Genomic DNA, 72,089 nt, shown 5'->3' on the forward strand with positions numbered 1-72,089 from the left:
TCGTCGGCCGGTGGAGCCTGATAGTATCTATCTAGATTTCTCCCGATATAAATATATATAATAAATACATATACTTATCTTACCCTTTGTTTCACGTGCCTTATACTTCAATTATGCTTTAGAATGAGGTAGGTACCTCCCATTAATTGTTACCAGATTGGGGTTTCCTAACAAAAAAGTGCATCCTAATTCTTAGAAATTTTCTGAAACTTCATTGAAACTCAAAGATATCTCTTCTCCTGACAATTCTGTTGAGAAAGCGGTTCTCTGTATCTTGTGATGTTTCCTAATAATAAGATCTCCTTAATGAGCACTAATTAAATCAAGATCTAGAGCATCTCTAATCCATTGAAGATTGGAAAGCTCACTTTCAGCACAAGTGTGTGATTGTCTCACTGCTCTTACTTATATTTCTCTGAGGAGATGTTCCATACTAATGCATTCCCAATAAGATCTTCAGTTTTGGCTAATTGATCAGTTACACCATTCCCCGTGTTGTCCGAACCTTCTACCTTTGAGTGTCCTTTTATCTTCTTTCAGAAAAAGCTTACATTGTTTCATGTCCCTAAATCATCTATTGTTTGGATTAGCTTCCTGTGTTTTATTTTTGTTTTACATTTTTTTAAACATTATGTATTTGCTTGGATGCATTCTGTCACACAGTTGTACAGTCACAATTTTCAGAAGAGGTCACTTACAATATGACCAGTGAACAATAACAATGAAAATGAAGGTATAGCTCAGTTGTAGAGCAGCTGTAGCATATATGGCATACAGTCAAAGTCCACATGTACATTTGTGGGCACATCAGGAGAAGTATTCAGAGCATCCTTCATCGCTTCGGTGTGGTAACTAAAATTATAGATTTCAAGTGGGAGGCCTTTGTATTAGATAGTTCTTAAAGATTGCCCAAATATCCATTAGTTTAGATGCCCTGGGCATCGTGGTGACATACATGTCTTCCATATCATTCGCCCAGGTGTCATCGGAGAGCCAGCCAGCGACCGTAGGCGTTGACCTTTGAACCCTGTCCAGAAGTATGCAACATTTTGCTAACAAGTAGCCTCAATCTCCGCTGAAGTAGAGGCACATTGTCAAGCAAACTAAACACAGACAATTGCAGGTTAGGCTATAGAATGGTTCCCACTATCATTGAAAGAGTGTCGCAGACTGCCACCCAGAAAGAGTGTTTCTTGGATTAATTTGGACACCAGATAATAAATTCTCTTAAAAATGGTATGTTTTAACGAGGAAGAATGTCTTGTTGTATTAGAGTGCAATGCAGGGCAGGCCCAGAGAATGTGAATGTAATCACCCATCGCATCGCTGCACTTGCGGCATCGACCGCTGTTATCTGAATCCATGAGTTTCATTTTTGCTGGTGTACTGTATAGACTGTGCAGTACCTTAAATTGAAAAATATGAAACCGAGAATGTTGGTTCCCCACTTTTCACAGAGCAGGCACAAGTGTTTGGGTATAGTCGTTTATAGTAAAGTGTACTGGCTCCCACTCAGATTTTGACACCGTTGCTCAGACTGCACTAATACAGAATGCAAACTGCTTTTAGGCTAAAATAGCCTAATTTCCCTGATGAACCCACTGAAGACTCTATGCTCACTTGAATCGTTCACTTGCAACTAATTTGTTCCGTTAACCAACAGACCGGAATAACCATCTCCACAGACTTAGCTTCCATCCTCCTAGTACTATCAAGAGTCTCCCATGCAGATAGTTTCTGTGTGTTAAGAGGATTCTACAAGATGAACAAGAATGCACCAGACTTTAGGAAGACAGGTGACAAACATTTATTTGCCAGAGGTTATCTTGAATCAGTGATACAGGAATCCATAGAGAAGGTCTGAAGGCATTCTAGAAATACCCTTCTGACTCAGAAGAGCACTACAGCTATACCTTCTTTGGTGAAAGTTTCTAAATACTCTAAAGAGGGCTTTATTTATTTAATTTATTTTTGTGTGCAAAAAACAGCACAAGGCCGACAAATCAAATCAGGTCGGTTGCAGACAAGTTAAGTTACAGATACAGCACAAGTCTGACAATTCAAAGTAGGTAGATTTCAGACAGACTAAGTTACAAATACAGCACAAGGCTGACCAGTCAAATTAGGTCGGCTTCAGGCAATTTACATAAACTGGCCGGTACAGTGCATAAACAAGTGTATTTATCAAAAACACCCACAAGTTAACAGTGAGTATCATTAGAATGCTTCACACCAAGGTATGGTTGGTGTGAGGAGATTCAAGTAGCATATTGGGACCTAGGCATGTAGCTGGAAAGCCACTCTAGTAGGCTGGGGGCTACATCAGACATGATGGCAAGAGCATGAATGGAACAAATGGTGCAGCAGAAGCGGGTCATGGGCACACACCCAGTTTGTAGAAGGCTTTGTTATGCCGAGTCTGTGTATTCCTCTTACTGCAGCATACGTTTTTCCAAAGTTTTTCAGAGCAGAGAGCGTCAGGGTGAGCTCTAGGGATTGGAGGGCTGTAGAGCGTGCTGTAGGAGTGACACAGAGGGGTGATGGGAGGGGAAGGCTTTGGCAGGTCAGGTAGAAGGGAGGATGAAATAATGTCATGGGACACAGCCGTGGCTTGCTGGACATAACAGATGCGGAAAGCATGCCAAACTTACCTTTTGTTACGGTAGTGCAGCAACATGAAACTGAAGAAAACAGCACTTGTGAATAAGGAGAAGAGTTTATGCTCTTTTTACTTGGTGTCATGCTATTGTGCTTCTGATGCTTATCAGTGGAGTTGCTCCATCAACGTATGCTCATGTGATGTAGAGTAGTGCATGGCATCAAGGCTAGTCCTTGAGCAGGGACATGGGACCTGACCGGCATTTTGACAGAAATTTAATATAACCCAGCCATTCCCAGACAGGCCCAGACAGGATTAAAAGATTTATCTACAATTATTGGCACTTTCTGTCAGATGACGAGTTACTCGGTCCTTTTTTTTGCTTAGACTAAAAGTATGAATCGGAAAGATATGTTGGTTAGGAATGACAGTGGACAAGGTAAAACACGCCCCAAACACAGTGTTAGTTTTCCACACCTCTAAGGCACCAATTGTAGCACTGTATTTAAAGGGAATCTGGTACATCATCCATACTCGAGGAAGAAGATTTATCTAAAGAACTTCTACTTCTGACAGCCACACTATCATCTACAGTATCACGTGCCCTTTTGGCAAATATTACGTGAGACAGTCTGGTAGGAAGGCCAAATTGAGGTGGAACGAGCATTGTTCAAATCTAAGCATGAAAAATGTGAAGTCAAGAGAGATGCAGCACTTTCTGGAAGAAAGTCACCAGATATCACAAATGAAGTTTCACATTTTGGAAGTTATCAACATCAAACCTGGAGAACAAGGCTTGGCATTATTTTTGGTTTAATGGGAAGCATTGTGGATCAAGTGTTTGAATTCACTGTATCCAGGTGGTCTTAAAAAATAATGTAACTTCTACTGCTATTTTGGACTCAATTGAGGAGTACCTCTTCTTTCCCCCTTTTTTTTCTCGTCCCCACCCTGTTTCATGACTGCAATTATCCCAAAGTACTTCCTATTGTAACAGTACTTTATTTGATCCTTCATGTTAAGATTAATTTATGCACTGACTTTTTGTTTCTATATTGGTCAACCTAAAGTACTTTCTTATAATATGACTATCTTTGATCCTCCATGTTAAGATCTGCTTTGTGTAGCGATATTTGCTGCCACCGAATGACATTTACTGATTAACTTATTCCACATATGTAATCTCCATTGGTTACCACACATTGTTTGTATATATTTTTAAGCTTTCTCAAACATTTCTGGTATTTGTACTTAGCACTCTAGTAATGTTACCACATGCATTTACTAGATATTAACTACAGTTCCTGATTTTATCCTATGACACATCCACATGTCTTTATTTTTTTCAAATGTCACAATTAAATGTAATATTAGCATATTAACTTACTGGATACATGTTCCAGCTTATGACCATATCCATTTGTATGTTGTCAAGACTTGAGGCAGCATAGGTTAAATATACCTCCGTCCCCAAGCACCGAACAGGGAGTTAGTAATATAATCGCTGTTCCGTTATTGGAGCCACAGGTGGCTGGAACTGGAGCGGGAGCACTGTATTCGCAGGTGTCTGTAGCAGGGGAAGAAAACAGGATTATGACAGTAAGTACAAGAATAGGATGATGTCTCTTGGTGTAAGGTAATGCAACAAGCTAAGCATAAGAAACATGATACTATCAAGGAAAACATCCTGGAAAAGAGTAACAACCTAAAATGTATTGAGTCCAAGCCTGCGGATTGGTCCTTTCAAAGATCTCCGCTCATTCCTATTTTTAACCTATCCCCTGTTACGGAAAAGGATCATTATTAATCAACTTAAGCCCACGAAATGTAAGAATGATATTTACACCACCATGTTGATTAAAACTTGTGCCCCCTCCTTAATCACCTCTATCTGTAAATTTGTTAATGCCTCTATAATCTCCTATGGTCCCACAGTATCTTAAGAAGGCCTGGGTCATGCCCATCTTGAAAAAGCCTGGCCTTTCAGTCGACATGCCAAACACATATCGGCCTATTACCAATGCGGCGTTCCTTCTTAAGATCCTTGATCGCGTGGCCTATTTACAAATTGTAGATCACCTAAAGAAATATCCTGTTTTGAACGACCATCAGTCTGGATTCCGGGTTGGCTTTGGAACTAAGACTGTGATCTTAGAACTCATGTCCAAGCTAACGTCCCGCATGGATCGTAACAAAGCCTCATTACTTATGCTACTCGATCTTTCGGCAGCTTTCGACCTGGTGGACCATGATATAATAGAAATCAGGTTGTGTGAAGTCGCTATTTTCTCTCCCCTTGAATGTAAATGGGTCTCATCATTCCTTAACAACCGTGATAGCAGGGTCTTTTGCGGCACGGCAGAATCTGAACCCATCACGATCACCTGCGGTGTTCCTCAGGGTGCATGCACCTCACCCTGTTTTTGTCATATTTTTACAGCTCCTCTATTCGCAATTCTTGACCATGAGAATATTATATTTACCAACAACGCGGATGACACTCAATGTGTCATCCTGCTCTCTGGTTCTCATAGCGCAGATGAACTTGCCATCAATAGACTCTTTGCCTTAATTGAAACGTGGATGGTCCACAATAAGCTGGCTCTGAACAAATCAAAAACTGAGTTGCTTGTTATAGGATCCTCACACACTCTAAACAAACTTGGCCCACAGTATGATGGTTTTCAACTGGGAGAAGAATCTATTATGCCACTAAAAAAGGTGAAAACACTGGGGGTGACCTTTGACCAACATCTGAGTATGAAACAACATGTCAGTAGCATGGTATCATAATGTGCTTATTATATCAAACTTTTAGCGCATCTAAGGCCCCTTATATCCCAAGACAAAGCAGAAATCATCGCGAGAGCGATGATAGGATCAAAAACAGACTATTGCTCTAGTCTCCTCATGGGACTTAATAAGTCTGATTGCAACAAACTGCAAGTATGCCAAAATGGGGCAATAAGAGCTGTTTATGAAACTTAAAAATAGATATCACGTCACGACTGCAAGACGTGAACTCCACTGGCTGCCCGTGTAGTCCAGAATCTTGTACAAAAATGTAGACTTGGCTACATGCCTGAATACCTACAACAGCTCCTTATCAAGAGAAACAATATTAGAACACTAAGGTTTAATAATCACCACCTACAACTCTTTCCAAAATGTCGAACGAATAAAGTGGCCAACTCAGCTTTCTTCTCTATTGGACCAAAGTTCTGGAATGCTCTCCCCTTGGACATGAGATTCATCGAGTCACTTGAAATCTTTAAGAAAAGGCTGAAGACTCACCTTTTAAATTAACTTATATATAGTTTTTATCTGACGAGTAATACGTCTTTTTTAGCACTTACATATGTTTCTCTATGATCTCTGTTATTTGTTGTATGTGTTCAGTATCCACCCCCACGCCTTAGGTTCTATGGCTGCGCTATATTAATGTAATAAAGTAAAGTAAAGTAAAGAACTACACACATTAACTGGAGTAAGCAAAGGCACCTACCAATCAGGTAGCAAAGGCAGGGCTCTAAGAAAAGAGCAGGACTTTTGCAGCAGTGTTCCACTAAGTGATGTGTACATTTTACCTCAATGTATGCAAACAGCAGCAGCAGCATCTCACGGGGTAACTCCGTTAGAGTCAAGTTCCAGGAAACAGGACGTAGATCAAAAAAACAGACGATGCACAAAAAGGGGAATCCAGAGGCATTCCAGGAAAGAACGGGATCCACGTCAGTTGCCAGGTGAATCATACCGAAGCGTCGTCGCAAGGGAGAGGCAGAGGCAGTCCTTATTGAAAGTTCAGAGTCGTAGCAGTACAAATGATGTTCAGAGCCGAGCGCCGTAACCAAAGGGAAAAAACAAGAAGAAGTCCAAAACCAAATCCAAGGTCAAAATCCAAGAAGGTAAGTGAAGCAAAACGAAACGCCAAACGCTGGAAAAATCACAGCTGAGAAGCAATGCTTGCCACGCGCAGCGTCTATAGCGTTACCTGACCGGCATTCCGTGTAAAGAGGTGAGAATGGAGCAGACGCCGCTGCGGCGAAAATACAGTCGCCATGGTAACCTCCAACGTAGTCCAGGGTGATGTTGTTGACTCCTCCATATTGCATAGTGCTATAAGGCCATGAAGAGAACCGGCGCAAACTCTGCCGCTTCGCTGTGGGCAAGCTTGCAATGTGAGGTGTGGGAGCATGTTGTGCCTGGCGTGAAACAGAAGCTGGTTTGAAGGGAGCATGCAGGACATATAGTCACATGATTCTAATCTGTTTCTATTGGCATTTCCACTTTTCACTTTAATTTCACTAACTCATTGTTAATCAGTATGTTTATATTTTGGTATTAAAAACATTGTGTCACACGCAATGACGTCACCACATTAGTAGTCTGCTGCCATTTTCATTCTAACTTTATATGAAGAATGTATTCATCAACCAAAGTTCGCACTCACTGCATCCAGGATGCTGTTTCTCAATAGATTGGAGGTAAGAACGCTTGCGGATTATTATACATCTGGTGCTACCTGTTGGTCATTCTTGAAAACATTTTGTTCATACTTGTTTTTTTTTCATTCTTGAATTGCAGGACCGTACGTGGCACCATTACAGAGTACACCAATAGGGAATTTTGTCATATAAGATAGGTATGTGTTTTCTTGGGTTATCAATCTCACTTTCCTCTGTTATTTGAATGTATAACGCATTACTCTTTTCACAATATTGAGAACACATCATTAGAAGATGATAAATAGGCAGGTAGGATCACTTGTGTTTGCATTTTTTCCTTTACATTGTTTTCTATAGTTGAATGAGATTTTTACAGGAGTTGATTTATGCTATTGTATCTTTGTATTTCTATTTAGATATTGGTCCCTGAGGATGGACTTGCAGTCGGAATGCATTGGACCTAACTATAGGCCTGTGCCAGGGAAACACATGCATTTCTTTTTAGACTTGGAGACATCTTCATCAATACAATTTGATTGACTTTCTTATACAGACAAACCTGATTCTGGATGAGATTCAGAAATAGCGTTTATTTTCCCAGAAGGCCGGGTCATCAGTATTTGGGCTGTAAGTGTTTATGAGTTAAAACTCTCTATTGAGGAGCATACCCTGACAATGACGTAGCAGCCCATTGGGTTAACCCTTGAGCCAAGTAGTGTGAATTGCAGTGACTTATGTATAATGGTCATGGCCCCTCTAGCTTGTGATGACTATAACGTGCAGTACCAAATGCTTCCCCAGGCCCTAATGAATGTTGTGTTAATAGACAATGTAGCATGTATGTCCTGCAAAAATATGACACTGGCCTTGTGCCTGTCCATATAAGCAAGAGGTTTCCAGGCTTTCACCAGGTTACCCAGACCCCTCACGGTCCAGCTCAATACGGTCACATCAGGGTGTCACACTGTATGTCAGAATCACTCGTTATAAGATGTAGACAAGGAGTGAAACACTGCTCACAGGACCAGAATCTGCTACAATTAATGTCATAGTTGCTAGCCAAGCAATTTAAACATTCACCCGTACTTTCGACCACCCAACCCACCCTCACCACCATTCCCAATTCGGCGGTGTCTGCCTAGAATATCCCCAACAACAACATAAAACCATTATGAAATCAGCAGTCATGCATGGCAGAGTAGCTCTTGGCACTCCGGCCCGGTATCCATGCCTGTTGCATTCAGAGGAATGATTGAAATGAGGAATCCACCTTGGTGCCAACATGGGCAGAACAACTGATTGTAGTGCAGTAAATATAGTCGGGTGCCTTAGAACAAAGTTAAGTAGCACTCCAGCCTACTGAATGGTGTCTGCAGTTGTGCTGACACATCCATTCGAAGCACAGCATTAGGTATGGGGATATTAGCCTCAATGTATGTTAGGTGGCTGCTTCCTCTGGTAGTGTAAAAAAAAGTCTTGCCTTTATTTAAGTATTTTATTTATTTGTTTGTTTCATTTGTTGTTAGTGCCCAAGACCCCGAGGTATCACCACGCTATATTAGAGTAGAAAATACATTAGGCAGGTACACGGTTCCGTTTCATGAAAAGTGATGGTCTACCATTTGGTACAGTTTCATGGTACAGATTCATGAAAATTTATTGAACAGAGCTATTTTGATTTGTTTGTGAAAGATAAGTTAAGAGCATTCATCTCTGATGGATGGAGGGAGAGTGTTCCATAATGTAGGTGCGATGACAGAGAAGCTGGATCCACCTGCTCTTTTTCTGGAGGATAGGGGGGTGTAGGAGCGCAGGATGCCTGGCTGGATTTTTTGGTGATGCGGTGGGTGAGGTAATGTGGGGCAGTATTGTGAAGGCATCGATGAGTGATGGACAGTATTTCGAATTCAGTATGGGCCTTGATAGGAAGTCAGTGAACTTTGCGTCCGATTGAGGAGATGTGATCTGATCACTTGAGGCCCCATACTGCTCTGAGGGATTTGTTCTGGGTCAGCTGTAGTTTGTTCAGCTTGTTGGAGGAGGTCCCTGCGAGGATGGCATTGCAGTAGTCCAATTTACTGCTGGTAAGATAGCTCAGCGGGTTGAGCGCTCGCTGCTGCGATCTGAGTGTGATCTGCAGGTCACAGGTTCGAATCCCGGCAAGGCCAACTCAGCCTTTCATCCTTGCAAGGTCGATAAATGAGTACCAATTTCGGTTGGGTGATATTGTATGTAAATATGTGCTCTGTAAACGCTTTGGATTAAGGCGCTATATAAATAACATATCATTAACATTACAGCTGATAATGGCTCTGGCTAGGGTGAGGCAGTTACTAGGGGTGAGGAACTTTCTGGAAAGGTTGATAAGTTTAGTCGAAACAGAGGTTGGGACAGGCACCGCTTAGGTAGATATGAAGTTTAAATTAACTATTAGTTATTGTAGAATAAGCAATTAATGGTGTCACCAAGTGAACCAGTATACACTATACTGGGAAAACACGAACTTGAGTAATGTCTGATGAGAAAAATTGTCATCAGACCTTGGGTCGCCAATCGTAGTAAAAACTACTGAAAAATATTGAATCAATATATGTCTTAATGATGAATAAATTATGGACTTAATTTAATCCAAGGTATCCGCTGTTCCAGCAGTTGGTGTGGAGAAGAAATCCCCATCGAGTTTTGTTATAAGTAACTTCTTTAATTCATCAATTTAAGAGAAGCAGAAATGATATGCCAATGCATTTCGGACCTATGCCTGGTCCTTCATCAGGGCGAATTTCTATAGTACAAAAAAAGGAAACACAAACAAAGTACAAAAATCATATGGAATACTTACACACAAAAACAATCATAATGATTACCATGAGTAACTACGCCCATGAGGAAATACCTGCAATTATGTACGTCCTTATCACTTGGTCATCATAGTGATATTTCAATGTGCATCAATCAAAGCTGAGAATGATCTCCTGGGATGAAATGTATCGCAAATTTCCCATTGGTTTTCACATATTCTTGAGTTAATTATACGTAGCTTTGTGCCTATGAGACATTAAAGATGTAATCCTGTAAACAAAATTATCCGGTTTCATATTGTTGTAAACTGCGATGTTTAATCGCACTTAATATTGAATAAAAGTACACATACCTCGTTGTGCATGTTGGTATGTCAAGAAGCTCTCATGTAATACACATTTCTGCTCTAGGCGCATATGGTGCGCATTTCAAATAATTCCTCTCTGGTAAATCCGCTATAACAATCCTCTCTACAAAACAGATTAATTGTGTATGGTACTTAGACATCTAATTGATATCATTCCACTTATTTTATTGTGTTAAATAGGAGTTTACATAAATTGAATTGGGCTTACCATATAGAATATTTAACTATCAATATTGGAGGTAGTGAAAGATGCCATGGCGTGCGCTGTTCCTGATAGCCTAGATGTATATGTGCCGACCCGTGATGAAAAACATGCAGGTTCGCAGTAGGAACCGCCTGTCAATTGTAAGAAATATAAATAACGAGAATGAGACTCTCTGACTTGCATTACTACGCTCAATAAGCTTGCTATTATTTAAAATGTTCACCTACCTTGTGGCGTTTGAAAGAAGAAGACAATTCTCAGCGTTGTGGAAAACCGTCCGCGGCGGACAGATCTGGTTAAACATGAGCGTTGCCAAGGAAACGTTCTTGTATAGAATGTTACGTGATTATTTTGCTCAGCGTTAGTGAGAGTGGTTGTCCTAGCAACCTGACTAGAAAGACTGCTGCTAATGTGTCTATGTATCTATGGTAACAGTTCAACAAGCATTAGCTGTGATAGAGCGGCTGCTAATTATTGAAAACACAACGTTAGAATCACTAGGCTTGAAGCTGTGAATACGTAGGTACGGAAATGCTGAAAGTGTATAGTTTGAATATGCACGCTCGGTAACATTACGTCTTACAAAGTTAAAATAAACTGGTAAAGCAGCCTATTTATGTTAATATGTGCAGCATTCTGTCAATACTTCAAGAGAGACTGGGTGTTTACTTAAAACTCTGTCCCATGGAAACTATAACGGCGAGTAATTACGTTATGCCTGTGCGCAGCACAATGCTAATTTCAATAATCATGAAAACATATAAATACCAAGCCATGTTAATGGTCAATGATACAGTTCAAGTGGTGAGTAATTACTTCATCATACATATTGAGGATAAATATAGATATTCAATCCATATTGAATCTACACACACAATCTGACTTAATACAGATAATACACAGACCATAACATTAAGGTAAATACAATGGCCAAATGATGTAGACCTTACCAGTCTTTCTTTGTCGATGCTTATAACCTAATTAGAAAGTTTGCAAAACAATAGAGCACTCATGTATATACATAACATTAAACATACCTTTCAGCATTATCTCTAGCTTAACTCCAGCCAGTGAAATTGCATTGTGAGTATTTGCTAAGAAGAAAGGAAAGAAAAAAGAAGAAAAATAGAAAATAATAAATAATAGAGAAAAAGATATACTTAAATTCAAACCAAGCAATATCAACTTAACAATGTATTTTTCATATGAAGCAATGCATGTTCAGCTCGTTATTGAGCCCACAAGGCGATACCGTGTCCAGCCCCTCAATCCAATAGGCTTTGCGTTGCTCTAGTCTTTTAGGAGCACTGGTTCTGATGTTTGTCATTTGGACTACTTCAAGAATTTGAAATCGCATTTGTGATATCTGATGTTTTGCTTGATTAAAATGTCTGGCCACTGGAGAGTGATGGTTGTTGGTTCTAACATTTGATTTATGTTCATTCCATCTTACTCATGCCTTTCTGCCAGTCTGGCCAATGTACAGTAACCCTCAAGGGCACTTGATGCAGTATATAACACCTTCTGACATGCAAGTTGAGTAGTCCTTGATTTTTATCTTTTCTCCAGTTCTCGGGTGTGTGACTGTATTGCCCTTTATGGTGTTATTGCAATTACTCCATGACATGCCTGGGAATGTCCCTTGTCTTTTTGACAGAACTTTCTTAGTCATTTTGGGTTTGGTGTAGACTAGCAGGTCCCTCAAGTGGCTACTTCGATGATTAGCAAAAAACGGTCTTTCTTGAAACAGATTCTGAAATTTGTCATCGCAAGTTAGCATCGGCCAATGCTTAAGGATTAGTTTCTTGATTTTAGAGGACTGTACACTGTATTTACTGACGTAGACCATTTGGGATATCTTTGCTTTTTGGTCTTTTTGTCTCTAATAATTTAGTTCTTTCTTGTGTATCAGCTTTTTCTGCAGCACGATTCAGTTCTTCTTCTTTGAAGCCTCTTGCTTTTAATTTATTGAGCAGTTCTTCTTTTTCTTGTTCATCTTTGGAATCTATATTGGTGATTCTTTTTATGCGTAGTAGTTGACTATATGGTAAACGACGTATAGTGGCTGCTGGATGGAAACTCATCCTATGAAGTAGGTTGTTTCTATCGGTTGGTTGATGGTAAACTTCTGTGTTGAATGATGGTCCATTTGGATTCACTGCAACATCTAGAAAGTGTACACTAGGCTGCCCTATTTCATACGTAAATTGAATTCTTTTATCAATCAAGTTGATATATTCTAGAAATGAATCAAGGTTTGCCTGTTGACCAGTCCAAACTAGGAAGCTATCGTCAATGTACCTGCCCCAGTGCTTGATGTAATGGTGCCAGACTGGATGTTTGATGATATGATCTTCTTCAAATTTCAAAATAAATGAGTTTGCATACACTGGAGCCATAGTTGCCCCCATGGCCCTGCCACTGATTTGTGAAAAATATTGTTTCTCGTACTGAAAATAAGCATTTTGTGCAATAAAGTCAAGTAGCATCATGACCCATTCTTTAGATGCCCCTATTTCTTCTTCTTGTAAAAGCAGCCAGTCCACTGCTAATTTTCCCAAACAATGCGGAATGGAAGCTTATAGACTGTTCACATCGATGGTCACTAAGAGATCATGTTCTTCCAATTGGATGTTCGACAATCTGTTCAAGAAATGTGTAGTGTCTTTGATGTAGGTTGGATGTTTCTGTATAAGTGGCTGCAGAATTGTGTCAATATAGATGCCTAAAGGTTGGAGAATGCTGTGGGTGGCAGCCACAATTGGTCGTCCAGGAGGTTTCAGAAGAGATTTATGGATTTTGGGGAGCAAATAGAGATGTGGCGTTTGTGGGAATCTCTGTGTCAGAAAATCCTTTGTTTTTTCGCTTATCCATTCATTCTCTTCTGCCATTTCAAGCATGATGTCAAGATTGTTTGAAATCTCTCTGATTGGATTACAAGATAAGGCTTTATAGATGTTAGTGTCGCTCAATTGTCTTAGACATTCATCATGATAGTCAGTAGAGTCCATTACCACTAGAGCGTTGCCTTTATCTGCCGGTCGAATGGTGATCATCTCATCCTCATACAAATTCCTAATGACTGACAAATCCCTACGGTTCAGATTGCGAAATTTAGGAGTCTTAAAGGAGATCTTCCTCAAATCTCGGAGGATTGCTTCATGGAAAATGTCTGTAGTGCTGTGAGGTAATGGTGGTATGAAGGAGCTCTTGGATTTAAGTTTGAGATCATTGTTGGTTCTATGTTCATCGGGTATCTCAACATCAGTGAAGAATGCCCTCAATTTCAATTTCCGAACAAATTTGAAAAGTTCTTTTTTGGTAATGAAAAGGTTTGTGCTATGCATTGGTACAAATCTGAGTCCCTTTTGGAGGATTTGTTTCTCTATATTGCTCAAATTCCGTTTGGATATTTTAATAATTAGACTCTCCTGTTCGGATACCTCGACTCTGGTTTCTGCGAGGTTTCTTTTCCTGTGGCCCCTCCTGGTTCTTTTCTTCCTTTCCCTTTGTCTAAAAAAGGCTGCCTGAGTGGTCTCTCTTGTCTCAGTGTTCGATCTTCATTTCTTGTGGTATCCTCTGTAGCGGTAGTATGCTCTTCATTAGCAGGAGTTGGTATTCTTGAAGTGCCTGGGCGAGATTGAATGTCTGAGTCTGAGCTGGAATGATCAGAAGTATACGTAGAATGTTTAGTTTGTCCAGGCTGTCTATACTTGTCCATCTAGGTGTATAGCTCATTGTTATAGTAGTCATAGGTGTTTCTTTTGAATTTGCGCATCTTTTTACTTTCTAAGGTTAATAAGTTTAGTTGAGTCTGCCGTGGATGAGGCTACAGCTTTCCCTTGTTGGTGCATGTTGAGTTCTGCATCAAGGTAGATCCCTAGTGTTTTGACATCATGAGATATATGGATGCTATTTCCCTGATTGAGAAAGGAGGTGAAGGCTGGGGTCGAGGTGCTTGAGTTGGTGAAGGAAACCGACAATAAGCAGTTCCATTAAATCATTCAGTCAGAGGTGGTGGTTGGCCATCCATGCATGAATGATGCTGTAAAAGCGTTTATTATTAGCAGAGTTAAGTTCATGGGTGCCCGTGTGTTTGAGAGGGATCTGCATATTGTCAGCAAAATTTGTATAGCGTATGTTCAGGTTGTCCAGGCGGTCAAAGAAGGGCTTGGTGTACATATTGTACAAAGTGGGAGAGAGGCAGGACTCTTGTGGGATTGCGTAGGATACTGGGATGGGGTTGGCAGCTTCGGCTCCAGTGAAAACCCTAGAGGTTTGCTTGCTCAGCCCGGACTTAAGCCGTTTGTCTGCTTCTTGGGAGTGGTTGAAGGTGGTCAGGAGGAGGTGGCAGAGGATTCGTGGTCGACGGAATCGAAGGCTGCCAAGAGGTCTTATCACAAATGTTGCAGAGTTGGGTCTTTAGATCAAGGAGAGTGGATTCTGCGCTATGTCTGGTTCTGAATCCAGATTAATGCATGCCAAGTAAGTTGTTAGTTTTTAAGTGGGTTTTTAGGTGTGATCTAGGATTTTCAAGAGGAAGGGTACTGTCGTGATAGGACTGTAGTTGGTCGGCTTGGTGGGGTCAAGGGAGGGTTTTTTCAGCAGTGGTGTCACACATGGCTTGTATTAATGGAATTGGGCACAGAGCAGGAGCTGAAGGAGGCGTTGATGAATTTGGCAATGGTAAGGGCGAGGGGTTCTGCACAAAGCTTGACAATGTGGGCTGGGTAAATGTTGCCTGTTCAGTTAGATGCTTTGAGGCATTGGATGGTGGAGAGTGTGTCTTCTGCGGAGACATGGGAGAATTTGAAAGGGAGAGAGCTGGGTGTGAAGGGTGAGGGGATATCTTTGCTAATACAGATGATCTGTGATTTCCTGAGGATGGTTTTGTTTCTTAGGTTGAGGATTTTATTATCTAAGGTGGATTGTACCAGACAGCACCCAGGCAGGGCCTTTATGCTGGAAGCACAGTTTTGCTGGAAAATGCATTGCATTTGGAACAGATCTATCACGCAGAAGCTTCTTCAAACTGATGAACATTTTCCTTTCTGCCTGTACCGCTGCTGTGAAGTCTGGGTAGATGTAAATCTTGCAAGCTTCAAATCTCAGCTGGCCTTATTCACAGGCTTCATACAGAATCAAGTTGCAGTCTCTGTAATTAAAAGTTTGAGCCACAATTGGCCAAGGTGGCGTTTGAGGCTTGGACTTAGGTGCAATAGCTCGATGTGCATGCACCATTGTAAAATGCAGTGACAGTGAGACAGCCCCCAACATATCCAGCAATATCTTCTCTACAAAGTCTTCCAGTTGACCGCTGGGTGCCTGTGCAGGGACACTGATTATACAAATATTATTATGGCAGGATTGGGACTACAAGTCCTCACACTTAGCCACTGTGTGTTGTGGGTCAATTGGGTGAGGCCTCCCTTCACTGCTGTCAGGTCATCCTCTGACGTGCTGATCCTACCCTCTGCCTCGGTGATTCTAGCCACCTCTTTGTTGAGTTTATTTTACAGTGTACTGATGCTAACCGTAATATCATCACATTTTCTATTGACTGAGGTGAAGACAGTTTGCATATTATCGAGAAGAAGCTGGACGTTGGGTATCTCAGGGTCTGGGGGGTGTGCTTTGCTCTCAACACTGCCATCCCCCTTTGGTCTGTATTTGGGGGCATGCCGTGTGAACGCATCCATTTTCATGTCTCTTGGCGCACCAGGTGCCCTTAGTCAAAGTGCCAGATACAAAGCCGAGGAGAGACAAAGGATATTAAACTGGGGGCAACTAGATGGGCCTGTGCTACTAGGGCATAGAGTGTGGAAGAGTCTCACTGTAGTTGGCTTTGTATAATTACTGATGCTAGGGCCCATGTGGAGTAGCTCCATTGGGAGAGGAGGACAGTAGGCCGCCCCTCACTGGGGTACCCGTGGTGCAGGAATAAAGATCACCACTGAGGCATGCCTACTGTCTAAATGTCACCACCAGCTTTGGACAGCAGCCAGAGTTCCCAGCAAATTGGGGTGGAGCAGCGACAAAGATAATGAGGAGTGGCTACGTCCGATGCGCCGGGCTGCTTGTTCCTGGAGCTTAGTGGAGTGGATGGATAACCCCATTCATGGGCACTGCAGGCACGCATGGAGCATGGGCCAGTAGACGTGAAGTAGGCCTGGGCAATCCCAGCACCAGGCGTGGTTCAGCCGTGCCCCTCAGGGAGTCAATTGGTGTGAAGAGGCATCCAGTGTCTCCCAGGCTATTACAGTCTGGAGAATCAATGGCGCTACCGGCACTGCGGCACAGAATATAGGCATAGGCACAGAGCTCACGTATGATGTGGCCATCTTGAAGGCTGCTCTGCAGTGCTCTCAATTTCCTGTGTTTTAAGGATTTGTTAATGGCACACAACATACCCCTGCCTTGCAAATTGATCAAGTGTTAACAAATCCATTGCAGACATAATCTAAATCAGTAATTATTGCTAGTTCCTGGCTTTGATAATATACAGGAGAAAGGACAGCTTTATACACGGCCATTAGTTCCTTCACTCCAGGAAGAAGCTTATAAGTAGCTAAGGGTTATGGAATGTCATTCATGCCAGCATTTCCAATAATAGTTCATTCTTTTTATGGTCAGTGATATGGTAAGAACACCCATCCACATAAACTATGGACATTTCCTGACAGGTGTTTCCTCTGTACAACATGTGAAGAGATTTTTGATTTGCTTGCATAGTATCAGTTATTTTGAATTCCTACAGGTTAGCCCCGAATTTAAAGGATCCAGGAATTAATCCTTGAATTTGCAATATTTCCAGACCACATTCAGTTGTTTTAGAAATATTGTAGAGGCTTGCGGTAGGTCTCAGCTATAATATGCTGCCCACGGATCAACGGGTCATAGTTTTTGAACACCCTCCTATTGCCAGGGGCAATTTATTGCAGAAATTAAACATACTTTCAATAGGTGACAGTGTTTTACTTGTATGTAAAATGATCGTATTAACCTGGTCATGCTTCTGGTACAAGACCGCAGTTAAACAAGTGTGGGAAAATCCTGTTCGAAGGAAAAATGTATTATTAATAATAGAGTAGGTCAAGCAAGGAACCTGTGAAAAATGTCTTTTCAGTTGTTCACAGCCTATGTTTGAGAGTCCCCCATACTCTGACTTGCTTTAGTAAATGGACCGTGGGCTGGGGGATCTCTGCATGATTCTCTTTGAATTTACAACTGCAGTTGGTCATTCGTAAGAGACTTAGTAACTCATGTAGGTATGTAGGATTTGTCAATTTCACTAAAAGCTCAACCTTATTTTTTTTCAGGATAAAGGTAACGGCTGCAATTCCACGGTTTAGAAAGGTTACTTTGGTTCTGTACCACTGTGCTTTCTGAAGAGAATATTTGTGCCTGCATTCAACAATTCATTCAACACATAGTCGCTCTCCACCAAGGGCTCTTCGGAAATTTAAATGTTAATGTATAGGTTATCAACACAGATGCAGTTCCATTTTTGTACAAGGTCAGTCATGACTTTATGTAGGAATATGTTACCCATTGCAACTCTAATGTACGCAAAAATGTACCATGCGTACTACTGCCCCCAAATGTAAGGTACATTTATTTTGGTGTATTTAAACAGTACATTTCCCATTAGTGAAATGGAGAGCAGAGTATGCTTCAGAACTATGGATCTATGTGACTTGATGATTGATATAAGGGAGAGGCCTCCTTGAAATGTACACCCTCTTGTTCAGTTCCTTTAGGTCATTTAAAATGGTGTTTTTATATTCATGGTACATGGTTATCAAAGGTACTTTGGATCTTATGAATAATCCCACAGGTTTCAACTTTTTTGATATTCTCTGTGAGTGATTCCATTAATGCGAAAGGAAACTTGTGCTGTTTTACAAATACTTGCACCCTATTATGGTATGTAGGTATTGTCATGTAATGAAGTGATATTTGTCCACAATCATATAACTCAACATTAAATATTTTCTAGAAATCTAAAACCACTTGTCTCAATTTGTGTCTTTATTCATCTGTCTCACAGGCATCAGCCATCTTGATCTGTTCTGCAAACATCTAACAGAAGCCTGGAAATATTTCTGGACTAGCAACGGTGTAAGTATCTTCAACTTGTATAGAAAGATCTATATTTATGGCATCTACCTTGTTGGAGGATTCCTTGACATCAAGCTTGTTACTGGTGACTCGGAACACTTATCTCATATTCAAGAATGTCACAGGTCACATTCTCTACCAGATAAGGGTATAGGGAGCAGAGCATAACATTACCTCCTTGTCGAGTATAGAGAGTCTCTGGTCTGCTATCAGTATTGTTATAACTATCTTCAGGTATTGGACCAATGATAAGATTGGTAAGGTCCATTGACAAGTGTTGGAATCGACAGCCATTCCAATGGATGTGTCTTGAGATGAAATAAAATGTTGGTGGTCATTGTTGTCAACCAATGTCGGAATGGTATCATTTTTAAGATCTTATGGTAGAGTTGGATGCAGAGGCAGTCCTTGTTGTTGAAGAATGTCATTTAAATTAATAAAAGCTTCTTCAGTAAAGAAGGCTTGTCCTTTTCTGATTTTTATTGACAATGTGCATTGCCAAGCATTTCCAGGAATAATAATGTCTACTTTGTTTTGAACTTCAGAAGCATATGGCAGCAATTGAGCTGACCTAAATGCCTCCTGAAGCTCATTCAAATCCATCAGATTTCCCTTGATTCTGGACAAGACTTTGTGGTTGATCAAATCCAAATTCATTGCTAATCAATGCTATATGCAATATGCCATTACTGATATAAACATTTCAAAATTAAATTTCTTGTGTCCCAGCAATATTGATTTATTGATTTGGTTCCAATTATGATGTTCAGTATACACTGGCTAGTACTTAGGTATTTTGAATTAATCTTTTCAAGTCCAGTTTCCTATTTATTTTTTAGTTTCATGTGGGAACCTTCTCATATTTCTGTAATGTTCTGAACAGTTTTTCACTGATGAAGCTACTTTCTTGTATAAAGCAAACATTTGAGAGAACAGGACCCTTATAACCATTAATGTAATTTGAATAGGGAGGGATATGAGCTATCCTTTACTTTGTAACTTACTTAGACTGCTTATTTCATTTTCTGAGTTATTTAGCAGTTGCATGAGAAATTCGCTGGAGATCCGTTGCAGATAAAACCTGCCATCCAGATTGGAGAACTATCCACTCTCACCTTGTTCTTCCACATATATGATAGTGATGTCAGGGACTTGAGTATTTTGAACATGAATTTCCACTCAGTCTGGATATATTTCATTTAGGTGAAAAGTGCATACTGTTCATACTGATATAAATTGGCACTTCTTTTTAAAATGATCAGGGGGCAAGTTTGGGTCCAAAGAACCAGTTTCACACAATATATGAAATGTGTAAGCCTTCAATTTAAATCATTCCACAGTAAGACGGGTATGCCCTAATCAGCCATGGCTATCACCAGATGAGTCTATGTATCCCTATTCTGATTTCTATCAAAGTAACCCTGTACACCGAAATCTCTTTTCCATCAAAACTGTGTAGTTCTCCATTGATGGGTTTCAGGGTAATATAATGACTTTCCCATCTTTCTTGGTGCAGAGTATCAAATACTTCTCAAGATATCAAGGTGACTTGAGACTCTGTACCTATAAGAGCCCAAAGTCACACTGTCCCTGAAATTAGATATGTGCACACAACATTGCTCTTTCACTTCCAATGTACAGAGAAAGTGTGACTTAATGGATATATCTGAATGTATTTCTCATGTTTAGAGTTTCATTATTTTGACCTTGGGCTGCCACATCGTAGGCATCTTCCACAAGCTCAAATTCAGGTGGGCTGGTCAAGGACTCCCTAAGATTAAAAATCTATTTCAAAATCACATAATGAGCAAGCACTTAATCTCCTGTCTCATTTTAAAGGTCACTGCCACTGCTTGGAGTGTAATCAATAGAAAGGTCTGGAAATTAAGAACTAACCTCTTTTTTTTGGTATCTCTATTTTCAACTTTCTGGGTCTTGGTTAATTTCGTTATTTACTTTAGTCTCGTTATCACATTTCTTTGAGTTCAGATTCTTTGTTCTTTAGGAGGTGGCATTTCATCTTTGAAAGAGAAAACACTTGGTTCTGTCTCCAAAAAGTTCTTGTATTTCTCAAATGTAATTGTCGCATTTTTCTATTCACTTAACTTCACGCTCTTGTTTTATCTGATTTTATCTAAATGGATGAAGAAGGGTTATTTTGGTCTTTAACAATTTTTCTGAAAATTCAGGGGTATATTCACGGGATGTCAAAGAAGCTTCTGCCAGTGTTTGATCTGAATGCCTACAGGATTTCCCTTCCTCTTCTCCTTGTAGATTTATACTGTGCATATTTCCCTCTTGTTATTGTCCACTCTGACTTGTTGACTCAGTTTAGACAATGCTGCAGTGAGCATAAGGATAAGGATATCTGTGTTGAGATCAGATCATCTGACCAATTCTAAAAGCCAATTGGTTGACCTGTCGCTCAATATATGAAATCGATTCTCCACCCACTTGACTACAGGATGGTCTTTTGTCATATTTCTGTTTTTCCATAATGTAATGATCTCTTCTAAGGGAGAAATCCAGGTAACTCTGATAACTATTATTGTATCTATTGCACGGTCTTCACTCAGCTTGGTACTGGGATCTGTTATCCTGGTGTCATGATGCCTACCCCCGGGCATCCGGACCCAGCCCAGCAGCCTCGGGAGCAGGCATCCAGACATTCATTGAGACCCCAGCAGCCCCGGCTGGGGTCTATCTGGGTTCAGTCCTGGCGCCTTAGGCACCAGGCTCATATTAGACATCAGTCCTGGCACCATAGGCGCCAGGCTCATAGGCATTACTTACCTTGTGCAGACCATGCTGCAAATGAATCAAAGCCCACGTGAGGCCTAGATGGGACTATTTTATTACAGGGACTATTTTTTACTCGGGTGTGATTCTGGGGAACTTCTTACCTGGGACTATTTTGCAGGCTATTTAAACCACGCCCGAACAGCAGCCCATGCTTTGCGTTATTCTGCACTTCAGCAGCGTGACGCTCACCGTGCCTGCAGCATCCAGTCCTCTGCCACGCCCACCTCAAACCTGGACACCATCCTAGAAGAAAGAGAGATAAGAACAAGAACTTACCTTTTAATCTTCATCTGTTCCCGAATTCGCCGCACTTCAGAACGGGAAAAAACACGTCGGATATAAAAGCATCGCATTGCTAGCAGAAGCGCCGCGCCACACCTACCAGTCAGCATCTCCACGGTTCAGCGCTGCAGCCATCATTTCACCGCTGCATCCGTGGAACCTGGAAGGGACAGAGAGAACAAGGTGAGCCGGGGGCTAACAAAGACAATCAAAGCAACCATATTGTACTCACCAGAGTTACCGCTCCCCTAGGCATCTTTCATCGGCATACCACCTCTTTAACGCCGCACCTGTGGGAGGAAAGAACACTTGTTAAAGACATTTATTTCGCTTTTACCGGACAACGCTGGGTAATACAGACTCTTACCCACGCGCAACCTGCAGCACTTCAGGTGAACTCTTCTCGGATCAAGCTGCAATACAAAAAGGGAAAAACGAGTGAATAACAGACAATTGAACTTTATAGACTTTTTACTTACGTCTCCTTGCTATTTACCACGGAGTCCAACACATCTGGAACTCGCCCAAAATCTTCAAACCAGTGAAGCAACTGGGATTCTACGCGTCCCTGCGCTCGGTGCAGGATGGAGAGCTCATCATTACAAACAATAAGGTGAGACAACAAAAGGGGAATATCGGGGTGCTTAGAGGGAACGAGTTGAACAAGTGTTTCCTTGCATCCACTGGGTGGCTAATTCCCCTCCTCCTGCTTTTAGGAAACTACTTTTGCAAATCAAGCAGACAAAGCTAGGAAGGCCGGTCAGTCAGCCGTCTCTGCAAAAGGGAAAAACGAGTGAATAACAGACAATTGAACTTTATAGACTTTTTACTTACGTCTCCTTGCTATTTACCACGGAGTCCAACACATCTGGAACTCGCCCAAAATCTTCAAACCAGTGAAGCAACTGGGATTCTACGCGTCCCTGCGCTCGGTGCAGGATGGAGAGCTCATCATTACAAACAATAAGGTGAGACAACAAAAGGGGAATATCGGGGTGCTTAGAGGGAACGAGTTGAACAAGTGTTTCCTTGCATCCACTGGGTGGCTAATTCCCCTCCTCCTGCTTTTAGGAAACTACTTTTGCAAATCAAGCAGACAAAGCTAGGAAGGCCGGTCAGTCAGCCGTCTCTGCACTACGAATAATGCTGGTGGAGACCTTAGCAGTCCAGTTCCGATCGACGCCCCCGTGGGAACCAGGTGAGCGTTACAGAACACGAAGCCTATCTACAAATCCCCACCCTGGCGTTATGGAGACCTCAGAAACTGACCAACTGGCCCAATTATTAGGGGAACTTAGAGCAGAAGTGCACTCTGCCCGTCAAGAGACTAATGCCCTCAGGAGAGAACTGATTGTGTCAAAGGAGCGCACTGATGATCTTGCTAGGCAATTGTTGCAAAACCAAGCGGGGCAAACACCCCTACCTGGACTTGGGAGGGAATCCAACCTCTGTTTCATCGAGCAATTCTGTGCAAGTGATTTTACCACGAACTATCCCTTTAGCTCCATCTGAACGCTTTGCTGGGGACCCAAAAAGGTTCGCCGTGTTTATGAATCAATGCCGCTTGCACTTTTTATGCAGACCTGGGGCCTTTCCAAATGACCAAGCCAAAGTAGCCTTTGTATTATCATTTCTTAGTGGCAGCGCAGCAGATTGGTCCATTCCACTAGTCAACCAGGATGATCCCCTTCTCCGGGATTTTCAAGGTTTTCAAATGAGCATGGAAAAACTATTTGCCAGACATTCACAGGGACAGGCCCTGGATAACAAACTTTTATCCTTACGACAGGGTAACCAGGATCTGTTAACCTATATCGCAACTTTCAATAGGTTGGTGGTGGAAACCGGATGGCCTGAGGAAAAGCGAGTTACATTATTTCACCGTGGACTTCGGGGAGAACTCAAAGACGTCTTGGCTCAAGTTGTGAACCCACCTCAGGATTGCGCAAAGTATATAGACTTAGTGGTCCAGCTAGACCATCGACTCCAGAACAGAAAGGCTGACCAAGCCAAGTTTGAGAATCGGGTATTGGTTAAACCCAACGTTGCCTCCAAAGGGACTGATGCATCTAAACCTATGCAGATCGGGGGGCTTAGAGGACCCTTAACGCAAAAGGAAAGAGAAAGGAGACGCCAGATGCAACTGTGTCTGTACTGTGGAACCTCAGGACATTTTCTACGGGATTGTCCTACAAATCCACCCAAGAAGGTGGTAGGAGTTGCTGATAAAGGCAGAGAGCCCGATTGGGGAAACGACCACACCCGACAAGCGTAGAGGTCCGCTTGCCGAGCTTAAAGAAGAACACTCAGACCTCGCACCTCATCATACCAATGGTCCTTGTTGATCCAAAGCAGCCATCACGTATGCACGCAGTAAGAGCATATATTGACAGTGGGGCCGTAGGGAACTACATGGACCACGATTTGGCTTTAAGGATGAATCTGCCTCTTTGCAAGAAGACCACTTCGGATGTCATCACCACAGTCGATGGAACTGAATTAGCCTCAGGGCCCGTAACTCATTCCACTACAGAGATGACACTGTTAGGTCAAGACGGGTATCGAGAAGCTATTGTGTTTGACTTAATCAAGGCCCCGCAGTTCCAAATAATTCTGGGAATGCCATGGTTAGAAACACATAACCCTTGTATTGATTGGCGAGAGAAGAGAGTGACCTTCCCGGATTGTGTTCGTACCTGTTACCAGAAATAACCCTTGAACAAAAGTCTGGCCACAGTCACTACTCCAGTTGCGCAGTTACCTCAGGAATATCAAGACTTTCAAGATGTTTTTCAAAAAGAACAGGCAAACACATTAGCGCCTCACAGACCATACGATTGTCAAATGACCTCTTACCGGGTGCACAACCTCCTTGCAGTAGGATCTACACACTTACTGAGCCTGAAAATCTTCACCTACGACAATACTTGGATCAATACCTTGCTAATGGCTTCATTCGGCCATCCAAGTCTCCGGCATCCTCAGCTTTATTCTTCGTGCCTAAAAAGGAAGGTGACCTTAGAACATGTATAGACTACCGCGCGTTAAATCAGATTACGGTAAAAAAACGATACCCCTTGCCTCTGATCCCGGAGTTACTAGACCAAGTAAAGGATGCTTGCATCTACACCAAGTTAGATCTCCGAGGGACATATCATCTGGTACGTGTAAAGAAAGGCGATGAATGGAAGACTGCCTTTCGCACCAAGTACGGATTATTCGAATATCAGGTGATGCCCTTCGGGTTGTGCACTGCACCAGCAGCCTTCCAGTATTTTATGAACGATGTCCTTCGTGAACTCATTGACGTCTGTGTTGTTGTATACATAGACGATATTCTAGTGTACTCCTCCTCAGAATCAGACCATGTTAAGCACGTTTGTGCAGTCTTTGAGAAACTACGCCAGCATAAGTTATATGCAAAATTGGAAAAATGTGTTTTTCATACTACAGAAGTCGAATTCCTTGGATTCATCCTGACTCCAAAAGGGGTCCGAATGGACTCTCGAAAGGTGGACGCAATTCTCAAGTGGCCATCACCCAATTCAGTTAAAGGGGTACAAAGCATGCTTGGATTTGCTAATTTCTACCGCAGATTTATTCCGGACTTCTCACATGTGGTACACCCCATCACAGCACTTTTGCGAAAGAACAAACGCTTCTTGTGGACTGAAGAGGCTGAAAGAGCCTTCCAAGAATTGAAATTAAAATTCACATCTGCGCCTGTCTTAAAGCATCCATGCCCCGAACTTCCATATATTGTGGAAACCGATGCATCCAGTTTAGCCATGGACTGAGTAAGTACATATTTTGGAAGCGCATGAAAGAAAGTAGGTTTAAAGTCCTAACTTTCAGTATTGACATGTTGAGAATGTGGGCAGATGCACGCATGAGTTCTTGAGTAAACTCCCTAGTTGGTCCTCAGTAAAACATTACATTATAGGGTGCCTTCCAGGCTTATAGTGGGTTACCATGAGTTGAACATATTTTTTAAATGGCTCCTTTTTAGGAGAGCCATTCATAATGATTTTGTCCACCAAAGAAACTAAAAAAACTCAATATTATGTTTTCAAAGTTGTTTTGGTCATTTTTCAAACCAAATAATGCCATCACCTGTTGGTACAATTGTAGAAACCCCCAAACAGTTTATTTTGCATTTTTATGATAGGGGGTCATAGAGCTTTGTATAGCCTTAATCTGTTTGAGTCTTTCACAAAATGTGATTGGGGTTTTCGATTTCTATATCTCCTTACTTGGATCCAACTTCCCACATCCGAATACGAGCCAATGCTTGAACCTCCCTCTCTGCTTACATATTATATTTACTCTCTCTGTCATAATGATTTTAGGAAGGTTTCCTATGTGTAAGGTACAGGGGTAATTTTCTTCTGTTTTCACCAATTCTTTTCTAGGTTTGGGGTCTCAAATCTTTTCTGATTTGGTGAATAATATATGGCACCTCGTCCTGTTGACACTCAGAAACAGTATTTCCACATCTAACTAGAGGATCTGTGATTTCCTCATATTCCCTGGTGCATGAGGATTTGTTTAAAATGCCATTTCTGGATTGTATTCCTTGTTGCTTAAGGTTAGGCATGTTGGGCTAAATTGTCTCTCTGTTTGATCATACATTCCACGTCTTGATCTCTTAACTCATGTTGAAACATTATCTTACTTATTCTGAGCTTGGGAGTACTATTCTTCCCAATCACGTCCACTCCTTATATTGCAAGTGAGCCAACCTCCCTCCTCTCCCCAGATGGTCCAGATATTCCTCTGTGTATGACTGGGACCTTGGCTCTTCCTATTTGTTGCAGTGTGTTTGGGAAAGGGAAATGGTATATCTGACACCACATATGTCTTCACAATAGCCGTATGTACCATCTCAACTTGTATTTCTCAGGAAAGATCAGGGCAGTCGAGAACTTGTTTCAGGAATAGAAGAGAGTCTCCATTCTTCAGATGCTAAACTCAACATATATTCTATAATTTCTCATCTTAACCTAGCATTGTTATGCATATCAATAATTATTTGTAGATTACAATGCACTAGTTATTCCCTACATTGAATCAAGTGATCTGACTATACTCTAGTTTTTAGGTCAGTATTTCTTGAGTGCTTTTGTAACACCTCTAGCCAGGAATCATTTACTTACTTACAGGCACGTGTTTCATTCAGTGTCTCATGATTCGTGGACTGCCAGCTAACTTTCTTCAATTCTTCAATCAGCAACTGCACCATCAGGACAAGTCATTAATTTTTATGTATCTGACATTTCTCCAAATGTCACTTTCTCTTCTCTTCATTTCGCTAGCTCTCATGAAGACACCTTACTTTGAGCACTGCGTGCATGCAATTGTGATTTGTTTTGGTGTATTTCTTGAATAACATTGAGCTTCATTGCAAGTTTGGAGGTAGCCATGCCGTCATTAACGACATGGCTACCTCCAAACTCTTGTCTCCGGGTTCCGAAAAAAGGGAATTTCCGGGCCATTCTGACTTTTGCGGGCCCGGTAATTCCCATTTTTGGGACCAGGTACGTCCCCATTCCCATTTGAGCCTCCATAGGGCTCAAATGGGAATGGGGAGGATGCTAACAATGGACCCGTTAATGACGGGTCCTTTGTTAGCATCCTGGTCTGCTTGCGGGTGCCGGTATGCACGTTTGGCCAGACCAGACGTGCGTACCGCAACCCGCGAGCAAACTCGTAATGTGGCGGCCCGGTATGAACAGTGCCGGTACCTTACCGGCACCATTCATACCGCGGCCGCCAGGGTCGTAATGAGGCCCATTGTCTTCATCTTGGACTGATTGGGTCCATTGCTTTTTAATTATTATATTCTGTTGTAGCTGTTCAAATTCAGCCTGCAAAACCATATCTTTTATGATGGGTTTTGTAGACAATTCCTGACTTTCTTTGAATTGAATATGTATTGTCACATTGTTATCTAATAAATCATTGGTATAAATGGGTTGAGCACTTAATTTACTATGTAATTTGTCAAGTATCTGTAAGCACTCACTGTGAATGTCATTATCATTCAAAGTTTCTCTTTCTAAACATGGTTTGGCTTCTCTGCACACGTTTAATCCATCTTGCATTGCCTCAAAGAGACTGTTTTGTTTCTGTAATGACCTAATTGATATCCAGAACATTATTTGATTGTATTGTTTCCTGTTCTCACTGATTCCTACCTTACTGAATTACTTTTAATTCTGCGGAAGTCTTTTGAGCAGTTTCTGTGATTACATCTATGTACATATCCCATTTAGATATTCTTTCCTCCACAAACATGAGGTGGAAGAAGGTATGGTTTGAAAGAGTCACAAGCATATTTATTTCCTCTGTATTAGTGCAAGTCATATACAACTTCTGCATTGAGTGGTCTAGTGGGCTCTCTCCTTCCCAAATGTTTGCTCCTGTGTTCTTCACTGGCTCCTTGTGGAAGCCTTACCCTTAAGAAAACAGAGTTGCATATGTTTAGGGTAGCTGAGAAGCAGGACAATCCATTCTCTCCCTCTGCTGTTGTACTGGATGTTAGGCAAAAAGCCTACTTCTTAAGTGATGAGGAAGCCCCATCTGTAGTTCTTGCTGCTTTTTATGCGGTTTGGTCTTTATTTTAATTAAAAGTCCATATTGTTCCTAAAGCAGCAGTAGCCCATAGGTACCCCTTAGTGGCCCTCAGAGGGTACCCTCTTTCTTTGCTGTCCAAGAGGCTATTCTTGATTTGTGTAAAATGGTGACACTAGATGGAAGCCATTTTACTGGGTTGTTTCCCTTTTGAACCCTTCTCCATTTCACAAAAGGAGGCTGTTTTTGTTGCCTCAAAGACCTCAGGGGTCACAAGACCATCTTGTCTCTCTCTCTCTCTGTCAGAGGAGATGGCCATCTTTGGCCCCTGAATGCCTGTATTCCAGGGCTAGGGTTATAGTTAGATGGACAACTGTTATGTCTGGCAAACGCAGATCCCTGTCTAGGATAGTGAAGATTCTTTCCATTTGTGCATGCAAACCATTGGGTGTAATCGAAGGGATGGTAAGCCCTCTCACAATTTTATTCGCACATGAGTATCACTCAGAAGTCCTGCAAATTAACACATTTTCAATGGTGTGATAAGAATACACGAACATGGACACAAATGATCAACAATGTACAAGCATCATGGAGTTTACCAATTTACAAATTCTCTGCAATGAAAGGAACCTGTATACCTTAAACCATTTTGCATACTTGCCAGATGTCTTGGCGACTCCCGAACAGCATCCCAGCAGAATGGGGTGACCCAGACTCATACAGACTTTAACAGCAAGGCTTACTGGTAGAGGATGGAAACTACATGTTTGATTATGGCTCCACCAGAATCCAAGATGGCGGTGGTCCTTCATGTAATTACAGTTGAGCCCCTTTCAAAGCTACATGTCAGCTAACATATACGTGAATCAGAAAACAGAAATTCTTTCAATACACAAGGGGATTGTCAAGGAGAGGAAGGACTTTCCTATGAAAACCAGCCAGATCGGTCTGGCTTAGTGGGATGTTCAAGTAGGAGTTTGCGCAAGGAGTTTGGCAGAAAGTGGCAAGAAAAAGAGTAGTGAGAGGAGGGCAGGCAAGGATAGATGGAAGTTGTAGGGAGCATGAAGGAGGCTGGAGGAAGAAACAGTTACCATCGGTATGAGGGGAGTTATTAAGGAATGGAGAGGTGGATCATCAGTGAGAGGACAATTTTTGGGGGGAGTTTGGAGTAAAAGATAGTTACTCTCTGAAAGAGTAGTGGGAAGGTGGGTAAATCAATACCATCTGCATTACACCTACCATGGAGGGAGACAGATGTGGAAGTACTTTCTAGCTGGCCAAGTGAAGGAGCAAGGAGGGGAAGATATCAGCACCATACCTGAGCAGACAGGAGAATAACAAGGGCCTATATTAGCAAGAGAGAACAAGGATGTTCCAGAGCAGAATGAAGAAGAAGAGGGGGAGATAAGAGATGGTGCAGATTTGGGTGGGGGTCGAAGAGTCATTATACAGGGATTGTCTTGGTACCCATGATCCTAGATAGGCCTCAGGAAGCATCAAACTTACCTGGATTATTGTGCATCCTCACCCAAGATGGCGGCCTCAGTTGCACCACAACACTAGTCTTTAGCAGATGCTCTTAGCTTTCTCTGAGATTCTTCCTTCACCACTGTTCCTTTTCCTCAGTTCTTCCAACTTTTGGCATTAGATTCCTCCTCCTTCCAGCATTCCCTCTAGTGTCCTTCATTATTTTCCCCGCTTCCTTACTCATGCAATCCTGGTTTCATATGGAAGTTAGAGAACCCAGACGTCTGCTATTCGCTGACTGCTGGACCTCACCATCTGTCCTGATGGCTTCCTTACCCTTGAAGGGTTCTCTAGTTAGTTTCCCTGAAACTCATGCAGTATCATCCCAGTACCCCTTTTGAACACTTTGTGGGCTACAGAGGTGACTATACCTATCCTTCACTCCAACAAAGAGAACAGGTCAGTGAGTTTGCTTGTTCAATTTTGACAGCTAGTGAATCTACCAAGGATGCCCTTGGCCCAAACCCACTAGACCTCAAACAGGTGGACAATTCTTGGCAACGCTCAACCACTGTCTAGCTCTGATGGAGGAGACCTACTGAGTGATCCAGGCTCTGGGCAGGGATGGCCCTGACCATCACACTCAATGAACAACTGATCTGGAAGTGAGCATGCACATAACCCAAAGACAAAGTCCTGGGTTGTTAAGAGAAATCCCAGGTTGGGGTAGACAGAACATTTTGCTCAACCATGAAGTAGACATTTTTTGTGACCTTTGACATAGGCATCATTTGGAATAAACTCTTTTCTGTTTCCAACACCGACCACTGAGTCAGCCTCCTTGTCTAACCTACCCGCCTCCCATGCCACACTTTGTTGGTAAGCCTGCTCTCGCCTTAACTTCAGGTGATGGGATTTTATTGGGCATTTTAACAACATTGTGTGGACCTGGTAAATTCACTCTGTCAGGTTATTGTAACGCTCACCTGGTATCCACGGTGAAGTCACTCAGCCTGTTCTGACCTTTTACGACCTCAAACCCTTCCCTGGAGTCTACTTGACTGGAGACTATGCCTGAAACACAGGATTGATAGAGTTTAATTCCCTATTGTCTCTGTGTGCTTAACGCCCTTCTTCCCCGGGGTCCAACCCTTCCCTTTGATCCACAGCTCACCTTGTTTTCTTGGAAAGTGTTCTCTCCATCCTGCTTTCAGCGCAGGGGCGCGTTGATTGATGCAGGCTCGTTGCTGCCTAGTTAATTCACTGGCAAGAGTCCGACAGCTAAGTATAATGAGTCTTTTGAACAGTTCTCTAACTTCGTTCCTCTCCTTCCTTAGATGATGGCCGGCGTCCGGGGATGGCGACGTGCTGCTGAGATGAGTAGCGCTGAAGGTGAGTGAGAGCGCGATGCGCAATGTGACCCTTTCGTATTTGTATTGAACTGAGTTCTTTTTCTGTGTCTTTTAGGTGCTGTGACATTTTCACCGTGGATGCCGGTTATGAAGAAATGCAGTGAGTAAGCACGGTATGCGACACCTCTAGATGTTTCCACGCTAACCTGGAGTGTCTTTTCCCTCTTGCAGATGGATGAGAAGTTCCGGAGACAGAGTTCCCCCAGAGCGTATGGGATTCAGGTAAGCGTTTGAAGCTTGTCCAGTCTTTAAAAATACGCGAAGATTTGCTGAATGCTTACTAATGCCTTTTTTCAGTTCTTTTCCCTTTCCTTAGGAAGCGGTGTGCCAGGATGGGAATGACACCGCCGAAGATGCCCGCAGAACAGAAGAAGCGATGAATGATGGGCAGAAGCGCCACAAGGTAAGGCTGTTCCTAACGGTGTTCTTGTTCTTGCAGGAGCTGAGCGCAGAAGAAAGATGCAGGCCTAGTGGAGACCAATCTGAACACGGTGAGTGTCACGCTGCAGGTGCAGAAAACACAAAGCATGTTTCTCAGCCTGGGCGTGGCTTAAATAGTCTCTGGGTATCCCAGGTTTCTCTGGGCTGAACCACACCCAAAAGACTAGACTGCACATGCAGTTCTTGGAACCGAAATATGTGGGGGCATCCATCTTGTCCCCTTCAATGCACTACAAGTCCATTCCCCAATGTTATCCTATGGGAGTGAGTGAGTCTGGTGCCACAAGCGCCAAGTCTGACTCCAAGTGGGTCTTTGGAGGAATGGAGAGGCCCTTGAGGGCCATGAAGGTGATCGTGGCCTGGCTCCAGCCTGACATCTTGGAGGGCTGGGGACATGAGGGGCAGGAATCATGACAGTTATGTATACAAAATGTTAAACTGAATGCCTCCGTCCTATCTCTATCTGCCGACAAGGGATTGGATCCCAGGGTCCAGGTGCCGCTGATCACAATACCACTTCCATTCAAGCTTGCTGAGTTGATTGGTCCCGAACTCGCAGATTGTGAAGTCCTATTTCTTATCCATCTTGTTCTGTTGCAGATGCACTCATGGACTGTACTGGTACCCTTTTGTCTGTGGTATAGGGAACACTTGCATTCTGAGGTTGTGGAGAGGAGAGGGGCACTGGGGAATACCTCACGTACCAGCTCCAGTACTTTTATCACTCTGAAGTTTCCTCTTGCCTCCAGAATTTCTCGGGCCCCCTCCCCCAACCCTAGGCATGCGACTATGCCACATAGCACATCCAGAACTGTGTCAATAGGCTTGATATTGCTCCTCCAAAACCTGAACCGTAAGATATGTGACACAGAAGCCAGATTCTTTTAAGCCTGCCTAGTCCTAAAGCAACGTAGACACCATTTAAGTTGTTGTAAACATGTGCAATAGTAACTTACAAAATTATTTGTGAGTAGTTGAATAAACTCACACAACCTAACTAAAACAAACCAGTAATGAGAGAATAATTCAAATTGGAATGAGGTAAATGGATAGATACAAACGTATTGGTATAAGTAGAAAGAAAGAAAGACAAAATGGCAATTCACCTACAAGATGAACTAGCCGTAACAGATTTTTGATGGCAATTCTTTGTTTTAAGTAAAGACTTTACTTTCTATGCATCACAAAAGATGCATATTCATGCTCAGATATCACATGATGTACTACAAGATTCATGAGAATCAACCTGAGGTAACATTCGCCTGGCTCATCACTTGTCAATACAATAAAAATAACACTGATTGGCATGAAGGGTCAGTTCAATATGTCAATACTTAATGATGAAGCTTTAAGAGAAACAATAAATTAAGGCATTAAACCTTTGTTATTGTGCTTTGGTTTAATATCAAACCTTTCACAATATTTCAAATATAATTAACAAACATTCTGATTGGCCCTCGCCGGGGCTTAACCTGACCTGGAATCCCTCGATTCCTTGTCTTTGTTCCCGGCGGGAAGTGTGGCAACCCCCCAGCCAATGAGGAGGCTTGAAACGGGCAATCCCCGCTCTGAGCATCCACACGGCTGGAGGCTGCCATCCTACCCCGCCGGTGATTCAGGTACGTTTTTTCTTTCATCCTTCTCCCTCCCCTGCAAACAATCCACTGTCTGCCCTCCCAACCCGACTTCCCTTCTTATTTCTCCTTTTTCGAGCATGAACGCACTGGCAACAATTCTGTTCCCAGCGCGTCAGTTCCCGATGGCCACCATGGAAAGGGAAAATAGACCCAATTTTCCCTTCTCTGGCATTAATTTTATTTTCAAAATTATTTTTTTCTGTTTCAAAATGCTGTAGCGTTTCGGAACAGAAAAAAATGCTATTAGTACCCCGGTTTTGCGGGCTGGGGTACTAATAGCAAAAAGCCCTTTTAAGCATTATAACTATGGGCCCGGGGCATTTCTCACGCTCACCTTAGGTCTGCGGGAGTATCAGGAACCTCAGCTTGGCACTTTTCTTGCTCAGTGGACGACTGTGTCTGTGGGAAACCAAGAAGACAGACAGAGATGGGTTAAGAAGCTTAGTGGTAGCTGGAATCCGCCCTGTCCCCCCTGACTTCCCTTAACCACCCAGCTTGCGTGTATGCGTGCTCACCTTATGTGATAAGAAGATTAGCTCTCCATCCTGCTTGTATCCCTAGCAGGGGCGCAATAGTTCAATCCACCAGTTGCTTCACTGGTGTATAGTCCTGCCCAGACCCGATGTGGCTTGGAGCTCTGCTGCGCTTTTCGAGAATGCAATTGTAGCTCAGTAGCTTATCTTGCTGCTGGCTTGCCTGATATTGTCCTTTGCTGGCAAGTTTTGATCTTTTTTTAGTCTGTGTCCGTTTTGCCTTGGACCATTGTGCGTGCACAATGGAGAAGTTGCCAATGTCCGTTTTTATACACTTCTTTCCTAAACTTACTGTTCCCTTTCTCTTTGCAGGGCTTTGATGGGGCGGGACACAGGAGCGTGGCTGAAGAAGATGTTGTAGCAGCTGATTACCTGCAGATGGGCCGCGCCCCGATGACCAAGACAGCTGATGGAAGGGCCGTGCCGAAGTGGATGTGAAGCGGAGGAGCTGCGGACCCGATCAGTTGATGTGAAGAGCCGGAGCAGACGTGGGCATGTTGCAGAAGGCACGCGGACCCAATCAGCAGCTGTTGTAAAGAGCCAGAGGAACGTGGGTATGTTGCAGAGGGGCGCAGACCCGATGATGGCAACAGGTGATGAGTTTCTCTGGAGAGCGAAGGGAGGCTCTTCTAAGGCAGGCTGGCATCCTCAGAGATGATCACGGCGAGTGTGCCACTGCCTGCTGACAGAACATCGTGAAGCGTGACAGCAAGTCTGGGTGTGGCTTATATAGCAGTCACACCCTGCCACACCTGGAGACTAGACAGCAGCCCTCAATAGCATTTGGGCTCTTTCCCCTCCATGTTGGATGGTCAGTTAAATAACCTATGTTGTATCCGGTGCCATAATCCCCATGCCTGGGTCCAGCTGGGCTCATTCCACACTCTCTTGGTGGAGCAGTAGAGAGGTCTAAATGCACGATGAACCCTATGGGGGCGCTTTGGAACAAACATGTGTGCCTGAGATACAGAATTGGTGGAGGCGAGTGTTGCAGGTTTGGTGGTTGTGACAGCATTACCTGACTCAGTAATGCCCCTGTGGCTCGGTGCTTATTGCTTAAATAAAGTCAAAAGAAAGATAATAAAATAGTACATACAGCTACAAACTATCACATTCCATTCATCTTCCAACAAATGTATTTTACGTAAAACAGTCACTGCTCTAATTAGCAAAACAAGTCTTCCTAAAAGCAGCTTTATCCAAAAGGCCTCAGACAACATAAAAACCTTATTCAAAAATCTGCTAAAGTGCTGTAGTCTTCGTGTCCACAAACTCGGGCACCCTATATAGCTCCAGATAAGTTTGACATTATATTATCTAAAACATTTCTTCAATGTTCCGCTTGCACACTATAATCACTATGGTATTGTATTATTCATTTATGTCAATTTAATATATACAACAATGAAGAGTCCTCTGTCATCTTAACCTTTATAAACAAATACATTTGTCTAAGCTTAGCTAGCATAACTGGAGTTGTTAAATTCTTCTTAGAAACAAACAGCGGCTGGATTGATGATAAACATGTAGGGTTCCCTTCCCCAAGACTTAAATGCAGCAACTTATATTGGTCTCAGTCTTTCAATGTTTAACACAACTCGAGATCAACTCGATACTCCTTCTGGATTGCATTAAAAGTTCATTCACAGTGCTCCTTTTTTATTTGTTTAGCAATGTCTTTAACATTCACAATGGAGGGTTCCCTGGTTTAGGCACAGTTGTCCGACCACATGGTCCACCCATCACAGGTCTTGTAACCAGGAACCTTAAGCTCTTTAGCCCACATAGGTTCTTCTTCATCTGCCCCGTGTACCAATTCACATTCACTTAGCTTCCTCTTATCAGCCTCATTGCTTTATGTGCAGTTTCACACTCTCCTGCCTTCTCCAAATTAGCCTCTTGGCTTCCCCACACGGTGTCACACATCCTATGCCAGTTTTGGCTGTTGCTGGACTGTATTTATTCACAAGGTTCACTTTGCGGTGGTCTTAGTTTACTCCACACCTTTCCATCATGCTCTTTCACACTTGTGTTCATGTTTCATGTGTTGCTTTCAAATGGGTGCTTTCCCATTTAATTTTCATTAACTTGTAGCTTTGCTCTCAAAGTTTTCATGCAGTTTGGTATTTGATATCATAAAGTTTTCATTCAGTTCTATATTCTATATACATGCCTTTTCGATCATTATTTACTAGCTGCTTGATTCCCAATCCACCTGTGACTTTGTGTTTGTTCGCATTCTGTGTTTGATTTTCAGCTCACTCGACATTCAATCTGCTTACATCCAGCACCCTTAGAGCGGCCTGGTCTCGAGTGATGCTCCCTTTCACTCACTGGTCCCCATTGGTTCTGTTGCACTGAACTCCTTCCGCTCCGCATCCTAGTTTTCCTTTGACTGGGAGCCCCACTTGCACCTTTGATGCTTCTCTGAGATTGCCGGCAGATCCACTCTGCTTCTGCTGATGCTGTCAGCAGTTGCTTGCTCGTCCCATGCTCGCAGCTCCAGCTGCATTTCCCAGACCACATAGGCTCCCACACCTAAGGATGTCCAATGGCCCAACCTCTCCTGGGTTCCACAGGTCGCTGGGGTTGTCTGCCAGTGTCCTGGCATCTCTGCAGGACCCACCACAGCTGCCTCCTCATGAGGAGGGTCCCCTGCTAGCATCTCCCACACAGGCCTCCCTTTTGTTCAATGTGCTGCTCTCTTGGTCTCTTCTTTTACACCTGCAACCTCTTTACAGGTTGTTGGTGTGAGCTCTTAATTGAACCTGCCTGACTATAGTTAGAGGAACATGCCTGACTTTCACAGCACTTTGCAAACATTTTCCTCATCCAACAGTGGTGAAAGGAGTTACTGGTGTTCCCTACTGCTAGTTGCTTCTTCCTCATCTCAGTAGTGTCATAGGAAATATGTGGGAAAATGAGGGGAGCTGCTTGACAATAGCCCAGGAATGACGTGGGGATGTTGGGGTGGTTTTCAATAGGGAAAGGGGGATACCTGTGGGTAACCACTTCCAATCCCTGAGGGCCCCTCCAGCCAGGTGATCCTCCCTCGTTTCTCCACCCCATGAATCGGGAGCAAATAGCCTTTCCCAGGCCATGTGATAAGAGGATCAAGGGGGAGTAGAAGTGAGGATACCCTCAGGTTTCTCACAATACACAGAAGATTCATGAGCCATCCGACCAAGGAGAACAGAGGGAAACACACATCTAAAGATGTTAGAAGAAGGGATAAAGTATATGAAAACAATTTCCACATGAAGAACTACAACATAGAATGACACAAATATAAAATGAATTAGAAATACACTGACAGATTGAAAGATAACTATTCTTTATATGGCAGTGCAAATTGGAAAATGGGTACTAAGGTGGCCACATTCTTGATGGAAAAAATAGACTTGCAAGACATGCAGAGGAACATAAGATTCAAAAACAGGGAAAAAGCAGGGATTTTTGCAGATTTGTTACACAATCCTATGCCCACACACATTTACGGTACAACAGAGATGTAGACATACCTGGGAAATGAAAATGTCTTTCCTTAACAGCACAAGTAATTAAAGATTCGTCACCTCCATTCCCACAGGTGAAGTTGGTTGGCCCATGGGATCTATGCAGAAAAGAAAGTGGCCAGGCCCACACGGCCTACTGATTGAGTTTGTCAAACACTACAGAATGGAGCAGATGCCAATCACTAATTAATAAAACAATTCCAAATACATATTTTCCTCAGACGTTCAAAGAGTCATTGATACCAAAGTCAGTCATAAATGTGACCTCAAAACAAGGAAAATATGCTGAAAAATGTTGCATGTATAGGTTAATATCTCTTATTAACATGGGAAGCAAGATCCTCACATACATTCTCAGAAAAAGGATTGAGAGTTGAAGACAAAATGTTACATTTATTACACCTAGACCAAGCAGTGTTTGTCAGCTGTAGTAAAGCTCACCATCAGACCCAAAACCAGGTGGTTATCCTGTGTTACTGTAAATAGAAACAGTTCCTAGCCAAAATATTAAGTGTGGATGCATAGAAAAAACCTTCTGGGCCTTTCCAATGCGAGAACCTACACAAAAGGAACTTCAGAAATAATTGCATACATGCAATCTTTATACACAAGTTGCATGGATAAAGTCATGGTTAACCATGTCAAAGAAATCATCTTTGAAGGAATTGAAGACTACTGCCAAGTTGCAGGCTGTACAGTAAACTGTGGAAAACCAATGATAATGGCTATATGACTGAAATCCTATGGTTGGAAAATTAATGTTATCAAAATGACCGTATTTCTGAAACTTATTTACCCTATCTCAAACACGCTTCAATACAAGGCCGAAAATCTCGTAACATGGTTCCACTGCCTGATATCCCCTGGCACCGGGGTATTCAAGGTGGTGATGGGTCGGGATGTTAGGCGGTGGAAAGTGTAAGTCCCCATTCCAGTGAAGTCCCATGGGACTCCACAGGAATGGGGACACGGAAGCACTGGCACCGTTACTAACAATGCCGTGAGCACTGGCCACTGCAGGCATTCTCAAAGTCTGGAGGTGCGGAAAGGGTGCCAGTACGTTGCTACCGGCACCCTTATTTCCAGACCGCCAGACTTCTAACGAGGCCCACTCCAATTCCCAAAACAAACATTTTGGATTGAAACAATATGTTCTAATTTCATGTGGGGCACTCTAGCCTGTCAATAAGGACACTACAAATACCTATGTGCAAGGGGGGATTTGGTCTCCTGTACATTAAATATTACTATAAATCCACAATTCTAGAACACAGTAGCAGGGTAGTACAGATGCCCAAGCCCCAGACACTGGAATTAGTCAATCTGGAAAAAGCAATGCTGAAAAAGCAGAATGCAAGACTAGTGTGGATGTAAAACACATATCAAGAAATAAGGGGATAATCAGTAAATTTGTATTGTAAGAAGAATCAGAAGGTCCACAAAGACAGAAGCTTACTAGGAAATACACAAGGTGTTGAAGTTGTCAAGCACTCCACTGTGGAATAACCTAAAGATGTGCATTATTTGCAAAGAGATTAACTTGAGAGGAACTTAGACACAGAGACAATGCAGGAACTCACGTGTAAAGTCTGCAAAATTAATTAATTAAGAGAACTTACTAGAAAATTCGAACTCCCAATCTGCAAAAATTTGAAGCGCTTACACTTCCTCAAAGCAATCAGTGAGCATTGCTCTGGAGAAACAAAGGCGTCTGTCAAGATAACCCCAGGTTAGGCAAGGCAATAGCCATATTAAACACAAACATATTAACCGCAACAGTTGGCAAGCAAAACATAACTGAAAACATGACCTACAAGATTCACAGGGCAATGCAAAAAAGTGATTAAACTGTGCTGACAAGACTCCAAAAAATGTTGCAGATGTAATACAGCCAAAGGACGCTTCACTCCTATACGCTGCATCTGCATCAAAGTGTGACAATTCTGGACAGAAGTATTGGAAATGATATAGTTAGTACCAGACAGATAGCTGACAGCCAACAGATGTCTCTTTGATAAAACATTGACACTGGTAAAATTGGACTATCAAGCCATCTTCGGATAGAAAATCGCTTTCAGTAGGCAAATGCCTGGTACCCCGCAGTGGAAAGAGATAGTTCAAATAAAAGTACATTCTAAATAGAGAAATTAGGAACACTTGAAACCATTGAAAGAGTTACCTTAAAATTATGGCATTTCAATGATACATTGGGCCTCATTCAGAATGTGGCGGAAAGGCAACAACGGCACCAGTATTGCTACCGGCGCCGTTGTTACCTCTCCGCCACATTACGAGTTCTGCTTGCCAGTGCCGGACTGCACGTGTGGTCTGACCAGAAAAGCTGGTGAAACCTGCTGAAAGTTAGGATATACTTGAATTTAACTTATTTATAATTTTTTATGCATGCCAAGGTAGACCCACAATCCCCTTTCCTTGTATTGTGTACAAATAGCCAATACTAATGCCTATAAACCAAATGGACTGTTATATTCGGAAGAATTTGTATAATCTTCCTTTATGTCATGTAAGCTAGACACTGTTCCTAGGGTGCTAACAATTCGACACTATAGCCTCCAGATGTGTGTGAATTGATTCAATGTCTGTTGCTTTTCTTCCATTAGATGATGCATCCCACTCTAGCAGAACTAAGAAATAATACAACAACCACAGATTTCTTCATTATGGGATTTTCGAGTTACCCACAATTACAGGCATCTTTCTTTGCTTCTTTCCTGTTGAGCTACCTGCTGGCAATGTTGGGGAACATCTTGATCATCTCTATCATATGCTCAGATACTCATCTTCATACCCCTATGTACTTCTTTCTGGCCAACCTTGCTGTCTTGGACCTCTGCTGTACTTCCATCACCATCCCCAAGATCCTGGAGAACCTCTTGTCGGAGTCAAAGTCAATCTCGTATTTTGCCTGCATGACCCAGTTATTCCTGATTTCTTGGGCATTGTGTACTGAGCTTCTGCTTCTCGCAGTGATGGCATTTGATAGGTATGTAGCCATCTGCCATCCTCTCCATTATGCATTACTCATGTGCAAGAAGGTCTATATTTCTTTGGGAGCAATTGTGTGGCTTGTTGGCATGTTCAACTCCATGATTCACACTGGCCTAATCCTACAGCTGTCCTTCTTTGTAGGAGCTGCATTGGACCATTTCTTCTGTGAAATTCCACTAATTCTAATGATTTCCTCCTCTGATACTCACATTGTTGACCGTGTGTGCCTGGTAGCAGATATCCTCTTGGGCATGACGTGCTTCTTCCTTACAATCATTTCATATACATGCATTCTCTCATCAATTGTGAAGATACGTTCTGCTGCGAAGAAGCAGAAGGCCTTCTCCACTTGTGCCTCTCACCTACTGGTGGTCACTTTGTTCTACGGGGGTATCATATATACATATGTTCTTCCTGCTCTGAACTTTGGAGCTGGTGCCAGGAGCAAAGTAGTATCTGTTGTCTATGTTGTTGTTTCCCCCCTAATAAACCCATTGATCTACAGCCTAAGGAACCAAGAGGTTAAGCGAGCGTTCATTAAGAACTTTTCCAGAAAAATGTTCCGAATGATATAGTAGCATGCTCCACTGACACTCATATTTTAAAAGAAAGACAGCTATTCACATCTTTGAAAGCCCAATACTGACAAAATGTTTTCAAAACAATACAATTGTTCACATCATCAGGTGATTCATGGTTTCCTGGCCTTTCTTTCAACATTCATTATGTAATCTATGTCGTACCCAATGATCGATTATTAAATCAATTTGGTTTGATGTATTGGTATCTTCAATTTCTGTACTTTGTGTATGTTTGTTAACTTTCTCTTTTCTTGTGATCTTCTATAGTATGTTTAGTGTTTTCAGTTGTGCTTTAATTCATGTTTCAAGCATGTATTGTGCTGACATTTATCTTCGTGAGGTTGCTTAATTGAATACAGTAAATTCACCCTTCCCATAACTGCACCAGTTATATAAGTAGGGTAATGTCTGCTACTGAGAACTGTGTTTTCCTGACAAAATACCCAGAAAATTGTTCTGGAAATGTTTCCATCAAGATGTCTGCCTTTGCTAGAATATGTGAGCATTTCTGACATTGTATCTTTCCTCTATTGTGCCTGAAAGCATTTCTTTCTATTTCTCATCCTTACAATATCTTTCCTAACCCCACCAACATCATGTCCCACTTTCTGACAATGTCATAATTGCATTACATTGATATATCACTATGACCTCCTGTTGCCACACTTACAATAATGTCTCCTCTTCGTTTTGCATTCTGTTCTCTGGCAAAGTAGTGCCACTTCACCAGTATGCACTTGCAAGTTATGCTCCATTAATGCATATCCCTGCTCCTGTGCAAAGGTATCTCCTCGCAGCAATTCTCTGGCACCAAAGGTAATTTTGTTCAGTATAATTGAATCTCAAAATTTGACTAAAATTATAACATTGGCAAACCAAAGATAGTAAATAATGTGCGGTTCTCTAGATGAAATATTTGATGACAGCAGATGAGCAATCCGTTAAAACTGCTTTGAAAGGTATAAAGAAAATTGTAGGTATGTTTATACTACATGGTACTTTATTTGACAATCATACAGTAAGTCTAGTTACAGTACAGTTAGCTTTCCATGTATGACACCCAAAGAGAGTTTTGTTTACGCAAAATGCAGTTCTATACATGATTGCAGATGTATATTATACAAGAGGCGGTATAAAGAAGTCAAAAATTCCAATAGTTGTTTCTGATGTTTGAACATGCATTCTGGTAATAAACTATTCCAAGATTTCAATTTCATTATATGTTTTTCCCTCATCAGTGATAAACACAACTTTTCTATCCACAGAATATTATAAATGATTACTTTCTCTAGCAACATTTAAGGTATTTCACTGTAAATGTATGTGTTTCCTTTTACTTTTAATGATTTTAAAATCACACAAGTTGCAGATGTTGATACCTTTTATTGGATTAACTAAAAATTATTTGCAGAGATGGGACAAAACATTAGCTCACAAAGTTTGACAGACTTCATCTGATGTTGCAGAGTGAAATGATTTGTAAAGGAAAGTCACAGCACAGATCATTCTCAAAATGAAAAAAATAACATTTATTTGGTTGGTGGAAAATAATGAATGGGATGTGAGCCTGAAATTACTTTCTTATCTAAAAGGCCATAAAAACTCCTGGAAGTAGGGGGCACAAAGGTTTAGAAACAGTACACACTCTTAGGATTGCATGTAACAGAAGAAAGGATAACTAATGATTATTTTCATATGTTACCAATACGTTAGGTGCAAGCAGTCCCTGCTAGTTTCCTAAAATTAGTGATTTTATTTTGAAAGGTGCATTGAAGTGAGAGGTTTCAAAACACATATTCGGGAAACAAAGTCAATTTGTATTTTAATCACAGTGTCTAAAAATGTGTTTTGCTCCCTCTAAGTAGTGTCAGGGCATTTTAGTGAGTACAATGCAGCAGTTAAGGCTTCATGGCTGGTATACAATTTGGCATTACAAAAATGTGCTGTAAGAGGCTTCACTGTAAATGTGTGTGATTCCTTTGATTTCTAATGATTTTAAAATCACACAAGTTACAGATGTTCATATTTTTTATTGGACCAACTAAAAAATCTATGCAGAGATGGGACAAAACATTAGCTTACAAAGTCTGACAGACTTCATCAGATGTTGCAGAGTGAATTGATTTGTAAGGGAAAATCACAGCACAGGTCATTGTCAAAATTAAAAAAAAGAACATTTATTTGGCTGGCGGAACATAATGGATGGGATGTGAGCCTGAAATTACTTTCTTATCTAAAAGGCCATAAAAAACCCCTGGAAGTAGGGGGCACAAGGGGTTAGAAACAGTACACACTCTGAGAATTGCATTTAACAGAAAAAAGGTGAACACATTATTATTTTTATATGTAACCAATAAATTAGGTGCAAGCAGTTTTAAGGTGGACCCTGCTAGTTTCCTAAAATTAGTGATTTTATTTGGAAGGTGCATTGAAGTGAGAGGTTTCAAAAAATGTATTTGGGAAACAAAGTCAGTTTGTATTTTAATCACAGTGTCTAAAAAAGGGTTTTGCACCTTCTATGTAGTGTCAGGGTGTTTTAGTGATTCCAATGCTGCAGTTAAGTCTGCATAGCTCGTATACAATTTGGCATTACAAAAATGCGCTCTAAGGTTTTACCTGACTATGCCTGAAGCTTCACAATGATATCCTGGCTGGCATACAGTGTGGCAAATGAAAAAAACATGTGCCCATTTTTGGATGGTGCAGTATCTGCTGTTATCTCTTTAACATAAACATTTGAGCGTAGGCGCCCAAGTGCTCTGTTGTGAGTGTCCTGTGTCCCTCATTCATTAAGGATCCTGAACAGTAGTGTCTTTCAGCTTATGGTGAGAAATGGCACTGCAATGTAATATTAAAAATATTGAAGCTAACAAACGCAAACAATTATATTGTGGTTCAGAAATATTATCATTTTGTATTCATTTAACCGGCAGAAAAGTCCAAAGTCCAGAAAGTAATGTTAGTAGGTCGATTGAAAGGTAAATACAATGCAGAGTAAATGCTGCAGAGTCTATTGTGACACATTTGACCCTGGATTATATAAATACACATATTTTAGAGCTGCAGAGATGTTTTCATAAAGATTGTAGTGTAATATATATTAAATATGGTTCACCACAGTTCATTTATCAATCTCATAATTGACGTTTAATTCTTTCAAGATTTGTATCTTCATTGCAAAAACCTTATTTTGTACGTGCAATATATTTAACTAGCCTTGTTTCAGCAAAATGTCAGGAGGTATCACAGTTACAGTAATACAATAACCATTTTAACTATATAAAACAAACTGCCCAACACATGTTTAATGCTTTGTTGGCCATAATATTACCCCAAATCATGCACTTCCTCACAACCTGTGTGTATAAATAAAAATAACCAATTTTTTGTGAGAAAATGTATGAGTATGCGTGTTGTTGCTAAATTCAAATATGTGCTATTTTATTCAGTTGTACTTCTAGCTCAATATTACTGTAAACATATTATCTTGATTTGCTTTGATCAATTGTTTGACAATGATTTCTTTCCATTCCTTGTTTTCTGTAATGGAATGAGCCTTAACAATCTTCAAATTGGACTGGTATATGCTTGATAGTCATTAAAGGACTCTATAATTATGATGACATAGACCTTATATCAATGTTAAACATGTGAATAAATTATGTTTTTCAAATGCACATTCTGTTTCCTTTTTACTTATGCTAGCACCATATCTCAGCAGTCACTGAACAGTTCCTCCTGCAACGAAAACAAGTATTAATTTCCTATTTATTAAGCTTGGAACATCAATGCAGGTTATGTTAGGTTATTAGTGTGTTGACTCAAGAGTACAGTAACTCACCCAATATGAATACTTTTATACAGGTATGGCAGCCATTTCCACAATGCTGCTGTTTATTGACTGACACAAACGCCATGGTCCATCTTTTTTTTTAATTTTCTCCATCATTGAAGTGACAAAGGGCTCCTTTGTTAAATGTAGTCTAATGCCTTGTTGTTTGTATTCTGATGCTGCTCACTCCATCTTTACTGTTTGGTAAACACCAAAGGAATGCATTATCATATTTCCTATTGTCACCTCGAAAAAATGTCATCATAATATATATATATTATTTCAGTTCACATTTACGCTTCTATGTTATATATGCAGATGCATATTTAATGGACTTAATGGAATGATGGAAAGGTTTTAGTTAGCCGTTCATGTATTCAGTCCAATTTAGGAAAGCCATGAAAGTTCTATTTTTTCACTCAGCAGCAAGAATACTTTCGTTTTGTATACATCACGGTCTGACACACAGAGCAAATGATTGGTGCACTGTAACTTATATGATAGAAACGTAATAGTGAACATAACTCCAGTAACAGCCTTGGTACCTATTACCACCTAAACCTGATTCACAAAATGCTCTATGCTGTACAAACATGCATTTATAACTTCAGTCTTCCTTGTATTCTACAACCATAATCTGGTTTCTGTATATCACGTGGCCATTGTTTGCACTCACTCATGTCAAGTCTTATCTACCATCCTGTTGTAGACAAGTGAAAAGTACACTACAGTGTAGTTCATGCGGCAACATGGTCTAGGGGGTGAGGGATTCAAACCAAATATTTCCAATTCTGTGGACCAAACTCTACAGCTCAACTTACACTGTTTGACCACACTGACATGTATTATTTATGGTGGTGAGACTAAGGGGGTCCTATTTTTTATCATAAATATACGTATTTTAAAGAGTCCAGAAGATAGTTTAGAATTGATATTTTTGAATTGGTGGGATACCTATTAGTTTACAATTTATTTTATTTTATGATCAACGGGTCCACACTGGCAATGTCATATTTAATGATCAGTGATCAACCTAAAATGACTATACTGTATTCTACATGTATGATTTCCAGCCTTCATTTTACTGCACACTGTTTTCAATGAATGTGAAAGTGTGGCCAGACCATCACAATATAGTGGATCTCTTTAAGCAACTTTGAGTATGCCGAAATATATGTTGGACTGTAATCTAATGCAACATATTTACACATTGTACAGTTGTAAGCTAACAAATATCAGTAGAAGTGGATATATGTGTGTTTGAAGAACAATCTGTAAGCCAATTAAGTGTAGCAGAGGAGAGCATTGTGTGAGTGCAGTTGAGCCGTCTTGTTCCACAGTAGGTGGGCTTTGTCAAATGATTACCAATTGTTGGCCCTTGTGTTCTTTCTGAAACTGTGCCATTGCAACAATGAGTAAACAATACAAGTATAATTTTAGCATGTAGGCATTTTAAATTGGATACTTTTTTCACACAAATACTTTTAATCTGATAATATATAAATGGAATTGTATTACACTCTCTATAGTGACAACTTTTTCCAATCTCAGACAGGAACGTTTTTGTGTTTATAGATAAAGTATGTTTAATACATTAAGAAATTGTGCTGATTTAGTAAGTAATCCTAACAAGGAAAAGTATAAAGTTTGTCAGTATGACTGGAGTCATCAGTATAACTTATTTAATAGCTATATTCTGCAAAGACATTATACAAATCTAGTAAGGAGCTATGATAATATACCTTCCTATCTAAATTCATATCCGGATTGGAAATCTCGGCCTTTGTATATGTGTTTCCGGTTTAGTGTACAGGAATTTCCATAAAAGGTATGGGATGTCTTTTGGAGAAGGCCCGATATATGTGAAACCTGGAAATATTTAATCTTAGAGTGTGGGCAAATGTATATACATAGAATTAGGCCATTTGAGATATTTGTACATGATTTTGATGCTTATCACTCTGAAATCTCTTGGCAACGTCTTATTGTGCGGAATCAGAATTCCCAAATAGAAGCTCTGATTAGAGTAATAAAAACTGTATATGGAATACTATCGGACTAATTGCACTTTGCTCTTTATTTTATGTTGTTTTGTATATTGTGATTTAAAAGATGTATGCTATTTTATATTGTTGGAAAATGTAATTTGTAATAACTGGACATTTGTATTTTGTTGCATGGAATGTATTATACATTTGGACTGTTGTGCATGGTTTTTATAAGCCAATTCACAATCAAAAATACTTACATTATTAAGTAGATTGTACAGGACACTTGTTGTTGAATAAGCAAAGCATCTGCAGTGTCTCGCCTTCGAGGGCAGAGCATTGTCACCATCCTCTTGGTGCTGCCTCTGGCCTAAGCTGAACATGCAGGTCTCCCTAAGACTTTCATGATTAGAGTGACTTTATGGAGTGATGGACAACCACATGAATCTGGGTGATGTGGGGGAGGTCAGTGTGTCCTTGCTATTTGCAGTCACTGGGATCTGGGTTTAAAAGTTGATGTAACATCTCAGCATGACATAGGATGCAGGTCAGGCAAAACCAATTTAGTCTCATAGCCTGAGAGAACAAGCAAAACCAGTATGGCCTTTACCGAGATAAAAAACAAAAATGTGCTCTTCCAAAAGGGAATACAGTTAAGGGGCAAAGTAGTTGGGGAAACAGCCACATTTTGATGGTAACCAGGTATCTTGTTGGGTTGTGCAGTTGTATAATTGTTGCTGTGTTGAGTTTAAGAATATGAGATCAGTCATTGAATCATGTTTGGCACTGTTTTTGGAACATTGGGGAGTGGAGGTTGAGTATATGATCGACATATAGCCACTCAGTATTCCACAATATGTATATTCAATGTAATGCTACTAAAGGAACCCCCCTATGCCACTATCATGGTGACATGTGACAATGCATGTTGAAAATAATCAAACATACGGTTAAAATGCATTTTTTCAAATCAGGATTTCAATAACCACAAGACGAGGAATTCTCCAATTCCTGTAACACGAGAAGGTTTTTATAGTTTCCTTACACAAGAATAACTCATAAGCATTGTTCTCCCCACTCTATCATGAAGTATGACTACATATTTTTAGAAAACGTTTCCCAGTCCACATTTACTAAGAATCAATTAGCTGACCTGTGGAGATGATTGATTGATTGAGCTTTTTTCATGAATGACAATTTCCATTAAAAATATTTAATACACATACTGTTCAGGATATAAAGAAAACCATTAAATTGTCAATCATCAATAGTTTGCACAATGAACTATAAATGTACCCCATGCATAAAGCAATTAGAATTGAATAAAGCAATCAATGAAACATGTATACACAGCATCACATATGAATGATATAATTGTTAAAAGAGGCAATCTGAGGCAGTTTGAGAGAGCCAGTTTGCCAGTTCGCCGAGTGCAACGTGTCTGTGTTTCTCTTTTTTTTAATCTGGAGTGATTCAAGGTTCCCTAAAAGAGGCGTGGGAGAGGCACCGGCAAAAATATTTTGAACTCACAATCCCGGTATTCAGGATAAACAGGAGACTGCAGTACAGGGATGTTGACCTCTATTTATGCTTTGAAGCGCGGGGGTAATACGAGTGCTTAAGCTATGGTGCCAGCTGTCCCTCAGGATTCGATGGAAAGTTGTGAAGGGTTCAGTATCGAAGCGGCCCGACCTACGTCCAACTCCAAGTTCAAGGGCAGTCTTAAGCCACTTTCTTTGCGCCTCCCTCGTTTGCCCATTAACACTGTGGGCCTCATTACGAGGCAGGCGGAATGGGTTTAACGGCGCCGATAAAGGTGCCGGTGCCGTTAATCCCATTCTGTCCTATTACGAGGTTCCCTTGCAGGATCTGCCCTGGAAGTCTGGTCAGACCAGACATCCTTTGCGGGTCCCACGAGTGGACCAGGGAGCTAACAACGGGCCTGTTATTAACGGGACGTTGTTAGCTCCCTCCCCATTCCCATTGAGCCCTATGGGGGCTCAAATGGGAATGGGGATGGGTAAATTTAATGAGGAATTACCGGGTCCTCCAAGGTTGGAATGGCCCGATAACTCCTCATTCAAGGAACCCGGACCCGAGTTTGGAGGCAGCCATGCCCTTATTAAGGGCATGGCTGCCTCCAAACTCGTAACGAGGCCCTGTGACTGGCACCTGTATACAAACGGCTTTCGCATGCTCTGTTGTCTCTGACTCCCCCATTCTGCCATCCCGGAAAGTCGGGATTTTTCATGCCCCCCCCCGAATCCCCCAGGTCACTTCTCAAAGTCCCTGCGAGGCTTTACGGGCCTCCACTGAGAACATGGTGTCTATTGACATTGCTGACTGTGGGGTTTTAATAAAGAAAAAGGCAGTTGCAAAAACAGTGAAGCAGCCTGTATTTGTTTTTAGAAGAAAGTCTGTGAGTGTGTGGCAACTGCCCTCCCACAAACTGATGTAACATCTAATCCATTATACGCAGCAGCCGTCACACCTGTTTATCCGATTTTGTCGGTCCCTATCATTCTGGATGGAGCAGTCATGGATGACTTGTTTCTGGCCCTGCTGTCAGCAAGCAAAGGCCTTTTAAGAGACCTCACTGACATGGACATTTTGCCTATTCATGATGATAAGGACCCTTAAGTTGTAAGGGGGAATGTGGATGTTCTAAAATTATCAGATGTAAACATGGGTTTGATCATTCCTTCTAGTGATGTAGCAACGTCAGGGAGGGAGTGTGGGGGGGAGTTGATGGGCGTTCAGGGAGACCCCTGCTACAGGGGCTGATTTTGCCACCACTATTTTACAACATACAAATATGGAGAGTCCTGTGATATAGCTGTCCCTCTCCCTGCGCATGTACCTAACAGTGGGTTCCCGCCACCTGCTTTGTCAGTAGTGGCAAAAAAGCTGATGCTCCTGTGTCCCAGCCCACTGCCAGTATTAGGTTGAACCTGACTGAGGCTGTAGGTCCTTTTGACCCGTCAGCCACACTTTTTGATGATGCCTCGCCTGCTTTATCTATGGTGAGTCCCCGGCCGATGAAAGAGTGTGTTTTAAATACGCAGGCCAGCCGTGAGGCTGATGTGCTTGTTACTCTGCATACAAATTTTAATTTTAGCCTTAAAGCCTTTAGCTATACCAACAAAAGAGTTGGTGGGAAACTTGGGCATCAGGCACTTGCCTTAAATCGTTTACATTAGAGATTTTCTTACATTGAAGTATTTATCAATGGGGGAAAATACTTGTCAGTGTAATCATCTTGGTTTTGCTGACTGGGCAGCATTTTCGGATTGCAAGATGGCCCCATCAGTAGCCCAGTCGGCAAATGTTAATTGCACCGAAAACAGCATTCCCCCCTGTTTTAAAATGGCCCAGGCCATTGTTGTTTGAGACTCACCTACTCTTTGTGCCTTACCATTGGTTGACCAAAGTTTATTTTATTGAACATGGGGCTCCCACCCACAGTACTTCTATTCTTATTGTAAGTGTACTTCAGGTGGCAGAGAATCTGCTTGCGGAGGAGATTGAAAGTGTGGAAAATGAGGTGGAGGTAATTGTGGTGGATGGTGAGGGTGGGAGCGATGTAAGGGACAAATTCCCAATTTTTCAGCAGAGGAAAAGTAGGAAAAAAAATCAGAGGGGGGATGGAGAGGCAGAAAGTAAAAAACCTAAAATAAAAAGACGGTAAAAAGTGAAACCACTGGGTGTTACAGTGCATTTTTGAGAAAACTATTCCTGCCTCAGGCTCCCTCTGTCAAACATGGCGAGATTTTGGGGCTCTATTCTGGTTCTGTTCAAATAGCTGATGGAGTGGTGGTTGGGGGCCATAATCAACAAAATGGGCCTGTTCCTCCTGGATGTGGCATGAGTGAGACGGCCATACCAGTGATCTCGAGGGACATCAGAGAGGGTCTGCGCTCAGGGTTGGCTGTAGGTGAGGGAGTGGCCAGTTTGCCTTCCTTTGCTGGGCCGTTGACGCCATCTATTAGCGCTTCGGTGGGTTTTGATCCCTTGGATGTTGAATTTAGACTGGTGTTCCCGTCACGTAAGGGGATCGGGAGGAGGTCTGCTATCCTGGACGCTATACCAGAAGAGGCGGGTTAAGTAGCAACCCCTTGTCAATTGACCTTTTCTTGTGATCAGGTCTGGTCTGGGCATGGACTTCTAGGCCCTATACTCCATACTTTGGTAGAGAGGAATGTTTGATTGTAACAGCCCGGGCCCCAAGCGGCATAATGGAGGGGGGCGGCCTATCTCTAGTCAGACTGTCACTCAATCAGCTTTTGTTGGAAAAAAATATCCCAGACCAAGAAGCTATGATTCTTAATAGAGCAAACGTCCTTAGTATGTTGAGGAGTGTTCCAATGCTCTCCCATATTATCTCAGGAGATATCACCCAGGTGGAGTTCTGGAATGATCAACGTTTGGATAAGGTTATTTTAGAACTGCATTCATGTCTGGTCTTGAACCAGATTTCAGCTGCCTCCTACTGTATAAAAACGTGGGGCTATGATATTAGCCCTTTTGACTGAAAACCGCCCACTTCTGCACAAACTCCTGCTGTAGTGAGTAGGAAGGGTGGCTCTTTTTTTGGCTACCCAGCTGGCCATCCAAATTAAATGTTTGGGTAATGACAGAAGGAGGAAGTGTTTGATGCGGGTTCAATTGGTGAAAATGACAATTTGGATTGGAGTTGGTTGGCAGCATCTCTGGTTTCCAGGAACCTCCCAGGGGTAGCAAATGCAAGATCCCCCTGGAAGAAAGCTTAAATGTATATCCATTTGTTCCAAAGCTGTACTGTAAATTTGATTGAGGCAGACGTTTTTGGTCTTCAGGAAATGTGGCTCAAGGAATTGCCATGAGTTGATGGCTACACCCTCTTGTTAATTTCTGCATATAAAGGGGATATTTACATCTGCTGTATCTCTTAATGTAATGTCTAAAACCATTTACCGGTTTATTTGAAATGGCGAGTACGTGACAGGGGCATGAACCAGACTGTTTTCCGCTGGATTTGAGGGTAAACTCCAGCGGAAATCACCTGGCATGGAATGACCAAAATATAAGGTCCTTTATTCATATTTTGGTGGAATTTTTGGGCAAAACAGACTTGCATGCTGTGTTAAGGCATGTCCCATATGTAGCTATGCTGAATGTGTTTTTTAATCAAATGAATCCGAATAGGAAACCACAGACGTGTCTATGATCCTGCGATACAGGGAAATTAAAAAGATTTATGGAGAGCTCTGCTTTATACCCCTGTAATTGATCTTACTGAGCCTAGATGTCTTAGACTTGCCTATGGAAATTGGCTTTGTCATTATAGGCATACCCAGTTATTGAAGGACGCCCAACTAATGCTTAACCTAATGTCCATTAAAGATACTCTTTTTGGAGGATTATTAACTCCGACTCACAAACTAATTCCCAGGTAAACTCATTACAGAATCTGAATGGGTTGAACAGTATAGCAAGATATATGGGGGCCCTCGTGAAAATAGAGTCATATGAATTACATCTGCCGGGAACCCTGGTGCTTGAACATAGATCAGGAAGACCATATGGGTCTTATTACCCAAAGTTCTAATTGTAAGGCTCCCGACCCGGATGGGTTGTCCGTGATGGTGTTCAAGGAAAATCTGTGTTTTTGGGAGGATTTGTTATTAAAAATCATTGGGATGATTTTGGAGCGCAACAAGCTGCCTGCCTCCTGGTTGACTTTGATTCTGGTCCCCATTCATAAAAAGGGACCGCAAAATGACTCATCTAACTATCGCCCAATTTCCCTGCTGGACGTTTGCATCAATTTTGTTACGGGATTTGTTGGCATGAGCTAAGGGGGCAGAAAGACTTGATCCCCACCAAACGGGCTTAATGATGGGTGTAGGGGAAAATGCAAACAGTTTTGTTCTGAGCCTCTTGAAACAGGAGGCTAGCGCAAAGTTGAAACCGGTTTTCATTACTTTTATTGATTTCTCAATGGCTTTCAACAGTGTTGCTAGGGACCTTTTGTGTTGAAAGCTTTTTTATTGGAGTTGCCCTATGTCTCTTTTTTTTTAAATCAAATTTTATTAAGATTTTGCATTATAACAATACATAACTTGATAGAACATAAATCGCCCACTCACAATTATAACACGTCCCTCCTATACCATCCCCCTCCAGCCCCCAATTCAAGCACTCATATGTGTTCCATATAGCCCTATGTCTCTTTTAAGCATGGTTATTGTGCTACACGCTACCACATCAGTCTAGGTTAGATTGAATACTACTGGTACACTTTCAAATACGATCAAAAGCTCCCAGGGACTTAAACAAGGCTGCGTGCTAGCATCCCTTCTTTTTAACCTTTTTATTTCTGACACATCCAATGCCTTTAAGGATACACAGTGCTTCCCTCCTTTTTTAGCAGCCAAAAGAGCCAATTATCTTTTGTATGCAGATGATCTTGCTCTGATTGACTTTACTCCGATTGGTCTGCAAAGACTACTTGTGGCCCTTTCGGAGTATAAAAGTTGTAATTAACTCATAATCAACTTCAGCAAATCAGAGGTCTTCCAATTTAGATCTGGCAACAAGTGACACTATTCCAAACATAGGTGGATTGTAGAGGAGTCAATTGTAGAGCAAGTCCCGCATTTTGCTTATCTGGGTTCTTATGTAACTGAGGGCTATAGTTGTAATGAAATCCGCCTTTATCAGAAGACCAAGATTACATCTTTAGCTGCGAAGGCCTCTTCAATTAATACAAATGTGGCCACTTCTCAATGGCTCAGGTCATTGCATTTTACAATAAAAAGGTACTTCTGGTAGTGGCTATGGGGCCAAAACCTTGCTTCTTTATCTGACTGAGAACTGGTCTAAACTTGAAAGCCGATTTGGCACAGGGTGTTGAAATTGCCCGATGGCCCCCTGCTTCAGTTATTAAGTATGAGTTGGGCCTATTGCCTATTGCTGCCCATGTGTCGTGGAGGCAAATATGTTCATTCTCGAAAGTAGTGCCAGGTGTTAAACCAACCTTGTGGTGGGAATTGAGACAGATGATGGAGAGGAAATCCTGTTCTTCTCTCAACAAAAGGGTTGATGACTGCACTATATCATGGTGAAATATGATGTTGTCTTTCAAATTTTACAGGCAACCCCCAATCTGGCAAAAGAGAAAATGAGGCAATGGGACTGGACTTTTACTATACAAAAGGTGTGTAGTTTCAAGTCATTTTCGGGAGTATTTGTTGATGTTAGAGCCTTTGGGCTACTGCTACCATATATGTTCTGGTTCCCATGTTCGTCATGGAGACCTCAACTTCTGCGCCTCTGGGATAATTTGCTCCTTACAATAGACATTTTGGGGGCCTGAGAGGGAGTGGAGAGTTGGCACAGAACTTGCAGGTTTTGAAATTCGGGGACTATTATTCAAACTATTGTTCATGTGCTTGTCAATCTGGAAAAATGAATACCCTTCATTTGAATGATAGACGTAACTTGATGGCCGTGGGCCAACCGTCTTATGCACCGAATTATAGAAATATAAACTGCTATGCTTGACCAACGAGTGGCCATTTTAAAATGTAGCAAGAATCGCCATTTTGCTTGTTAACCATTGCTCATTGCTTTCTGTCTAAAAACTGCTTTGCAGCTTGCAATTCTTGCGGATTCTGCTTTCTCTGCTCAACTGTTAACATTGTTGTCTGAATATGAAAGGACAAGGTCGCGGGACTGTAGAGTTTGTTGAAACTCCTCATGAGTAGCCCAGAGAGGAATGCCCACGCTCCCTCTCTGTAGCCTTGGGAGAGAGCTGCAGGGCATTTAATCACTTCACAGCTGTCAGCCAGACTCGTACGATGGTAGAATATGTTAGAATAAAACAGCTAAAGGCTTGAATTATGCTCTTCCTACGGCCCCCCTTCGCAAAACCCTTTAGAACGTGTCGGCTCCCAGGACACGAATAGTACCTCATAGATAGCAAGGCTTGGAATGTGGCTCTTCCCCCGTGTGCAGCTTGCTTTCAAGAACAGAACCACCGTGTTCTGTTCAACAATTAAAAGATGCCTCCGTAACTTTCTAAATTGCACATTGTTACTAGAATAGACATCGAAAGTGTCATAGTCGTCATACTCGTCGGATATGTCCATCGTCATCCCGAGGAGTGGTAAACATGACATTGCTGATTATATGATATGCATTTTGTATATATGTAACTGATGTACGTAATTCGCTCTCTTGCGTCTCTCGAGGTCTAGGAAACTCACGTCGCGGGGCGTGAGATCAGAATTGGCCAATTGATACTATTTCTTGCTTGCAATAAACCCTAGCATTGGGAATTTGAACCTCGTGTCTGGCGCATCTTTTCGTGTATGGTTATTGCCTTGTTTCCATAGCACGAGGGACCCCTACAGGCCCCTTTCAAGATGGTGCCCGAATAGGGACCCTCCCCCACTTGCCCCATCGTATACATTGTAACGGAGAAAAGGCGGAAGAACGGCGAGGACGGGACGGTCGAGCCGGGATCAAGAAGTGTACGGGGCGCCCTGTAGAAGTGAGGAGAGATTCCTTCCGCAGATCTGCACACATCTGATCCCTGATCGATGTACCGGGCCAGAGGGCAAAGGAGGCGAGGGTCCCGAGACGAGGCAGAAGCCAGAGAAGGGCAGACACGACGTTGGGAGAGGTTGCGTTAGAACAGGCGACTTGTTTTATCAGGTGAGTCATTCCCCGATTCAAAGAGAAACCTGATTTTTGGTAGAGAGTTGATTTTGCAAACTCAAATGTCCAGGTAAAAGTTAGCTAACCAAAGGGGAAGGTTAAAGAAACATGCCTGGAGTACTGTCCACTTTAGCGGGGCTTTTCAGCTGCGGTAGACAGTCCTTGGAATATGGCCAAAGTGCACCACCTGGGGGAACGCCGGCTTATGATATGTATGCAAAATATGGTGTGGGTGCGATAATATTTTGTGAAATTTGGCATAGGCAAACTAGAAAGAAACCCGACCATCAGTGGCCGATTAATGGTAGTTTTGAGATTGGGAGGATAGATAACCTAGAAAGGGTGCTAATTAGAAAGAAAGCGCGACCTGCAGCTTTTGAGACTGTCAAATATTGGAGGAGGGAAGCAATGCTCCGACTTAGGAGTAGAGAGAAGCATGCGGGTAGGCACAAAACGAAGCTTGAGATAGCAGAAGAAAAGGAAGAGGAGGAGTGGACGTGAAGTCTAAGATGGGAAGGGAGACATGAGCAGATGAACGTAGAGAGAATATTCCTGCAGCAGGAATTGCAAATAATAGATGATTTGATGGAACACTTGTTAACCAAAGCAGGTCAGAGCCCGAAACCGAGACCAAGCGTAGCATTGCCAGTGGTAATTGTTCAAGCTCCCCCAGTGGCGCAAGCTCCCCGTCCTGCAGCCCAAGCGCGAGCTCTCCGTCCTGCAGCCCAAGCCCCTCCCGCAGCTCAGGCCCTCCCACAGCCACAGACTGCGCGCATAGCACTTCCTGATAGTGAGCGAGGCCCGCGACAGGCATCTCTCCTGCCCCTTGACCCATCTGCCCCTCCCGCCCCAGACATGGATTCGGCACCGTTCGCCCCTCCCGGAGTTGAAGTTGAAACGGGGGGGTGAGAGGCGGGGCTGAAGAAGTTAGATTTGAACTAATAACTTGCAACGCGATCAGCAAAGCGAAAAGGTTGGAACTACAACGAGAAGCAGAAATGTACATAGAAGGGAATGACGGGACGGCGGCACTGGCCTCATTGTACGGCTACCGAAGGGATAACGAGAGACAGGTAGTGTTGGAATATATGGGTGAATATTTGGTGGAAAGATGGAAAGAGTTACTTGGGAAATCACCGCCGCAGCGATTTTTGGATTTGAATATATGGGCACTCTGTAGACATATGGATGAAGAAGTAAGGGAACATGTGTATAAACTTATTGAGTTTAAAAATAAATTGGACGATGAATATGCCGAAATGTTTGCTACACCGGAGTATAGCAAGGAGTATATCAAGAGGGGCAGGAAGAAGGCGTTGAGGCTGTGCATGCAGAAATGCGTACCGCCGAATCTGGCGGGGAGCGCCAAAGCTTTGCCGCCACCTGGGCAAGTAGGTGACAAAAGAAGATTGCAAGTTTGGGTGGGGGAAACAATGAGATGGATGTCGAATAAGCGAATTTCAGTAAAAGAGATAAGCGAGATGTGTGATGGGTATCCCGTGCAGATAAGAATAGAAGCACTGGGAACGGCAATAGGGGTGCTACTCCAGCAGATAGAGGGACACAATAGAGGAAAAGGGAACTGCAAGGCAGAGGAAATTTGAACAGTAGGCATGGTGGGTTGTTGGGAGTAAATCAATGTGCATATTGTAAAAGAGAGGGACACTGGCGAGGACAGTGCCCACATCTGTATGACGGAAGCAGGTTTGGTCAAGAAAAACATAATGAAGGGCAGCAAGGGTCAGATGAGCCAAATAGGAATAGTATGGAGCAGCACTATAAAAATAGGGGTCTTCAACAATTTCAGGGCCAACACAAGAATTCCCCGAGCCACAATCAGGGTCAGCACAACCAACAGAAAGAAAATCAGGGCAGAGGGAACAGAGGTAGAAATGAGATTTCTCAACCAAACGTGTATTACAGTAACAGTGGTGACTATACAGTGGACAATATGTTGTTTTCTCAATGGGACAGCCCACAACAAGGGTTGGAACAAGTGTCTATTCCAGTGAATCAAAGAGGGCCTTATGTCAAAATGAGGGTCGGGGATAAGGAGCATTGTTTCCTTGTGGATACAGGGGCGCAGAGGTGCTCAATAGATCGCCACTTAGTTCCGGAGATACCACTGTCGGGGCTAAACAACGTCTCTGTAGGGATCGCAGGCACACCAGTAATTAACCCAGTGTCCAAACCAGTCCCAGTTATGATAGGACCAATTGCGGAGGAGTGTTCATTTTTTTTAACAGAACATTGCGGAGAGAACTTGTTGGGATTAAACTTAGTGAGAAAATTGGGGGCAGTTATATACTGTACAGCAGACGAGGCGTTCCTTACGACACCCAAGTAACCAAATTAATGTCCGAAGCAATGCCATAAGAATGAGGTAAAGTGCCATTTGCCTGTGGGCGATGCATAATAACGATGAAGGCTGTTTTAAGATAGAGCCAATGAAAAAAAAAAAACTTTGAGAAGAAAGGAAAAGATATCACAGTACCGTGAATCCCGCAATATAAAATTTAGTGGTGGGTAAGGAAGAATTGAGAAGTGTTGTTATTAATCTGGTAAAATTAGGAGGGATTGAGGAAATTACAGGCAGTACATGCGAATAGCCAAAATTGTTCTAGTCTAAAAGGAGGGAGGCAATGAGCGGCCATACTATTCATAAATTGATCTGCGCGCACTAAATAAAGTGGTAGATCCACAATTCCCATTAGTCCCAGATGTTAGGATAAAATTGATAATGATACCTGCATTAGTCGAATACTTTAGTGTAGTTGATTGGAAGAATGTCTTCTTTAACTTAGCGGTGGACAAGGACAGCAGATAATTTTTCGCGTTCACCTTGACGATCAGGTTGCGTATTTTTGCAGTACATAAATGATTTATTATTAACTACTGACACAGAGGAGTTTTTGTAAAGAGAGGACTATATAACTATTGACACACCCAGCAACACATGGTCATAAAGCAAACGTGAGGAAGTTCCGATATGATCGAAAGAAGGTGTTTTATGTGGGAAACCTACTTTCGAAAGGAGGGAGAAGACTAGCACCAGGGCGAATAAAGAGTATTTCTAGCATGCCTAATCCAAAGACAAATAAGAGCTGTAAGAGGTATGGGTGTTTATTATGGGCACTGGATCGAAAATTTTGTGTTGATTGTAAAGCCAACGGTGAGCCTGATGGATAAGTATGCAGTGATGCCTTTATAGTGGGATGAAGAATGTTGGAAAGTGGTTGAGCAATTGAAAATTGTATGATGTGCGCCAGTTGTAGGCACTCCTAATTAAAAGATTTTTTTTACTATTTATGAGCGAGAATGGAGGATGTGCATTGGCAGTTTTAACACAGGAACAAGGTGGAAGAAATAGGCCCGGCGGCTATTATTGTTCCACGCTGGATCCTGTAGCGCGCACTACCACGATGTTTGCGATCTGCTGCAGCGGCTGCTGCGTCAGTGAAACAAACGGAAGGAATGGTATTGGGGCACACTGTAATTCTGATGATGCCACATGCTATAGACGTTCTATTAAATAGGACGCAGACGCAACACCTCACTTCCGCCAGAGTAACAAGATATGAGTTCATTTTGTTTGCACCCAAAATCCAAATTAAGAGGTGAAGCGCATTAAATCCTGCAGAATTAATGCCAAGACCCATAGCTGAAATTGGCGACAGCAAATCACCACCCCATGATTGTTTAATGGTCACTGAAGGAGAGACGAGGTAAAGAGTCGACTAGAGCGACATTCCATAGGGAAAGCTGGATGGGGGTTGTTTTGTGACGGCTCCTGTCTTAAATTATCTGATGACGTATTGAGTGTCACATATGAATTGACTACCCTAGTGAGCGTTGTAAGAAGTAGAAGGATCCCCCACAAACTTGGCACAAGCCACAAAAATAATAGCGCTATTTAGAGCCTGGGAACTCCCTGAAAAAAAACTTAGATAAAAATAGGTATATGGATAGCCAGTACGCCTTTGGCGTGGTTCGTAACTTTGGTCGACTATGGGCTGAGAGGGGTGTTTGACATCACATGGAGCTAGGACTCAGTATGGCCCTTTGATTATGCGATTGTTGTCTGCATATACGTGCCCAAAGCACCTAGAAAATAAAATAAAAATGCGAATGATGACAGTACAGGTTGAGGAAGTACCCTGAATGATAGAGGATGGGATTGCCACTGTCAAAGAAAATGCAGGCCGAGGTCACAGCCGATGAGATCCAAGGGTGGGCTGAGGGCTCTGCTGAGTTAAATTTGGAGGGCTGATTGGGTGAACGAAGAGACAAAATGTATGGTGCGCTCCTTGAGGAGAAAGAAAGAAGTAGAGCATCCTATGTTAAGCATCTACCTGTCCTCCTCCATCTATTGTGGCCTTAGTAATGCAAAAGATGCGTTTGATTCATCAGCAGGTGCAGGAGGCGTTGCCCGTGAGGTACACCGGACGCGTCACATGCCAGAAAATTCCCAGCTTCACTGCCACAGCATCAGCCGAAACGAGAAGCGGAAGGTTCAAAACAGAACCTGAGGAAGCTACCAGAAAGGGGAAGAGGCGCAAAGCGCCCCAACGTTGCCCAGCAGAAACAACGCGAGTACCCCTTTTGCGCCCACCAGCTTCTGCAAACGCACCAGAGCCAAAGAAAGAAACTACATCATTGCCACGGCGCTCATCGCTACCCATCATTGTGCCACAGGCTGACACTGAGCCTGATACTGGAAATACAACGGCACTATTCACGGATCATACAATACCACGAGTGAATCGGTAAAATTTGCGGCCTCGACAGGCAAAGTGATCCACAGATCTTTGGTGCTTTCCTTTTGCCTTTGGTTCCACTCACGGACGGAGTAGGAGCCAGGGGTGTAGAGGAGAGAAGTGTGAGAGTTGTGCAAGTCGGACAATTCAAGACTCACGGCTCCTCGGTGCGCTTATAATAGAGTACATGTGTCCTAAGCCAGCGTGGGACAAGCTGGATGCACATAGTACTCCGTCAACAAAGAACTGTTCAGAAATAGTTTGAGCAGTGGGAGAAAGAACAACTAATTTTGCTTGGAGTGGATAAGTGATCTAGGCTGTGAAAGGGCTGGCAGAATTGAACTGTGACATTTCCGTTGAACTTTTCTGGCATCAAGAACAAGAGACCTTTGCGACGAACTTTGCCAGCAAGAAGAAGGACGATGAAGAACAAATCAAGACTGGTTTCGGCCTCCTCCTGCACCCCTGCTGAAAAGATGATAGTTTTAGATACTGTACATTTAGGGAAAAAGCATGGTAAAAGGAATAGGGTACTGAGTTGGACATTGGTCCTGTGTTCTCTAAGCATGGTAGTACCAACAATAATAGCTATTACACTATGGTTTCTGGAGTCCGCGCACCCATTAGAAACACTTTTGCCAAAAGCAGCTACTGAAAGCCCGGTTCATGTAATCACTGGTACTTTGTCCCCAATGGAAGAAAGACATAGAGAAGGATATGGCAACAATACATTGTTGCTCATCATGAACATGACCCATGCGGTTTTAAAGAAAAAAGATTGCTGCTTTTGTGCCCATTTACCACAGCACGGTGGGAAAGGTATAGGCTGGTATGTACAACCGTTATCATTGGTTTATTCATGTGAAGTATCGTTGAGTGGAATGTTCTTTGGGAAATGGAACAAGAGTAATACGGGTCAGCTAGATGAGACCAATATGAATGAATTTGAGGAAGTGATCATGAAACCTGAGGTTGTTCCATATTCCACAAAGCTTGCGTGTTTTCACCAGATCCCATGAGGGAAAATACACGAAGGACAACAAGACTAGATAGATTGCATAGGCAGAATAGACTGACCCCGCCAGCAGGAGAAACATCAGTAATGACATTTCGAATGAGGGAAGAATGGAATAAAGATGCTGTGCCTCCTGCCTATACAGTGGATCACAGCCCAAAAACTGCTCCCCTATGTTTAAAGAAAAAAGGTTCCTATAAAGTAGGAACGTTTAGCAGCTGCCTGAACACAGTGGTTTTAAAGCACGAAATAGAACCCGTGTACGTAGGCGACCCTGCTTATTTTATATGTGGGGAAAAAGCATATCCATGGTTACCTAGGAACTGGGGAGGTACATGCTACCTAGGTCTACTGCTTCCAGGAGTGTTCCTCTTGGAAACAGTAGAGGTAGCCAGACGAACAAAAGGTAGAACTCAAAGAAGTAGTGAAGATGGAATGATAGCAATGGATGTAGCAAAATCGTTTAAACCATTCTTGGCCCAAATAGAAAATTCCTATAATATAAGAAAACTGTCTAGAATATTAAAAAATACAATAGATTCAACAACGGATATCTTATTCAATATGACGTTAGAAGAGAAAGGAATAAGACTAATGGCACTACAAAACAGGATGGCTCTTGATATAATATTAGTTGATCGTGGGGGAGTTTGCAAACTCGTAAAAACTGCATGATGTGTGTTTATAGATGATTACTCCCCTGCGATATTTAAAGCAATCCGGAAATTACATGTCCTAAGTTCCACACTCTCCACTGTAGAAGGGGGTTGGGGGATAGGATCCTGGTTCTGGGGATTATTGCGGTCTTGGGGATGGAAGTTAATTTCGATACTAATGATGGTACTTGGGATATTCATAACATGCTGCTGTTGCATACAATGCTTACCAATAGTCTGCACTGAAATAACTGATGGATGTACTAAGGGATGTATGCACATGGTGTCGAGAGAAATACAAATGCATGGCCGAAATAACAGAGACACTGATGAAACAAAAACAGTAAAACAATTCATGGCTATAGACATTAATGATGAAGATGATGTTTATGATAACATGAAAGGTTCAGGCATAGATACCCCAGACTTATCCTCATCAGAGGAGGATACAATGAATGAATAAGGCGTTTGGCAGACGGCCAAAAGGAGGGTTTGTCAATCTGGAAAAATGAATACCCTTCATTTGAATGATAAACGTAACTTGATGGCTGTGGGCCAACCGTTTTATGCACCGAATTATAGAAATATAAACTGCTATTCTTGACCAACGAGCGGCCATTTTAAAATGTAGCAAGAATCGCCATTTTGCTTGTTAACCATTGCTCATTGCTTTCTGTCTAAAAACTGCTTTGCAGCTTGCAATTATTGCGGATTCTGCTTATTCTGCTCAACTGTTAACATTGTTGTCTGAATATGAAAGGACAAGGTCGCGGGATTGAAGAGTTTGTTGAAACTCCTCATGAGTAGCCCAGAGAGGAATGCCCATGCTCCCTCTCTGTAGCCTTGGGAGAGAGCTGCAGGGCATTTAATCACTTCACAGCTGCAAGCCAGTCTTGTACGATGGTAGAATATGTTAGAATAAAACAGCTAAAGGCTTGAATTATGCTCGTCCTACTGCCCCCCTTCGCAAAACCCTTTAGAACGTGTCGGCTCCCAGGACACAAATAGTACCTCATAGATAGCAAGGCTTGGAATGTGGCTCTTCCCCCGTGTGCAGCTTGCTTCCAAGAACAGAACCACTGTGTTCTGTTCAACAACTAAAAGATGCCTCCGCACTTTCTAAATTGCACATTGTTACTAGAATAGACATCGAAAGTGTCATAGTCGTCATACTCGTCGGATATGTCCATCGTCATCCCGAGTTCAAAGGAACTTAATAAAGAGGGGTGGTAAACATGACACTGCTGATTATATGATATGCATTTTGTATATATGTAATTGATGTATGTAATTGGCTCTCTTGCGTCCCTCGAGGTCTAGGAAACTCACGTCGCGGGGCGTGAGATCAGAATTGGCCAATTGATACTATTTCTTGCTTGCAATAAACCCTAGCATTGGGAATTTGAACCTCGTGTCTGGCGCATCTTTTCGTGTATGGTTATTGCCTTGTTTCCATAGCACGAGGGACCCCTAGTGGCACCTTTTATGCTCCTAGAGTGTGAGTCGTTGAAAGACCAGTGTATTTTGTTCTTTTAACCTCTTTTTTTGTGATTTTAGTACTCCTTCTGCTGGTTTTGTATGGAAACACATTTTGGGATAACCGTTTGGGTTTAAGAGCACTTCGTTTTTTGAAAGATCTGTTCAGCTAACTTGTGGTCAGTATGTTTTTATTATTGATTTACTGATTGTAAATTGTAATGAGGGGTTCTTTCAATGGATTTTAGACATTAGTATGTTTTAAGCATTGTTGTATGGATTGTGAATTTTAATGTCAAGCTCTTTTAATGGATTTTAGGCATTGTCAGTGGGCCTCATTACGAGTTTGCTGGTCCCGATACAACGGTGCTGGTAAGCTTTCTGGTACCGATGTATCCGGACGGGCAAACTCTGAGTTGTGCTTGCGGGTGCCTTTCATTCCGCCAGGTCTGACCTGGCAGAATGAAAGGCACCCGCGAGCACAGCTTGCCTGTAGCACCGGCACAGTAATGAACCGTGCCAGTGCTACATGCATCCCCATTACCATTGAGCCCTATGGGGCTCAAATGAGAATGGGGAAAACCCGATTCCGCCACCCGTGAAAGGGCAGTAACCAGATCCGGCGGGGTTGGAATACCCCAGTAATTGCCCATTCGCGGGTGCCAGATTTTTTTTCGCAAGTTTGGAGGTAGCCTGCCTGTATTACATGTGTTCATTTTAGTCATTTTTATTTTCCTTCTTTTTCTCTTTTCTAATGTGGAAACATTCTTATATGAATGTATTTCACAATACACAATGAAAAAAAAAACATGTTAAAAAGGAATGAAGACCGTCTTAGCAAAGCAGAGCTTCCTGAAGAAAACATTCCAAGATCTTACAAATTAAAGGAGCATTCAACATTTTGTCAACTTAACTTTCTTCAACAGGAGGATTATGTATTGTCTCTTAGAACTACAAAAAGTAGGACAAAATAATATAAAAATCCAATAGCATTTCTGGTGCTGTTGCGAGATGTATCCCATCAATCTTTCACTGATTGATTGATTTATCGGTTGATGTTATTACACTTTTGACTGATTAGGCCTTTTCGTAACAGAAAGATAAAATAATAAAAACATATACATGATACACCCAATTTCCAAGAATACAGTACTGTGAAATACAAAATACAGTGATTTAAAACACAAAATCCACCAACAAAAAGCAATTATATCAACAGCAATTTAAAACCATATGCACCCATATCGGCCATCGTACTTCATCGTATTGCAAGGCCAAGCTGGATGTATAAATATTAGTCCAGGGGAAAGGTAAATGAGAAAGAAGTCATTTTAACTTCAACACTTGTAGCTCCTGGTGGGTAGAACACCAGTAAGCCCAGAAATCAGTGGCTGCTGACCTTACTTGTTCTCTGTCTCCAAGCCCCATATATAAAACTTGCAGGTGAGTTTGTAGTCTCCTTGTCAAAGTCCCCAAAATGAAGGACATTGCTGCATTCAGATTTTCAAAGAGCTCTTCATTCCGTAATATCTATTGATCTATCTATCTATCTATCTATCTATCTATCTATCTATCTATCTATCTATCTATCTATCTATCTATCTATCTATCTATTCACTTTTTGTATTGCGCTTTACACCCACAGGCCTCAAAGCACTCACAAGACAAATACAATGAAAAACATGTAAGGTCGAAGCAGAAGGGGGCGGACTGTAGGGGTGCAAAGTAGAAATTAATCTGGATCTGAGTCAAATAAACAGATCTTCAATTGTTTTTTGAATTGAGCGATTGGCACATTGCTCTTAAGAACCGAAGGCAACTTGTTCCAGAGGTGTGGGCTCCAGGCATTGAACCTTGGGCTGCCCAGTTTCTTCAACGGGACACAGGTTTGCTGAAAAAGAATGTCTTTATTCTAGCAGACGCTACGATGAAAAGGCATTTTGGAAATTCCCAATGAAATGTAGCAGTGGCCTTTACCTGTTAAGCAGTTATGAGTAATCATAGTGCCTTTAAATCTGATTCTTTAAAAGCTAGGACAATTTCCTACGGGCGCTAGTAACATGAGTGCTTCGACCGATGCTGCAGACTGCCCGGACCGCTCCATTCTGAATCATCTAGAGATTTCCTATGTTTGCCTGAGATGAACCAATAAATAGGCTGTTACAATAGTCCAGCTTGGTGTTAATAATGGCAGTTGCAATCATGGCCCTGTTGGTCTCTGAGAGAAAAGGACGAAATTGCCACAGCAAGTGAGTGTAGTAAGAGCAAGAGGATTTAAGATAGAGTACATGTTTAATAAAAGAAAGATGGGGGTCAAAATAGACCCCTAATTTTTTCACATAGTCAGAGACCCTGATTATGTTGCCTGAGATCAAAACGCTACTGTAGGATGGGCCAACCCCCCTTCCCCCATAATAGGGGGTTAATACAACTTGACCTTAGTAGATCATAGGCTGAAGATTCAAGAATAAAACGTTATAGATTTCCATCATCCGCCTCACACATTTTGCACATATAACTTACTACACTTTTCAATGTTTTCATGTCGCTCGCCAATGATAGAGTGTCAAAGAAGTCTAATTTTGCAAGGTTTTGCAGATAGAGTTATATGTCTAGCACAGGCTACATAAATGTTCACCCACTCTAAATGGGCCAGACAAGCCAACCACCCTCCACAGTCGACCTTGCTCTTGCAAGTCATTTATTTTTTACCTCAATCAAAAGGGACCTCTATGGGTCCATGGGTCAGAAGGATGGGTCCAGAATGCACCCAAGACCCACTGCTGGTCTTGTGAAAGATGCTTCCTATATATGGAGATGAAGGATTGGGAGAAGTGTGCATGCCAGGCCATGTCCACCAGCCCTCTAGACTGAGCTGTCACTCTTTTGAAAGCATACCTGGCTGGAGAATCCCTAACCCTCTTCCATTGACTATGAAAGCCCACCTCAGGATATAAGACCTCAATCGGGAAACCCTAGGGTTGATATAAAAGCTGTTTCCAAAATTAAAGTTTGCATATGTCGATTCTAGCATAATTTCTGCCTCAGCCCCATAACTCTGCCTCATAAGTAACTATGCCACCAATTGGCCCTCGGGAAGCCATCTCTCCTTAAGATACAATGTTGTCCCAATGATTACACACATGATTGACAATAGATTTCCCAGCCACTGCTGCTTTCCTAGTTGCATCCTCTGTTTGGTTTCCATGAAAGGTTTGAAGATATAGATATCACTAAGTAGATCAAACAGCCTGAAACCTCTCTCCTCTTCCTTCTCTCTCCCCCTCCCCTGCTAACACTCCCTCTGCCTTAGTGACAGACTGACTGTCTCCCTCTGAGTGCTGCAGGGCACCAGGAATCCAGCCCAGTCCACCCCCTCCTCGCACTTAGCATGTGCACCCTCTCCCCTGAACTCCATGCAATTCTCTGAACTTGCTCCCTGGCCTCCCCTGTCTAGCCCCGAGGCTTCTCCCCTTCTCCTCCACCACCCGTGTTTCTCTTGCACTCTTTGCCCTGCACTTCCCTTCCCACCCTAACACTTCACTCCCCACTCTCCCTCGCACTTCTTGTTACTGCACTTGCACCATCTGAATGTCACAACGCCTAGTAGGACCGTTTTCTCTTATCGTTCTCCCTTGCCCCCCCTTTTGTGCCTTGTGGCACCCTGAAACACCATTTGTTGTATAGGCACCTTATAAATACACAATACATACAACTAAATGAAAATATGTTCTCCTGCCATCATGCCATCATGAAAAGTAGCTTTGGTGTCTTTCTTTGATGGTTGTTGAGGACCATAACTTGTGATTTGCCTTTATTCAATAATGGCAGAAATACCCGTTCTCTGACAGGGTTCTGTAGACAGATATGATAACACTGATCCTGTAGGTCGCTGTTCTGATTAACTTATCACTTGATGTACACTGAAGTAAACTGCACTGAGAATGGGTGCGTGTGGCTGGCTGACATACCCCAGAGCAGACGTTGGGGGTAGGTGAGAGTTGGTGTGCTGCTGCATACTGAGACCTTCTGTGCACTCTCCCCACATGTTGCTTCACCCTGGCATGGTGTGGTTCATTGTGGTTCATTTCAGTGCAAATATCTCAGAAACCGTGCATCGTAGGGTCTGAACCTCGAGTTTTGTTCCTCATGTTGGGACCAGTCCTTCTACGACCACATTGTTGTTCTCCTGATTTCAGTCAACCGTCTCATGTGTGAAGGTGCTGAAACAGGGGAAAGAGGTGGGGTGTCCAAATGTAATGTAGCTAGTAATGTCCGAAGGGTCGCACCATTTAACTGTGCAAGATGTGGTGTAGATTGGTGAAACAGTGTGGAATTGTATAAGGAACAACACTTCACCAAGCCACAAACCCACTAAAAAATGTTGACTTTTGATGAAATCCAGGGAAGGGGGTGGGCTGTCCAAATATCATTTAGCCAGTAATATCTGGAGGGTACTGACAGACAACTATGCAACATTTGGTGCAGATAGGTGAAATGGTGTGGAATTGCATAAGAAACAATGTTTTACCACAAATCCCACAACAAACAATTTTCACTTTCATATTTATAGATTAGATGGTTTGTTTGTTTTGCAATATAACTTGATTATTTGATACAATCATATCGACCAAACAGGTTTATAACCATTGGGAAAGGTCCAAATATTGTTTTACAATATGTAGTGATATGTGCAATGAGAAGCTATTGACACTATATGAGGTGGATATTGGCTGATTGATACACAAGCTAAATCAAGATTCACTTTCTATTTAATGAATGATCTGTTAGAAACATGTCACATACTGTCACTATATTGTGTTTTTGAGTTTTTGAATACTTGCTCTTAGGTAGGGTGTGTAAAATGTACATATGAATGGTTCTTTTAGGTTACATTGTTATAATGTATGTTATTATCAATGTTCGAAGAATTTAGTATGTATTTATGTATTTTAGGAATATATGATGTTGAGAATTGAATTGTAAAAGCCTTATGAAGTCCACATGGTTATAAAACTGGTGGGATGATATATTGTTATCAAATAATCAAGTTAAACTGTTAATAAAATGAAATAATGAACAGCTTTTTTATAGTATGAGTGGATGGGTTCTTTGTGTCAGTTTTAGTCTATGCGTGACTCATTTCACATTAACCTTAGAGTCATTATAACATTGTTTATTGTTTTGAAATTGGTCACTAATGCCTGTAATTGAGCACTGAAAGTATTAGGCATCCTAGGGAGGAGGACTGAGACATCCACACATATGATCATCTGCACTAGCTTCCAACAGATAACATGATGTCTTTGGAGTCTTTAGTGATATTTTGGCATGTCATTATACAGACAGAAGAGGAGCAGTGCTAACAGGCAGCCATGCTCAACCCCTCTAACAGTTGCTATTAGTTTGTGAATTGGCCATATGGACCAAATCAGATCTCAACAGAGGACTTACAATATAAAGCCCTGATCATATTGAGTACATGTCAGTTAATTCCCATATTTGCTAGTTTCACCCATAACCTCTCTCTGTTCACGAGGTCAAAGACTGATGAGAAATCCAGGAAGACTCCATATAAAGACATCTTCTTAGGTACAAAATATGTTTTGGCCAGATACGAAAAAACAAAAACTTGTTCCACAACAGAAAGCACAGGTCTAAAACATCCAGCATGTGCCAAGTTCAGAATAGCATTTACCCCAATCTACCTATTTAATTAAGACAAGTTGATGTAGCAGAAGATCTTGCAATCAATATCGATCAAAATGATCCATCTTGATGAAGATACTTCATAGATAGGACCTTTGTTCTAGAGGGGAATTATGATATAATTAGGCCTTGCTGTGGGATAAACCCTGCTTCCAACAAAGAATGGAAAGACTGATTTAAGCAGTGGGACCACCAATCACACACATACTTTAATACTTCTGCTGGTATCCTGTGTGGTCCAGCAGTGCCACATCTTTCTAGATGACTGATGGCTTTATATATCTTACTGTCCCAAATAAATTGTCATCAAGACTTGGTCATCTGATCCAGATGTGGTGACCCCTTACTCAGGAGGTGTGGGTAAAATCAGGTCCACCAACAGACCTGCGGTGTCTGCATCAACAGCCCTAAAGGCACGTGAGAAGTGAGCTACCTACTCCTCTTCTGAGATTTTGGTGTCAATGCAAGATTTGGATTGAGTTAGTCCCTGAGCCATGGCCATCCAAAAAGATTTTGAATCTTTATCGCTAGCACATTTAAAAAAAAGACTGTTTATTTAAACAGATAGTTTGCAGTACGGCTAAGGATGGCAAGTGTCAGCTGGAACGTAATCACAACAGGTTTAAACAAACAACTTTTCTGCCTTGAAATCACTGAAATGCCCAAAGAAGCAATTACAAACAATGACATCCATCCTTATTATTAACTGCAGTTCACATTAATGCGTAGCTCTTCAGATATTTGGGCTTAGAGTTAAAGACAAACATTTAGTGATATAAGTGGTGAAGACCTTATTGAATGTGTGTGGCAGCCTTTAGCTTCCCTTCAATCAGTGAGGTTTGGGTATTTGCAACAGTTGACCTCTGCAGGAGGATCACAAGGAGACACTGAAGTAGGTAAAGCCAGTTACATTGGACATTGTGACAAGAAGAGCAAGAGACATGTATACACACCGAAATACGCGTGACTAAGAAAAAAGACAACGGATCGCTTGCAGAGGGGCCAGACATTTGAGACTCTTGAACTAAGTAACTGCCTTTTGTTCGCTTTACTCATTTGAACGAAGGGGAGGCCATTGAAGAAAATGTTATAATTTTTGACATGTGGTCCATATGTCTAATTGATCCTCATTTGACTTCTTGGCAGAGCTCAGCGGTGGGGTTTATATAGATCGAAGGGAGTTGCCGATTAATTTCACTCTGCATACCATGTCCAAGGTCTATTACTGTCAAGTGTTTGGCTCTCCTTTATTTGTTTATTTGTGGTACCAAAGAAATAGGAAAAGTATTTCCACTAGCAGAGGGCTGCAATAACGACTATATTGTTGGGTGTGTTTATTTTTTTTCTTGACACACACACACACTCATGCATGCAGGTTTCAGAAACATTCATTGGCCGTCTCTGATACTCCTTTGTGATTATTTGAAATTGAACTTTACACAAGAATTAGCTTTCAAAACAAATCATCTTCGTTGTCAATTTAGCTTCATTACAAAAACGTTAAATATTGAACATAAACACATAAAGACACAAGAACATAAATACAATAACACATTTAAATATTTAAGTGTTCCAACTTTAAGACCTGCTTGGTGTATTCCCAAGCACTATAAAAAAACTGTAACATCTAGCAATTCATACATTCGTTCAAGACCAAAAGGGTTAATTAATTAGTTACAAATACTTCAGCCTATTAATACAAATGTAACTAGATAACTAAGGGAGCCACAGCTTTGTCACTTGGAGCCAAACCCGGTGAAAGTGAGCGTTTCTCAAAAATGCAATGACAACTCCCCAATGAGAGTCAGTAATGGACACACCCCAGGAGAGAATGAGACCAGGACCAAGTGCGGGTGAAGATGAAAAGTAGTTTATCAAAACCAAATAGGGCAAGCAGAGAACTCTGCAAACTCTGAGACCGCTGTGCCAGACAATAGGAAAACATTAAAATCACGTCATCGATGATGTAAACTATAGGGGCACATAAGTCGTTGGAATTGGATGGTGAAGACTAGACACTATGTATTCTGTCTGCCCTGTGCTCCACGTGGTGCCAGTGAGGATGAGCGAGGCTCCTCTGGGTGGAGTGCAGGGTCAGATGATGTCCGAGTTGTTACAATTTATGCTACTTAGTGATGCCCTTTTGGCCACACATACCCTGAACAATAGCTATCCACTTTGGCATATGAAAAATATGTTACTAGACATCTGACCTGGACAATAAATAATACATGGGTCCAGGTGCCTAACCTATTCACAAGATTATGTTGTCTCATTCATTAACCATTCCTTTAGATCTCACAAGATGATTATTTATTGTTTGTTATCGTGAAGAGAATATATCGCCACACATGGGATCAGGGGTGAGCTAGGGTGGTATGCTGATAAGGGACATGCAATCTTACCTAAAAAGGCATTGGTGTGAGGGGCTTATTGCCCATATTTCTTTAACCAGAGTCTGGGGATGCAAGGCAAGTTCATAGTGGCATCATGAGTCAGGGGGCTGAGGGGAGGCTGGATACTTGGTGCAGGCTCAGCGGAAGGGTGAGAGGTTACATTTGTAGCATCAGAGCATCAGTGAGAACAAGGTCTTCATCCATCAGCCCCACCTGAGGGGGGAGGATGGTGGGGGCTGAGTGTGCGGTGCTGCAAGGCAGAGAGAGAGAGAAGGCCCTGGAGCCTGTTGAGCTGGGTCCTGTTCACTCTGTGGATCATTAGGATGAGGTAAAACTAGATCATTGTAGCTGTAAGTACACTCAATAATGAATGAGCTTCTAATTACGATATTATACATATGAGAAAAGTATATTTAGTTGAATACACTTTTGTACCTACATAATATTAGAAAACCATTGAGCATCTTGACCGCATACTTTGCATTAGATTGAATAAGTAAATTAACATATCATACATCAGTGTGAGTTTCTGGTGAAGTATAATATCGAACCAACAGCATGGGCCTAGACATATAAACCATAGCTTTATGCACAGTGAAATAGGTAAAGATCGTCTTGTTTTATTACATAGAATCAGCCCCTTAGTACACAACCACAGAAGGGGATGTATAGCTTTTACAGAGGGATTAGCAGTGTGGGTGAAGCAGAGTGGCACACAGGCGTGGGGTATGTATCTGTTACTTCAAAGGGGAGCGAGGTTTGGGGG

The 72,089-nt window shown here is 42.0% G+C and overlaps 1 protein-coding gene across 1 annotated transcript; it reads left to right on the forward strand.

Moving 5' to 3' along the window:
• The first annotated feature begins 15,047 nt into the window (after positions 1–15,047).
• On the forward strand, positions 15,048–41,331 carry LOC138514514 (olfactory receptor 13G1-like). The gene is made up of 7 exons (XM_069629986.1): positions 15,048–15,101; positions 21,655–21,803; positions 31,131–31,175; positions 31,247–31,297; positions 37,814–37,898; positions 39,823–40,742; positions 41,295–41,331. The coding sequence occupies exons 1-7, from the start codon at positions 15,048–15,050 to the stop codon at positions 41,329–41,331; spliced, it is 1,341 nt and encodes a 446-aa protein (XP_069486087.1).
• Positions 41,332–72,089: the final 30,758 nt, after the last annotated feature.

Source organism: Ambystoma mexicanum, chromosome 12, assembly GCF_040938575.1.
Source record: "Ambystoma mexicanum isolate Mex_15411 chromosome 12, UKY_AmexF1_1, whole genome shotgun sequence".
NCBI lineage: Eukaryota > Metazoa > Chordata > Amphibia > Caudata > Ambystomatidae > Ambystoma > Ambystoma mexicanum.

Coding starts and splice junctions, on each gene's coding strand:
- LOC138514514 (XM_069629986.1), top strand. CDS start 15,048: ATGGAATTGGGCACAGAGCAGGAGCTGAAGGAGGCGTTGATGAATTTG. Junction 15,102..21,654: donor CGTTGATGAATTTGGCAATG/GTAAGGGCGAGG, acceptor GCCGCACTTCAG/AACGGGAAAAAACACGTCGG. Junction 31,298..37,813: donor CCAGAGCGTATGGGATTCAG/GTAAGCGTTTGA, acceptor TTTATACACAAG/TTGCATGGATAAAGTCATGG.